General features: G+C 42.6%; 5 protein-coding genes across 6 annotated transcripts; 2 read left to right on the top strand and 3 right to left on the bottom strand.

Annotated features, from left to right (window-relative positions):
• Nucleotides 1-22,839: 22,839 nt before the first annotated feature.
• Nucleotides 22,840-24,457, bottom strand: RPS29 (ribosomal protein S29). The gene is made up of 3 exons (XM_070407710.1): nucleotides 24,325-24,457; nucleotides 24,011-24,110; nucleotides 22,840-22,940 (listed from the first exon to the last, which is right to left on the bottom strand). Exons 1-3 carry the CDS (start codon nucleotides 24,384-24,386, stop codon nucleotides 22,932-22,934), a joined length of 171 nt encoding a protein of 56 aa, XP_070263811.1. The 5' UTR covers nucleotides 24,387-24,457; the 3' UTR covers nucleotides 22,840-22,931.
• Nucleotides 24,458-39,874: 15,417 nt separating this feature from the next.
• LRR1 (leucine rich repeat protein 1) lies at nucleotides 39,875-55,038 on the top strand. Of its 2 annotated transcripts, XM_070407691.1 has the most exons (4): nucleotides 39,875-40,176; nucleotides 44,925-45,023; nucleotides 47,776-48,497; nucleotides 54,550-55,038. In XM_070407691.1, the coding sequence occupies exons 1-4, from the start codon at nucleotides 39,964-39,966 to the stop codon at nucleotides 54,788-54,790; spliced, it is 1,275 nt and encodes a 424-aa protein (XP_070263792.1). In that variant the 5' UTR covers nucleotides 39,875-39,963; the 3' UTR covers nucleotides 54,791-55,038. The 2 variants fall into 2 exon arrangements, with proteins under 2 accessions (XP_070263792.1, XP_070263800.1); XM_070407699.1 differs by lacking the exon at nucleotides 47,776-48,497 and having other exon boundaries at nucleotides 39,883-40,176; nucleotides 54,550-54,746.
• A 3,465-nt stretch (nucleotides 55,039-58,503) lies between these two features.
• Nucleotides 58,504-59,660, bottom strand: RPL36AL (ribosomal protein L36a like). Its single transcript, XM_070407680.1, has 2 exons — nucleotides 59,582-59,660; nucleotides 58,504-58,931 (listed from the first exon to the last, which is right to left on the bottom strand). Exon 2 carries the CDS (start codon nucleotides 58,898-58,900, stop codon nucleotides 58,580-58,582), a length of 321 nt encoding a protein of 106 aa, XP_070263781.1. The 5' UTR covers nucleotides 58,901-58,931; nucleotides 59,582-59,660; the 3' UTR covers nucleotides 58,504-58,579.
• Nucleotides 59,661-59,778: 118 nt separating this feature from the next.
• On the top strand, nucleotides 59,779-65,633 carry MGAT2 (alpha-1,6-mannosyl-glycoprotein 2-beta-N-acetylglucosaminyltransferase). The gene is made up of 2 exons (XM_070431516.1): nucleotides 59,779-59,932; nucleotides 60,218-65,633. Exon 2 carries the CDS (start codon nucleotides 60,271-60,273, stop codon nucleotides 61,609-61,611), a length of 1,341 nt encoding a protein of 446 aa, XP_070287617.1. The 5' UTR covers nucleotides 59,779-59,932; nucleotides 60,218-60,270; the 3' UTR covers nucleotides 61,612-65,633.
• On the bottom strand, nucleotides 62,565-70,443 carry DNAAF2 (dynein axonemal assembly factor 2). Its single transcript, XM_070431502.1, has 3 exons — nucleotides 68,599-70,443; nucleotides 65,067-65,210; nucleotides 62,565-64,344 (listed from the first exon to the last, which is right to left on the bottom strand). The coding sequence occupies exons 1-3, from the start codon at nucleotides 70,360-70,362 to the stop codon at nucleotides 63,898-63,900; spliced, it is 2,355 nt and encodes a 784-aa protein (XP_070287603.1). The 5' UTR covers nucleotides 70,363-70,443; the 3' UTR covers nucleotides 62,565-63,897.
• Between the last annotated feature and the right edge of the window lie 335 nt (nucleotides 70,444-70,778).

Below are 70,778 nucleotides of genomic sequence, written 5' to 3'. Positions count from 1 at the left end.
CATGTTTTAATGGGAAGAACCACAAGTTACAGTCTCCCCACACCCAACAGCCCACATCTGTTTATGTTCTCAGCTGAATGTTGCCTATGGGAGATGGGAGGAAAGGAGTCTGATTAAGTATAAGAAAGTTCACACTGACAGCTGAGGGGAGAATGGGAAGTATGAGAAAATTGAGAAACTAGAGGGGAAATAAACCCTAAGGAAGCTGTATTGAAGAGCCTAAATTCCAACCTGTTTCCTCCACTGTTGTTGAGGAAAACAACAAAATGTGAAAATCCAGACTAGCACAGCCAGACTAGCTTCAGGTGGCTCTGTCTCTGGGGAAATAGTAAAATCTCCCCGCAGGAAGCTCAAGGGGCCTCAGTTTTTGAATTTGAATTTAACAGCAGTGGAGCCAGATTTTCTCTCTGGTCTGTAGTTGTGTTGGCCTCTATGATTTCTGAATAAATCAAATAAGAAACTTTTTCTCAAGTAGGTGGCCTTTTGTGGCTGGCTTCTTGGGAGCCCAAATGCAGTGCTTTGGCAGGTATGTGACGGCTAAGAGGGAATCCTGGAGCTTTGAGCAGGCACTGAGGTGGGTCACAAGCTTTAGAATCCCTTTTAAAGGAGAAAACAGAAGGGTCTAAACAGGAGAGGAGAGACAATAGATGTGGAGAGAAGGCAATGAGTACCAGACACTTTTAGAAAATAGATAGATTTTCTTAACTGGAAGTGTAGAAGAAAAGTAAAAAAAGGAAATTAAAATGCTGCCCAGGTTTCTTGCCCAGGGAACTTGGGCTTTCATAGTGCACTTCAGTGAAATGAGGAGCGGTGGGAAGTCCAGGGAGGTGAGATGGGGATGAGGGTTGCTGGAAGGAGAGACTATGAGTTAAGATCTGTGTTGGAAGTATCATTTCTTATGTACCTTTGGAATATACAACCAAAATATGTTGAATACACAAGCCTAGAGTTTAGGATGGTAGTCCAGTCTGAACACAGATTTTGAAAATAGCAGCAAATGAGTGGTGACCAAAGTCATGAGTATAGATGAGAGTGCCCCCCAAAAAAATATAGAGCCCTGACCGGTTTGGCTCAGTGGATAGAGCATCGGCTTTCCGACTCAAGGGTCCCAGGTTCGATTCCAGTCAAGGACATGTACCTTGGTTGCAGGCACATCCCCAGTGGGGGGGTGTGCAAGAGGCAGCTGATCAATGTTTCTCTCTCATTGATGTTTCTGACTCTCTATCCCTCTCCCTTCCTCTCTGTAAAAAAATCAATAAAATGTATTTTTTTAAAAAAGAAAATATAGAATAGAAAGCACAGGAGGCTGAGAGAGGACCATGGGGGAAACCAATATTTAAGAACTAAACAAAGGAGGTTGAGAAAAAAACAAGACAGCTAGATTAACCAATAGAACAGCACTAAGGAAATTTAGGGGTAGATTTTCAAAAATAAAGTGGTTCCAAAGCTTAAATGTCCCAAAAAGTTCAAATAAAATATCAACTGAAAACATGTCTATTGGATTTAACTGAGAAATAATTGGTAACCTTTTCAAGAGAGGGGCAGAGAGCACATTACTGAGGGTTGAAGAGTGAATGAAGGTAAGGTACTGTGGACAGCTCCTTTGTGAGTGTGACTGAAGGGAAGAAGAGAATTTGGGGTGGGGAGAGGAACCTCCAGAAGAGGAACTGGGTCATAAGCAGATGTTCTTTTGGTGCCATACATTTCTAATGGGAAAGATTTGAAAGTGTTTTTATTCTGCAGAGAAGAAAGCAATGGAGAGGAAGAGAAAATTATAGATAGAAAATAGAAAGGAAGGTTGACAGAGTAAGTTCTCAGAGGAGACTGGAGTGGTAGCACTAAAGCTCACAGGTGAGCCTTAGATAGGAGGGACTCATTATCAAAGTGAGGCAGAGAGTAAGAAGCTAGGAAAAGTCCTTGGCAAGTGGAATTGGAAAACTGAGACACATTGCTGGATAAACTGACCTAGCAATTTACAACAGATGCAAAAGGTCACCTCCCTAGAGATAACATCTAGGCCTCAGCTGTATTTCAGCTCCAGACCCAGAAAAGCAGCAAAACCAGGTAACAGCAGGATCAGTTGTAATGACTAATGACCTCTGCCCTGGCACTGACCTCAGTAGAAACCACGACCCTGAAAGGGGACCCCTGGAAAAGCTGATGAATATTCTATCAACAACCCCCCTAAGACCTCCCCTAAAAATCCTCAAAACAAAGAACCCAGTGCTCTCCCTCCCAGGAGCATGCCATTGCCTTTCCCTTCCCTTCCATTCTCCCTTTCCCTTTCCCTCTCCTTCCTCACAGGTGTGCATCTCCTAAACCAGTGGTCGGCAAACTCATTAGTCAACAGAGCCAAATATCAACAGTACAACGATTGAAATTTCTTTTGAGAGCCAAATTTTCTAAACTTAAACCAGTGGTTCCCAAACTTATTTGGCCTACCGCCCCCTTTCCAGAAAAAATATTACTCAGCGCCCCCTGGAAATTAAATTTTTTTAAATTTTAATAGCAATTAAACAGAAATATATATGTATTAATGTTTCTACCTTTTTCGTAAAATATAGTAAAGAAAGGTGTAAATTAGAAACATTGAAGTTTGAAATTACGAAACTATTTATTGAACTCAGAATAGAAAGATAATACAAAAAAAGTTAAAACAAATGCACCTGTGGCCATCACCGCCCCCCCCTGGATCGCTGCAGCGCCCACCAGGGGGCGGTAGCGCCCACTTTGGGAATCACTGACTTAAACTATATAGGTAGGTACATTGTTATTAACTTAATTAGGGTACTCCTAAGCTGGCCTTTGCTAAAAACGTCCTCAATCTGATTGAGGTACGTTTGCTGAGGTCGACCCCTTCCAACTCTCCCATCCACACTTGTCTTGTATACTTGTTTCGCCTATCTCCTTTCGTTCATCCTCTCTATATGTCCAAACCATCTCAACATACCTTTCTCAATCCTCGACACTACATCTTCTTTCACTGCACAACGTTCCCTAAAATTAACTTAATAAACTTTACTTAAAGTTTTAAGTCTTAGTTAAACTATAGGTACGTTGAATAAAACTTGATATCATACTTAATAACGATATTATTTATTGATAAAATTAAATTCCTTACAATTTACCTTACAATATCCATAAAATTAAATCATGACAATGACTGACAAACACTAATGTGAACAATGGCCTTGCATCTCCTTGGAAAGTTTGGGTAAGTCAGGTTTGTATGTTGTTGCCCGCACGTGGTATTTTGTGGAAGAGCCACACTCAAGGGGCCAAAGAGCCGCATGTGGCTCACAAGCCACGGTTTGCTGACCACTGTCCTAAACTCTAAGGATCCCCAGGAGACTTGCAACCAGGGCAGCAATGGGCAGTGGCAGCCTATCCCGGGCCATCCCCCTGAACCGGTCTCCAAGGCCTTTTTTCTCTGACATCCCAGTGAGCTAAAGCAGCCCTGCCCTGGCTCATTTCTTTCCTAGAACATTTCTAGAGGGCCAAATCAGCCCCGCCGAGGGCTCTCCCATTGCTGCTTTTATGCTAAGCCCTTTCTTGCTTCGCTCTCCCCAGCTTTAATAAATGTACCCTCAAAGTCACCTAGATTTCTGTTGTGAAATCTTTCCTGCACAAAGTCAGTAATCCACACACTGATAAATAAATAAATAGATAGATAGATAGATAGATAGATAATAGATAAATAAAATCCATACACTGCTGGTGGGCCCTAGGTAGACCTACTCAGGGCCAGGTTCCTTTGTGGTAACAAAAGCATGAGATTGAGAGAGAAAGGCTAGTGCTGACACAGACAAATTTTTACATGGGAGCAATTGCTGTCTGTCTATTTCCTGGGAAATATCCTATATAATAAAAGGCTAATATGAAATAGACTGAACAGCGGAACAACTGAACAACTGGTCACTATGACATGCGCTGACCACCAGGGGGCATGCGCTTAACATGGTAGGCGTCCGGAGCACGCAGCAGAGCACAGAACATGGCGGACATCGGCTGTGGCAGGATGGCGGAGCAGGTGAGCAGGGGTGCCAGACCAAGGTGGGGAGCCAGTCACTGTCATTAGAGGGAGCCTGTGGTGGTTACTGAAAATTCTTTGCTCCCATGCACTGTGGTCACTACCCAGCACTCGGACCCACTGCCAGAGCCGGCCCCGCTCACACCTGCTGCTGGCGCTGGAGCCACCACTCACACCTGCTGCTGGCGTCTGGCGCCGGCCCGATCACTCAGCGCCATCAGCAGATGTGAGCAGCAGCTGCTGTCCCTGATCACCCCTGAGGGCTTCTCCACCTGGCCCTACTCCTGAGGGGCGATCAGGGCAGCAGCCACCACTCGCACCCACTGACGGCTCCAACCCCAATTGCTCCGCACCATCAGCAGGTGCAAGCGGGGCTGGTGCCATCAGCATGTAGGAGCAGCAGCGAAGGGGCTGCCAGCAGACAGGGGACCAGGGGCCACAGCGGGAGGGGCCAGGTGGGGGCATGGAGGATGGGCCCAGACCCGCCCCTGTGCCCACCACAGCTTCGCAGCCCACAGTTCTTTTCGAGGTCACGAAATCATGCATTGGGCCCCGAGTTAAATAGTATTAGCCATAGAAAGTAAGGAAACTGGAGTGGAGATAGAAGCCTAGGAAGAGGGGGAGAGAATTGAAGGATTTTATACTCTGTTGACATGGATGCTATGAACGTACATCTACACGAGTGCCCATGTATGTTGTGAGACTGCATCCAGCACCTCTCAGAATCTCAAGTTTGGGAGAAGGATCACCTCAGGTGTGGAGATATGAGTTGGGCGTTTGCAAAACAGGTGTAGCAGATGGGCACAGGGACACAGGAATTAACGATGTCAGCAAGAAAGAGAATGAAGGATGAAACATACCATAAAATTTCATATTGAATGATAAAGAAATGAAGCCAGGAAGGGGCTGGCAGACTTGGGAGAAGAATGAGGCAGCAAGATACTGGAGATTCCCACAAAGAAAAAGTGGGAGGGATTTCAAATCTATATTAAAGGAAATGTGAAAGGACGGGTCCTACATTCATAACATGGGGTGTTTCCAAAGTATTCTAATTGTAACTATCCTGCCTAGGGAATTGAGGGATGGGGTAAAGGACAGGTGTGTTTATGAACTGCAAATACTGCTTTTAAGAAGTAAAAGCAAATTTCTATTTATCTAAACCTGACAACTTCAAAGAAATGCCAGTTACAGGCATTGTCATATAAAAAGCTAGAGCCAGTGAAAAATTAGGTCCTGCTTCTGATGTGACAATCTGAAAATGACACATGAATGAGAAGCACACTCCCACTTTTGACAATAACTGCAATCCAAATATTCTATACCAAGACGGGTCAAGGACTGTGGCTACAGAGGTGTAGAGCTGGATTTTGGGATAGCACATCGAAAGATTACTTACTTCGTAATTCCTCAGTAATAGCCAAAGTCATGGTCTGAAAGGGGTGCTCATCACTGCCCAGCTTTGAGTGCAATCTATGTTGAGACCTCACTCTCCTTCTTTCCGCCCATCTCTCACTTGTGACTCTCATTGGCTCAACTTAATAGGGAGCCAGGTAAAAGACCATCGATGCAGAACATACCAGTCAGCCTCCCAGGACAGGAGAGGGGCAAAGAGTGGTCTGGAGGAGGAAATCAAACTGTCCAGGAGATCTACTTTTTGTTGTTGTTAATCCTCACCCAAGGATATTTTCCCATTGATTTTTAGAGAGAATGGAATGGAGGGGGAGACAGAGAGAGAGAAACATCAATGTGACAGAGACACATCAATTGGTTGCCTCCTGTATGCGCCCTGACCAGGACTGGGGATTGAGCCGGCAAGTGAAGTACATGCTCTTGACTGGAATCAAACCTGGGACCCCTCAGTTCACAGGCCAACATTCCACTGAGCCAAACTAGCTGGGGCCCAGCAGACTTAACAAGAACTGAGAAAGCTGTAGTGATTCCCCAGGATGTGTCTTTAGCTCAGACACTGGTTTAAAGAAATGCTTGAGACTCAGCAGGCAGACTGGGATGAGATCAAAAGCCACAAACCGAACACACAGGAAATTCAGCCCGTAGACAGCTTTTGTTTGGCCAATAGAACATATGTGTGTATATGTTTTCAAATCAAAGATAGCACATTTCCAAGTGTTTTCAAATCAAGAGATATCACATAAAAACATACATTTCTGCCTTCTTTAAAGTTAGAAGATCTTGCAACACCAGATGCATTTCCTTCAGGGTAAGACTGAGCTGGAGCTGAGTAACGGCAGCCCCTTTAGACAGGCCACACCTTCTCCTATTTTTCTCAGGCTCAACCACCTTTTCTTACATGCCTAACACTGAGGTCAAGAGTGAGTTTTCTCCCAGAAGTTCTCAGTGAGCATCAGGCTTGCAGGGGTAGAAAAGTACTTCTTATAGTAGAAAAGTACTTTTCTGTGTTTATGTCTCTGCCAAAATGAGAAAGTAAAAAATAGACTGAGAGGACCAAGTTTTTTCTGAAAAATGGAAAAGAACATTTTCCTTCTGGAAGGGAAGGGTGTTCCTACTTGGTACAAATTGTACACAAAGCGTTTCTATATCAAAAGAACATAAGAGACCGTTTTTGTTTGACCCAGCCCACTTCACTCAATTATGTCACCTGCCTCAAACTCTGTAAATATTGCAGCTTGAGATCCAGCACTAGAGCCATGCAGGTGGAAAGCTAAATTTCATGTCACTTACCCACAGTATTCTTTATACTACTGCTATTCCCTGACACTAATGTTAACTCTGCATGTATGGCAATGTCTCTGCGTCAAGGAGCTCCCCACCGTACTTTGTCCTCTAAGTAATTTGGAGCATGTAGATCTCAAAGGTTTGCAGCAATGCCAGGTGGAGACATCCTCCAGGAAGGTAGAAAATGGACCTAGAGACACGGACATGTGACACAGAGATGATGGTTCAAGGTATGGGAGTAGATGGGTTCAATTAGTTAAAAGAGTATGGAGAGAAAAGGCAGAGGGCAAGAACAGAGCCATAAGAGGTGTGGGCAATTAAAAATCGAGGAAAGTCAGTTGAATAGAGGGAATTTAATACAGGAAATTGGTTACCCAAGTGATGGAAGTGTTAAGAAACTAAGTGGACAATGAAGCAACACAGAGATTAACAATACACTAGTCCCCCTTATCTGTAGAAAGAGGTTTCACTTTCTACAGTTTTAGTTACCTACAGTCAACCATGATTCCAATATTAAGTGGAAAATTCCAAAAATAAATAATTTGTAAGTTTTAAATTGCATGCCATTCTGAGTAGTGTAATGAAATTTCTCACCACCCTGTCCCACTCAGACAAGAATCACCCTTCCCTTTGTCCTTAGTAGCCATCTTGGTTATCAAATTGACTGTCACAGTATCGCAGTGGTTGTATTGAAGTTACCCTTATTTTCCTTAGTAATGGTCCTAAAGTGAAAGAGTAGTAACACTGGAAATTCAGATATGCTCATGAGAAGCCATAAAGTGCTTCCTTTAAGTGAAAAGTTGAAAAGAGTACAATAAGATATTTTGAGACAGGGAGAGCACATCCACATAACTTTTAATACAGTATATTGTTAGGATTGCCCTATTTTATTATTAGCTATTGTTGTTAATCTCTTACTGTGCCTACTTTATAAATTAAACTCTATCATAGGTATGCATATATAGGAAAAGCAGTATATATAGGGTTTGGTACTATCCATGATCTCAGATGTCCACTGGGGGCCTTGGAGCATATCCACCATAAATGAGGGGAGACTATTATAAGCTTTGCCACCAGAGCCCAGAAGCCAGGACTCCAGTGGGAACTAGAACAGGATGGAGACTGACTACCACAAGTGAGAACTACAGGAAAAGGCATGATCTCCCCAACCTGAAAGGACAGAAGAGTCGGAGCCACTGCCAGAGAAAGCAGCTGAGTCTTCTGCCAGCTCCTCCCATTGGCCAAACCTACTCAGAACTGCAGGTTTGATACAGACAGAACAGGGAAAGATTCAAGAAAAATCTGGGAACAACCCCAAATAACTAGGTGGAAATCATATTTTAAAGGATTTAAGAAGAATTGAGGAATAATAAACAAAAGCAGTAAATGTAGATCACACATTTCAGTCATTTGAGCTGTTTCATTGTTTCAGAGCAAATTTTGCCTTTTGCATTCTTATATTTCTGAGATTTTCAGGACACTAATTCCAAAAAGCTGACTGTTAAAAAGCTCCATTTCATTATTTTTCCCCAGATGGTATAGTTTTCCCCCCCAAGTTTCTCCATTCTCCTTTTCTGCTAAAATTTATAGCCTCTTCATTAATTTATAATTTACTTGAGGCCCGGTGCATGACATTCATGCACTGGGGGAGAGGTCCCTCAGCCTAGCCTGTGCCCTCTTGCAGTCTGGGACCCCTCAGAGGATGTCTGCCTGCTGGCTTAGGCCTGCTCCCCGCTTCTGGCTGAGCAGCGCTCACCCTGTGGGAGTGCAATGACCACCAGGGGGCAGCTCCTGCATTAAGTGTCTGCCCCCTGGTGGTCAGTGCGCATCATAGCGACCAGTGGTTCCGCCATTCAGTCGATTTGCAAATTATTATAGGATAATTCCTTTTCTTTTTTAATTTTTCAGCAATGAGGAATTCAGCAGCAAGATGCTGTTGTTGTTATTAGTTTGCAATTACAAAGCAGTAAATCCATTCACTTGAGAGATAGCCAGCCAATGATTTAAAATAACATCCAGGTGAAAGCTAAGGCCACTCACCTATTGACAAGATAATGTTTTCCATTTCTATCATCTGAATAGCTTAGAATATAGAATCTCTATACTCTTCAAGTTACATCCTCCTAAATCAAACAATTACTGTTTTTAATCATGTGGTCAATGAAACAAACTCTGGTTGATTTAAGGCAGCTAGACATTACAGGGAGACAGATCAGGACCAGGACCTGGATTTTGTTTAAAAGCCTACACTGATCTTCAATTTCCTCATCTGACAAATTAGAATAATAACTTGTGCCCTAATTTTTGGAAGATCAAATGAGTTAAGTAGTTGAGTGTTCCTTATAAAATGCAGTATAAAAATATATCTAGCCCTAACTGGTTTGGCTCAGTGGATAGAGTGTCGGCCTGTGGACTGAAGGGTCCCAGGTTCGATTCCAGTCAAGGGCATATACCTTGGTTGTGGGCACATCCCCAGTAGGGAGTGTGCAGGAGGCAACTGAATTGATGTTTCTCTCTCATCAATGTTTCTAACCCTCTATTTTTCTCCCTTCTTCTCTGTAAGAAATCAAATATATATATATACAGAGCCAGTATGCCTGGGGTCCAAACCAATCCCACCACTTCCTGGCCATGTAAACTTGAACAAATTATTCAACTTCTCTGTCTTAATTTCCTCATCTGTAAAATGAAAAGAGTATCTAATGACAGGCTGGAGTAGGGAACCAAAACCCTGCTCCCTTCCTCAACAATGAGACAAGGTGCAATTTACACTCTGGAGCTCCCAGCAAATAACCTGAATCCCATGCTCACCTGAAACCCCATCCTTGTGTAGCACCTTCTCTTTCCTGATTCTACTCCCCTCTCTCCCTTACCAGTTTTTCCTCCAAGCATTCTCTTTATATATATACTAGAAGCCCAGCACGTGAAATTGCGCAGCCCCGCCCACCCATGCATGCCTTGCAAGCGCTCACAGCCCCGCCCACCTGTGCTGGTCTTTGGTGATTACAGCCTTAGGGCCACTGGCCTTTTGTAATATAGATTTTTTTTATTGATTTCAGAGAGGAAGGGAGAGGCAGAGAGAGATAGGAACATCACTGATGAATGAGAACCATTGATTGGCTGCCTCCTGCACGCCCCCTACTGGGGATTGAGCCTGCAACCCAGGCATGTGCCTTTGACCAGAATCAAACCCGGGACCTTTCAGTCCCCAGGCTGACATTCTATCTACTGAGCCAAACCGGCTAGGGCCAAGCATCCTATCTAATAATAGAGAAACATGGTAATTAACCATAACTTCGCTACCCTTCCCATTGGCTAATCAGCGAGATATGCAAATTAACTGCCAACCAAGATGGCGGCCGGCAGCCAGGCAGCTGAAGCGAACATGAGGCTTGCTTGCTCCAGTGATGGAGGAAGCCAAGGTTTCCCGCCTGCTGCGGCCCAGCTCTGAGCTCAGGATGCAACAATGTTGCAATTATAGAAGCTAAACAAGCTCCAGATACCTGCTTTCAGTCGCCAGCGGGCTCAGAGCTTAGAGCGCCAGTGATGGCAACAATGTTTTAATTATAGAAGCTAAACAAACCCAGATACCTGCTTTCAGCCAACCACAGCCTCAGAGCTGGAGCCGGCTCTCAGCTCCAGTGACAGCTGGAAGGTAAATAAATCCCAGAATAAAAAAGAAAAAGAAAAAAAGGAGAGCTTGAGAGCTTCAGTCACCCGCCAGCCTGAAAATGGCCCTCAGCCCCTCACCCAGACTGGCCAGGCACCCCAGTGGGGACCCCCACCCTGAAGGGGGTGTGACCAACTGCAAACAGCCATCAGCCTGTCATCCAGGCTGGCCAGGCACCCAAGCGGGACCCCACCCTGATCTGGGACACCCTTCAGGGCAAACCAGCCGGCCCTCACCCATGCACCAGGCCTCTATCCTATATAGTAAAAGGGTAATATGCAAACTGACCCTAACAGCAGAACGACTGGGAATGACTGGTCACTATGACACACACTGACCACCAGGGTGCAGACGCTCAATGCAAGAGCTGCCCCCTGGTGGTCAGGGCACTCTCACATGGAGGAGCTCTACTCAGCCACAAGCCAGGCTGATGGCTGCTAGTACAGCGGTGGTGGTGGGAGCCTCTCCTGCCTCCTCAGCAGTGCTAAGGGTATCCGACTGCAGTTTAGGCCTGCTCCCCGCTGGCAAGTGGACATCCTCCGAGGGCTGCCAGGCTGCTAGAGGGATGTCTGACTGCCATCTTAGGCCCAATCCCCTGGGGAGCGGGCCTAAGCCAGCAGGTGGTCATCCCCTGAGGGGTCCCAGACTGCGAGTGGGCACAGGCTGGGCTGAGGGACCCTCTCCCTCCCCGCCGAGTGCACAAATTTTTGTGCACCGGGCCTCTAGTCTATATATATAAAAGCCTAAGTGACCAAACGACCAGTCGCTATGACATGCATTGACCACCAGGGGGCAGACGCTCAATGCTGGAGCTGCCCCCTGGTGGTCAGTGCACTCTCACAGCGGGAGTGCTGCTCAGCTGACCTACCCATCCTAGCGGCCCACCAGCCTGGCGGCAGCCACTCACTCCCTCAGTAGTCCTACAGGTCCAATCTCTGGAGAACAGGCCAGGCACCAACAGACCAGTCCTGCCGGCAAGATCCTGACAGCAGTGCTGGCCTCCTGGAAGTTGGCCTTGGGCACCGTGGCTGCTTCCCCTCCCTAGATGCTCCACAAGGAAGAAGCAATATAAAAGTGGCCGCCAAGTGGTTCCTGACAACCAGCGTGAACGTCAGTGGGATGGATCTGGATCCTGGGCCAGCAAGGACGTCCCACCACTCACCCACCCAGAGCACTGATCGCGTCCTAGCGCCCCTCCCTACACACACCCCTCGGGATGGACACCAGATGCAGGGCTCACAGCTGGTGAGCACCGCTCTGGTGGTGCGAGCCTCTCCTGATCAGGACTGACTGGGCGCGAGCCCGCCACAGGTGCAGCAGGCCAGGATGAGCAGGAGCAGCAGGCAGGAGAGGCAGGCGGCATTGGACTGCTGGTTTTGGCCCAATCCCCACAGGCCACACTGAGGAGCCCCACCCATGCATGAATTCGTGCACCGTGCCTCTAGTTTTCTAATAACTATGCATGGTGTCAGATGGGTATTAGAGTTATTGGGATGATCACTTAGTTACACAATGTCTAACCACTGAGTTGTACACCTGAAACTAATATAAATTGTATGTCAACTGTAATAAAAAAATACTTAAAGTCCCAAAAATTAAAAATTGTTCCTGTTATTTGCAGATTTTTAATATTTCCTACAACTTTTGTGATATTATACTATGTTACTACAGTTTTGGTAATATTATTATATTTAAAATCTTTTTTCTTGACATATTAATGTTTATTGCATGTAAATGGCTAATTATTTTGTATCTACAATCTGGTAATAGATTTATTTTGTATATTGTAAAAAAATTAATTTAAAAAACATAAATTTAAAAAAATTCGTCCCTCTTAGAAACAGAGTAGAGTGGTGGTTACCAGGGGGTAGAAGTAGGGGAAAATGGAGAGATAGCAGTCAAAGGGTACAAACTTTCAGTTATAAAATTAACAAGTTCTAGGGAACAAATGTACAGCGTGGCGATTAGAGCTAATAATACTGTAGCGTGTACTTAAATGTTGCTAAAATAGTAGACCTTAAATTTTCTCACCACAAAAAATAAATGGTAACTGGTGACGGGCTGGAGGTGGTAGCTAACACTATAGTGGTTATTCTTTTGCAATATGTAAATATATAAAATCAACACATTTAAAACCTTAAACATACACAATGTTACACATCAATTATATATCAAATTAAATGGAAAAATTTGTTCCTCTTAAATCATCACATTAAATTATCTCTTTTCTACCATTCAGATAGCTAAGAAGCAATTTCATTTTTAAAATTGAAAACCGGGCTTAGCTTCTCTCTACAATGCCATATAAAATAAAGCCTTTTAACTGTGTGATCACTCTGCCATCTAGCTTCCTAAGTCTATATAGCTGTTCATGAGACTCCTGGTATAGTAGGGCTGAACACTACTTTGGTTTAAATGAATTGTTTTAGATCACTTAATAAATGTTCAGTGATCACACACACATACACACACACACACACACTTAAACATATTTCTTCCTTTTGAGGCATCTAGTTCTAAAATGCTTTACATTTAGAATGGGGGAGGAGGGAGATGGAGGTACACATCTCATTCCATAATCAACTTTTAATGATCAATTGTAATGGAAGAGACAAATATAAAATAATCAGATATGCAATATGGCCTGTCAGGAAAAAATTAGGGAAGACTTTGAAATGAATCAAAAAATTGCTGGGTGGAAAAAAAAAAACATAGCTGGGTGTTTTCAATGGAAAATCTATGTTGTTTACAGCACTCCTTTCTGGGTTATCTGATATGGGGTTAGCTATGGGGTTTTGTTGCCTTTGCTCTATTCATAAATCTGTAAATAATTGATAGCAGTACAAAGAATTCTTGTCTACAGATATGCAAATCAATTCTGCCTACTGGAGGCACAAAAGAATTCCTTCCACCCATAGAAAAAGCCAGTTAGTTTGCATCCATTTGTAAACTTATTGCATGGCCTATTTGTGCCTCTGCACTTTGAACTGATTATAATATCTTACTTGTTCTCTCATTAATTAAGTAGTTATACCTGTAAGAGAGTCATGAATTACCATGTTTTTTTAAATTATCCTATAAGAGAACTTAATTTCTTTCCAGGAAGTTTGGGAGAAGACCGGAAACCAGTTAGCAGGACGAAAAGGGCCATATGTCCCTTTGGATTTCTCCAAACTCTGAGACTCAGTCTAAAAGAGAGGCAGCACAACTTTCTAGCCAGGTTTTTAGACTCAGGTCTGAACCACATACTAGTAAGCCTGAGTGTCATTGAAGGGAGACATGCAGGCCCAAGGATCCCTTTGATCTCCTAGTTCCCTGATTAAACCAGCTGGGAAGAATCATGCCTTTTTCCAGCATGATCAGCAACCTCAGATACTACATTATAGACAAACTAGTGGCCCAGTGCACAAATTCATGCACATTGAAAGGAAGTTAATTAGAAGAAATATTTTAATATTGCTATTTGCCCTTTCTCTATAATAGAAGTGTCAACCAAATTCACGATCAACAATGACAGGTTGAAACACACGCATGCAATTGGTGCCAATGAGAGCTTTAAAAAACCTATAATGAAGGACCCAAGTAAGAAGCAATCATTGTCATAATATGCTCCCTTGGTAACAAAGAAGCTAGGAAACTCAGGAATCAGGTAATAAAGACTCCTAGCCATTTAGAAAACTTTAAAAGAAATTGTGTTTAAGGAGATTACCTATCAAAAAATCTCCCCCAAAAAGTTCCAAATATGAATTTATTTTCACAAACCCTTTTCTGTTCTGATGACTGACTACTGTGCTAGATGTGTCCACACTTAATCTTCATGAATGGTAACAGGAGTTAATTAGCACAGAAGGACGAACAGATGCATGTGTCATCATAAAATGAGATTTGTGGATATGTGAAGAGAAAACAAGGTAAACCAGACTCAGTCTATGAACTTAAACTATCTAGATTGCCAAAAAAACAGGTTCCATTCCTTATTTTTGAGCTTTTATTGATTTGTCTGTGCTGCCATGAATGCTTATCACTCTGTCAACTAGTCCTTTAATATACTCTTTTTTAAAACATATTGTTTAAAGTATTAGATGTCTCCCTTTTTCCCCGATTAACGCACCCCACCCCCAGCCACTCCCACCGAGGGCAAGCTACTATGTTCATTTTATTATTTAGGAAATAAAACTTCCTTTAGCATTAACATATTATTTTTCATGGGTAACTGTTAGTTTTAGTAACCTACATATCCGGTTCCCTGGAAAGTCTTACTGATTTTTCTAGCCCCTACAGTTAATGCTTGATGTTTGGCAATAGAGGCTCAGCAAGTCTATACAGCGGAGCTGTTTACACATTCAGCATAATTATTATTGGGTTTATAATGTGCATAAGGCTACTAGTACTTACACTCTTACAGCTTTATTAAGCAAAAATGCAACATCTAGAACCATAAACACACCTACAGTGGTCCTATTCTGAAACCTGGATTACACGCAGTAAGAAGTTACAAAGGCAGCCTCTGGAATCCATACGGACCTGCCCTAAAATGTTCAGAAAGATCAGTGGGATCCTGCTTCATGAGGCCGAGAACCCAAGCGGAAAGGCGGCATTTTTCTCATAACACTGGCCTCTCTCTTCTCCCTTCCTTCCAGACCTCAGCAACTCTAGTCTCTGTCAGTGAAATTCACTCCTCCCCTTCTTTTTTGTTAATGCTATTGTGTTACTATGTTAAGGCTACGTGAATTAATAAAGGTTTTACAATAAAACAGCTTAGTGGCAGCCTGCTGGGCTGACCAAGTGAAATAAGGATCTCAAAAACAGTCAGAAGGAGTCACCCGTGGAAAAACGGAAAGGTCTTCGAAAGGACTCTGGAGAAGTGACCAGATGGTATATGTCCAGAGGTGAAGGGAATTTTGGTCATTGTGATCCAGAGCACAGCTTCCTGAAATGTGTCGTTTGGACTTGGGATGAGATTCCACTTCAGGTCCATACCAGCGACATTCAGAGGCAGAGACGTTTCAGTCCTTGCCCCAAGACCAGTGGTTCTCAGACTATACAGGCAAGCAGAGATCTGTTTGTAAGCAGATAGGTGTCCAGGAGATAAGGAGGCTAATAGCACTTGGAGTGCGGGAAACGAGTTAAGTCGGCTCGCGTGAATTGAGCGTACTCTGCGGGAGCCGTCTTTAACTCGGTTCATATAGATTTGCGGTGGAGTGCGGGAAACGTGTAAACTCGGGCCGATTGTAACTGCGTATTACCAAATATTTGTTTGTAATCCACCCTTTTGGTGGATGGAACAAAACCAAAAGACAGAGCCATCTTATATTTTGGCGGGAAATTCACCCGCACTCCAAGTGATAGGAACAACTGGGTGGGGGCAGGAGGTGGTGATGAAGTGGGAAAGGCATTGTGGTTCTACAGGTCTTCAATTCAAGCCAGAAAATCCAGCATTTGTCTGCAAATCAAATCAGCTCAAGGGAGTGTCACCACTGACATACATAATAGGCTGAATTTAACAAAAGGATTTTTAATTTTAAAAAAGTCAGTCCTAACTTGTATTACCAATAAACTGAACCTTTAATTTTCTAGATCAGCGGTTCTCAACCTGTGGATTGCGACCTCTTTGGCGATCGAATGACCCTTTCACAGGGGTCGCCTAAGACCATCCTGCATATCAGATAGTTACATTACGATTCATAACAGTAGCAACATTACAGTTATGAAGTAGCAACGAAAATAATTTTATGGTTGGGTCACAACATGAGGAACTGTATTTAAAGGGCCAGAAGGTTGAGAACCACTGTTCTAGATTAACCCTTGAGAAACATCTAGTAGCGCAGCCTTCTCTTCCTTTTTTCAACTCTTGTGGATATTGAGGAAATACACTGTTGCACCCTTCATCATAACCCTGGAAGGGCTCTGCTCTACTTACCCAAAAGCCCAGATCTCTAAGGCACCAATTATTAAAGATAGTTTTCTACAAGAACTATTTCCTAAGCAGAGGTTGTGCAAAGCAGACAGCTTTAAAACTGTCAAGGGCATTAGCCATGGAGATAGCTGTCAAAGGCAAGGGTCTCTGGACTTTCTGTAATGGTGAAAGAGGGCCCATAAAAAAGTGAAGTACTGATGCCCAACCAAATTCAAGTCATTACCAAATCTGCTCATTTATTCATTCAGCAAGTTTTACTGCATGCCTGCCCTGTGAAATGCTGTCAGGCACTCTCAGGATCCAAACAGTGGAATTAATTCAGAGACCACCAAAGATGGCTCTAAATCAAGCATGTCAAACTGAAAGGCTAACACGGGCCAAATAAACAAGGTTTAAGTTTATGTGGGCCAAAAAAAAAAAAGCTTCAATTTTCATACAAATGTAAGTTTATTTCAATAGAGACACGCTGAATACAAAGGGCTGAAATAAATGAGTAATCGTTAACATAAAGTAATAGAACATTTTAATGAAAATTAATATTTCTTCTTGATCATTAACTTACCAGACACTGAATAACTGCATAAATCAATAAGTGTAATGCAAATAAACCTACTTTTCTTGTTCTCCAAAAGCGAAATATTTCCTGTTGCACACACCAAACAAGTCAGTCCAAGACTAATGATGTGACAATCGGCTGCTAAAATATTCGTTGCTAGTATTAGTGGAAAGAAATGGTGCGCCTGCGTCTAAGTCATGTAAAGGAAATGAATGCAACACGATTATAATAATCAGTCATTAGCGAATGTTGTAGTTCATTATTAATAATTATGTATATTGTAAATATATTGTAAATAATTATGTTTATTGTAAAAATTAAGTTACGAAATTTTTATTAAAACATTTCTTACATACTGCCAAAACCGGTTTGGCTCAGTGGATAGAGCGTCGGCCTGCGGACTGAAAGGTCCCGGGTTCGATTCCGGTCAAGGGCATGTAACTGGGTTGCGGGCTTATCCCCAGTAGGGGATGTGCAGGAGGCAGCTGATCGATGTTTCTCTCTCATCGATGTTTCTAACTCTCTATCTCTCTCCCTTCCTCTCTGTAAAAAATCAATAAAATATGTTTAAAAAAAAAAAGGAAGTTGAGCCGATACATTTCTCTACTTTATTAAAAAAAAACAAAAAAAAAAAACATTTCTTACATACCATTATATTCGCTAGAATATTCGTTGTGGGCCACATGCAGCCTGCGGGCTGCAAGTTTGACATGCTTGCTCTAAATCATGTCTTATGAGGAACAGTTGAAATAATCAGGAAGTTAGCCTGAAATAAGATTATGGGAGAACATGAGAGCCGTCGTGCCTAAATACCTAGCCTTTTTTCTTATGGAAAATACATTAGACTTGTTTTGTACAGGACCACATAAAATATCAATGGGTGAAAACCAGTGGAATGAAATCATAGCAACGCTAAGAACACACTTGCAAATAGAGCAATCTAAGAACTGTTGGCAGAGGAGCAGAAGCCTAATTAACAATATTGGTACCTGGGACACTCTATTTTATAGTCACTGCATACCGTACCCCTAAATAAATCTCACCTGACTATTGCAAATCAAATCACCAGTAATTGTATCACTTCAAGGGAATCACTAATAACACACCAGCAGGGTGTTTTTCTGTGCATTCTTTTAACAGTGAAATTGTACTACATACACAATTTTCCATTTTTTTAAAATTATTTCTCTAAGCTATTTTGTAGACTACCAGTATTCACCAAAGCTTTCCTTAGTTGTTGGACATTTACAATTTAATGGCAGTAACATTTCTCAAAGCACACTACCTTGGTTCAATCTCAAACTGTGCTATCCTGGGAGAGTTATTCTTTGTGCCTCATTTGTAAAATGGGGTCATACCTGAGTTGCATTAAAGCTATTTAAGTAAAACAGTTAACAGTGCCTAGCACAGAGCATGCACTTAAAAAACTTAACCAATATAGGTAAAAGCCTAAAAATCTGTGGAGAAAAATTTTGACTTAGAAACAAATCAAGATTACTGGGTGTCTTTCATGGAAAATAAAGCTTTGTCTAGAGAGAATCTAAGATGGCTGCATAGGTAAACACCGGAGACTGCTGCCGCAAACAACCACTTCAAAAATACAACTAAAAGACGGAACGGACATCAACCAGAACCACAGGAAGGCTGGCTGAGGAGAGACTCTTCAACTAGAAGGAAAAACAACAGCATTACGAGGCTCAGAGGAGGCGCAGTGTGGAAAATTTAAAGGTACGGTGGTGCGGTGGTGCGCGCGCAAAGCGGGCTGGTGGCTGAGGGCGCGGTTGTCGTTTTCAATCAGGAGGGAGTCTCAGACTCTGGGCTACAGATCCGGGCGAGTCTCTAGGGACCCAGACTCAAATGGGAGAAGCGGGACTGTCTGGCTACGGTCCCTCCGAGGTTTGCAGCGGTTGCTGGGACAGAGAGGCAGAGCCCCTGGGGACAGACTGAGAGCAGCCATAGCTGCTCCCCCCCCCCCCCCCGCCCTGTTGATCCCGCCCCGCCCAAGCCCTGCACAGAGCCATTTGCCGATCGCCTCAGGCAAAGGCTAGATTAGCACCTCCCCAGAGGACTGAAGTTTTCCACACAGCTGATTCCCACAGCCAGTCGGCCTGGTGGTCAAATCCCTCTAGTATTAACTACAACAATTAAGGCTTAACTAGAACAAGACTGCGCACAAAGACCACAAGAGGGTGCACCAAGAAAGCATAAAAGATGCAGAGACAAAAAAACATGACAGAAATGGAGGATATGGAGCTAAAAATCGCAATTTTGAGGGCTTGCAATAAACTTGAGCAGAGCCTCACGAAAACTAATGAGACCCTCGATGCTACAATAAAGAAATTAGAAAGTAAGCATACACGGACTGAAATAAAGAATATTATACCCAATAGCAGACCAGAGGAGGACAAGAATCAAACCAAAGATTTGAAATTCGAAGAAGCAAAAAACACCCAACTGGACAAGCAAAATGAAAAAAGAATCCGAAAGTGTGAAGATAGTGTAAGGAGCCTCTGGGACAGCTTCAAGCGGACTAATATCAGAATTATAGGAGTGCCAGAAGATGAGAGACAGCAAGATATTGAAAACCTATTTGAAGAAATAATGGCAGAAAACTTCCCCTACCTGGTGAAAGAAATGGACTTACAGGTCCAAGAAGCGCAGAGAACCCCAAACAAAAGGAATCCAAAGAGGACCACACCAAGACACATTATAATTAAAATGCCAAGAGCAAAAGACAAAGAGAGAATCTTAAAAGCAGCGAGAAAGAGACTCAATTACCTACAAGAGAATACCCATACGACTGTCAGCTGATTTCTCAACAGAAACTTTGCAGGTCAGAAGGGAATGGCAAGAAATATTCAAAGTGCTGAATACCAAGAAACTACAACCAAGATTACTTTATCCAGCAAAGCTATCATTCAGAATTGAAGGTCAGATAAAGAGCTTCACAGATAAGGAAAAGCTAAAGGAGTTCATCACCACTAAACCAGTATTATACGAAATACTGAAAGGTATCCTTTAAGAAGAGGAAGAAGAAGAAAAAGGTAAAGATACAAATTATGAACAACAAACATGCATCTATCAACAAGTGAATCTAAGAATCAAGTGAATAAATAATCTGATGTACAGAATGAACTGGTGATTATAATGAATCAGGGACATAGAAAGGGAATGGACTGACTATTCTTGCGGGGGAAAGGGGAATGGGAGATTTGGGAAGAGACTGGACAAAAATCGTGCACCTATGGATGAGGACAGTGGGTGGGGAGTAAGGGCGGAGGGTGGGGCGGAAACTGGAAGGAGGGGAGTTATGGGGGGGGGGAAGAGGAACAAATGTAATCTGAACAATAAAAATTTAATTAAAAAAAAAAAAGTTCCAATTACACAAAGACCTTGGATTCTGTCTTGGGTGCTCATCCTCTCTTGCTCCTCTCACTTGCTTGCCTTCTTGTGAGTTGCCCTGTGAGCAGGCCCACATGACAAAGAGCTGAGGATGACCCCCCCCCCCCCCAAAAAAAAAAAAAAAAAGCTTTGTCTAGCACAATCCTGGGGTGGGTGGGGACTCTGACCTTAGTGTTTGAGCTGTTTTACAACTTCAAAAGTTGTACATAAATGATTTTCTTTTTTTTTCTTTTTGGTAGAAAAATAAGCAGTAATTTATTGACTGCAGCAAAACCACAGAACAGTGAAACAAGAAAGGGCTTAGAAGCAACAGGAGAGTCAAAACCAGGCTGGCCGCTTTGGCTCACTGGAAAGTCCGAGAAAAAGGCCCTTGGAGATAGGTTCAGGGGGTTAGCATGAGATGAGCCGCTGCCCACTGCTCTCCTGGTGAGGGTCCCTTGGGAGTTTAGAAGATATATGCCAGTGGGGGAGGGGGAGAGGGAAAAGAATGGCAAGTGCATGCTCCCTGGAGGGTGAGCCCATAAATGATTCTTGTCCAGACACCCAAATTCTGTCTGGTAGATAGTAACTTAATTATCTCCCCTGCCAAAAAAGCCAATTTTAAATGTACTTGTAAATTCATTTCCACATCCCTGATTCACATATTGTGGTGCTTTGAACTCGCCTTTAAACGAATTGAAACATCTTACTGGTCAATCAATAAGCTAAATAAAATCTTTGACAGGACAAGTCCTTTAGGGTCCCATTCAGCCCTAATTTAATAATTCAAGGGACCCAAGAATAAGACTCTATGTTCCAATGGTTGCTACAGTATTTTGCCATCAACACTGAACATTTACTAGGTAATTTAATTCAACTCAACAAACGAGGACCTACTATTAATATACACGGCATCATGCGATATGTTGTGAATATGGAGACCAGTTCCTGCCTTCCCACTACCACCACATATACACAAAGCCAGGGCATGCTAGGTTTTCCCTTCCACATATTCCCTCAGGTAACACACAATTCTTACAGCATTTGCAGAGAGCCATTCTAGATCAGTGAGTTCATCCAAAACTCTTCATACCCAAATCAAACACAACTGGGATCATTTACCTAAATCACTAGATATGTAAACCTCTGAATTTTTCAATTTTGTTTTGCCTAGCTGACCAGCTTCTCACCCACCCTACCAGCAAGATCAGCTCCATTCCAATACCAGAAACTTTACTCCATCTTCAGCCTCTTCTGCGAATATTCTTCCCACGTCCTTACCCACTGAACCCTGGATCTTCCTATTCCTGGGACTCAGTAAAGGAACGGAGGTGGATTTCCTATAAAGCTCTTATAACTTTAGCCTCTGTGTTCCTAACTTCCATAAGCTCCTTCAAAGGCCCTGCCAGGCTCTCAATTTTCCAATGATTTAACTACAATTGGTTAAGATGTTTATTCCCTACTCCAGCTTCCTCTCACTTTCAAATGACATTGTAGCAATAAATTCTATCAGAGGCACTCACACTTGATCACTTCCTGCTTGGCTCCTAGTATGCCATTTTTGGTCCTTTGGTCTGTTGCTGAATCCCACCTATTCTTGGAGTAACTCAGGAACAATCCTCTTTTCCATGTATTTACCCCCTAGACCTTAGGGCTTCCATCTCACCTAGTCACAGGATGAGATCCCAGAATACTAGATACTAACTCATTTTGAGGACAACCAAAGTTGCAGCTCCAATCCCAAGCTCCCATGGATTCAAGAATTTATATCAAAGCATACTTGAGAACTCTACATAGATATCTAGTTCAAGTTTTAAACTAATTTTGCCCCAAACTGAACTATTAACCTTCCTTACCTCAAACCTAATTTTCAGCCCCAACTCAATCGCAATTCTTGCCTTCCAGGTGCTCTGGCACCAAAACCCTTGGAGACACCATTTTTCGTTTCACCCACATCCATCTTCTCAAGTCACTGTTCTTGACTACCTTACTCACTCCCTTTTATCCAAGACAAGATCACTTGCCTAAACTATTCCAATAGCCTTCTTTCCGTTTCCACTCGTATCCCACTAAAATCTATTTTGCCCACAAAATTTAGTGAACCTTAAAAAAAAGTTCATAGCACTCTAATCTGTTCACCAAATGGAACTTTATCTCTAATTACCTAACCATGTCCTACAAACTCAACAATTCCGAATTTCCAGCTTCTCACTCTGTTCCAGCCACAACTTTGCTGTTCCCAGAAAGCTCTGAATTCTCCCCCCTCCCCATTGGACTTATACTTACTTCTGCCTAAAAGTTCCTGGCCTATCAGGCATGGCTTCTCAGCAAATGGCTTAAGACTGTAATTCAATTTTATACAACCTCCACCCTCACCCCTCCCACATGCTCAGAAATTACTGTTTTTCTCAGCAATTACACACTTGGCATCTGTAACCACTGCCCCCTTTTGCATACAACTGTTTTGAGAAATTTACAAGCTTTCCTGTATTATCCCAAAAACTAGGACTGCCACCTCTGGGCAAATGCCGGAGCAGATTTTAGTGATAGATTTTTGCAATCACATGACTGCTCCATTCACACAAAAACACTCATATTTGAAGGTTTTTATTTTATTTTATGTACAAAGAGATAGCATTCTGTCATAAGGTAGATGTCTTGAACGACCCATTCATGGAAGTTCTTAGTCCAACTGAAAAAAAAAAAAGCAGACAGAAAATGAATTAATTCAAACGCTTTAAGTATCCACTTTACTCACAAAAACTGGCTCATTATATTAGAACTAGAGGCCTGATGCACGAAATATGTGCAAGAGTAGGCCTTTCTTCTCTTGGCTGCTGGCACCAGCTACCCTCTGGCACCCAAGACCCAGGACCCGGTCTTCCCTCGCAGGCCCAGCTTCATCCAGAAGGTCATCCCATATTACGCTTTTATTATTATTATAGATGATGCCTACAAGCTGTTCGTTCCACAAACCTCAACAATTACACTTCGACTGTGAATTTCATAATTGGTATTCTCACTGCTTCCCTAAAAGATAACTTACCACTAGAGAAACACTACTATAAGCTAGGGAACAGGCCGGAGTTCAGTATCTCGTTTGAGTTATTTGAAATTCCACATTAACACCAAGCACATAGTGGTCAAGGGTAAAAGTCTAAGCTAAGACACTATATCTCTGCCACAAAGACCTCACATTAACAATTTATACTTACCAAAAAAAAAAAAAAAAAAAACCAAAACAACAAAAACACAATTTATATCTACCATACTACTATGTGACTAGTTTTCATCTAAAAAAACCCCAACTCCCAGTAACTGATTATCAGGAGTTAAGCTTCACATATACATTAACTAATATTTGTAGCACCCAGTTTATTCTTCACAGGCAGAAACTGAGCTGTAAGTTCTCATCTGGCTCCAAATCTCAAGCTCGTTGCAGAATAGAATCCTATCCAACATTCAGGGCAGTAGTCAGCACACACATACATGTGTGTAGGCTCAATTAAAGACATCTACCACCCAACTGCTGCGGTTCTGAGAAGTGCATGTTACCCAGCATGACACATGGCACCTAGACCTGGCAGAGCTGGGCGAAATGGAGCTGGGCCTCAGCCTCCACATGCTGTTCACTTGGCCGCCGGAACTGCCAGGTGTCACCACCGCCCTTCTAACTACAGCCGAGGAGCGCGCCGCCGGCGGCTGCTCACTACGGCGACCCGCACACTCGCCGCGCACAGGACGGCGCCGGCGGACGCGTACCTTAATGAAGCCTATGTCCTTCGCGTACTGACGGAAACACTGGCGGCACATGTTGAGGCCGTACTTCCGGATCAGACCGTGGCGGTTTGAGCAGACGCGGCTGTAGGAAGAGAGATGGCATTACGGCAGGTCGCAGAAAAAAAAAGGGGCCCGCGCTCGGCCTCCCATCCGGCCCGCCGCCTTCCCCGAGGCCTGAAATGGCGGCAGCCCGGCTCCGATCGGTCCCCCCGCAACGCGCCGCCTGAGAGTTCTACACGCGGCTTCAAGCAACGCCCCGGAACAAACCTTCTCTAACACCACATTCTCTTTCTTACCAAGAACGAGAACCTTGGCCGAATTTCCTCGGATGGCTCCAGTAGAGTTGCTGGTGACCCATCTTGCTCACTCTGTAGCAACGAGGCAAAAGGAAAGAGCCAGCGGACGCATGCGTTCTTGATATTTTGGCGACTGTCTCCCAGAATGCAGTGCTGACAAACCACGCATGCGCGATGTCTACGCCCTCACAGCGGTGACGTCACCCGCGCTGAGCCTCTAAGGCCGTTTCGCGCCGCCTGCCAGCGCCGGGCGCGGTGGCGCGCGCCTGTAGTCCCAGCTACTCGGGAGGCTGAGGCTGGAGGATCGCTTGAGCCCAGGAGTTCTGGGCTGTAGTGCGCTATGCCGATCGGGTGTCCGCACTAAGTTCGGCATCAATATGGTGACCTCCCGGGAGCGGGGGGCCACCAGGTTGCCTAAGGAGGGGTGAACCGGCCCAGGTCGGAGACGGAGCAGGTCAAAGCTCCCGTGCTGATCAGTAGTGGGATCGCGCCTGTGAATAGCCACTGCACTCCAGCCTGGGCAACATAGCGAGACCCCGTCTCTTTTGAACCCTCAAGGAAATATAATAGTGATAATCACTGCCTCTTTTTAATTTTTTCTTTTTTTTGAAATACGAAACTTTGTACAACTTTGTACATTATTGAATAAACATAAAAGTCATGGAAATGTAAAACAGTCTGAGGTTAGATGACCAAAATGAGTCTTTTCTTTCTTTTTTTTAAATCCTCACCTGAGGATATTTTTCCATTGATTTTTATCTTTTTTTATTATTTTATTTTTTTAAATTAAATCTTTATTCAGATTATTACATTTGTTCCTCTTGCCTCAACTCAGCACTGACTCCTACTGGGATAAATTATAAAATAACTTTAAGTCAGCTGTAATGACTAGAAGTCAACACTAGGAGTATCTATTTTGTTAAACAGAGTATGTTTTTAGTTTTTGTAATTGGCATACTCCTCCTAGAAATACACGTACATCATTCCAGAAAAATGATGCCAGACTTACTGTTTGATATTTACATGGACTTGATTGAGTTTAAACCGAGAAACAAGTAAACGTGAAATGTACATGGCTTTGGCTAGATGATTTACTGACAAAAAAACTAGTGAAAAACAAATGCCATCTGATAATCTGAAAAATGTCTATAGCCACACGATCATTTATGATGTCTCCAGATAAACTTAAAACTGTATATACAGGCTCTGGAGTCATAAAGCATTAACTTAGCCTATAAACTGTACCACAGGGTATAATAGCCCAGGAAACTTTTACACATAAACTCATATTAGAACTGAAATACAACATTTAAAGGTTGTATTTCTTCAGGATTCTGGTGGGATGCCCCTCCCAATCATTAAATTCGGCACTCATTACATAATGAAGGAAGGGAGCAAATCAGAGATTTAAAAGCCAAATATGACTTGATTCCTGCCTTTAAAGCTTGCAGGTGTAATGGAAACAGGATTGTCTCAAAGCCCTTCCTTCCATTTTCAACTTTTGTGAGTCAATGACTTGTATATAGCTAAGTAAGCAGAACATTCTATATTCAACAGCGGATGTGCTCATGGAGTACAAGAGGAGCCAAGAAGAGAGAAATTAATTCTAGCTTGATGCATTTAAGGGTCCTCTGACAAACTTTGAAGAGTGAGGTCTCTACAGACAGCATTTGATGAAGGGAATGCCTCGTGAAAGGAGCCAAAGAATGGAGTTTGAGCCAAAGAATGGAGTTGGAAAAGACTTGGAGAAAGTGAACAACTTTTGTGTTACTAAAGTGGATGATAAATTAAAAAAAGCCTAGTGGTAGATAAGATTGAAAAGGTATTTTATTTTAAAGTCTGATGGTGGAGGGTCAAGTGTCAAGCTTCTATAGTTTTCCTGGAATTTCTATCAGTCGTTGATGTTTAGTTAACAGAATCAATGAGCCTCTCAAAAGCTAATCGTTTGCCCACCTATACTATACACTCCTCTCAGGCTTTACCTAATTGGCTTCAATAAAAGACAACAATGGTTCTGAGATCAATTCCATAAATATTTTCAACACTCATATATAATCATTTGGGCCTAGAGATGTGAACTCATTTAAAAGAAAAAAGGGAGGAATAAGAACCAATTAATTACACTTGAATAATCTGTTAAACTACCTTAATATTCAAGTAGTTTTTAATGTTTTCTCTGGTCTTGAAAGTTGTTCTTGATGGAGATATTACTAAACTGCAGTTGAGACGTTGTACTTCCTTTCACTTTTAAGATAATATAGCACCATCACAACCAATGGAATTACAAATTTATTTTTTCAGTAAGGAAGCTGAGAATACAGCTTTAAAAGTCCATTTCAACCAAATGTCTATAAAGAGTTTATAGCTCCTACTACTCTTTTGAATTTGGCTTTTAAATACTTTTTTATACACATTTTTTTCCTAATACAATACTTAATAGGCTTAGTTCTATTTTTTTAATACAATGAAATGCAAAGTAAAAGAAAAAAAGTGCCATAATCTTCTTGCCCAGATAATCCCTATTAATATTTTCTTTAAAAAAAAAAACTTCATAAGATTGAAACAACAGTACAGAGTATAGACATTATTTTTTAATGTAAGCAAATTGGACTGATCTGCATGTTACGACACTATTATTCAAGATAACTCATGTTTCCACCCTCAAATTACTTTTGAAATCATTTGGTATTGTATAAGCAAAATTTCATAGTTTAAAGGTCTGCATCTCTCTTGAATTATCTTCAATTTCAGAAGTTTTAGGGATAGAATCATACCTTTTCTTTAAACTTGTAAAAATAAATTTTACTATAAAAAAGGTCTAAGATATATTTTTTGCATGTTTGGCTATTACAATAATATGAACACACTTCAGCTTCATCAACCAGTTCTTTACAGCTGGCAAGAGTTAATAAAAGCCCAACGTTTAATAGTCTGTATAGCCATACATTTAACCAAATATTGATATTTTAATGAACTTTATGCTCTAAACTAAAACATGCATACATACATACAAAAATATATTTTTAAAGGTAAATCTCACCTGGCCAGCATGGCTCAGTGGTTGAGTGATGATGACCTATGAATCAGGAGGTCATGGTTCAATTCCAAGTCTGGGCACATGCCCAGGTTGCGGGCTCAATCCCTGGTGTGGGGCATGTCATGTGGCAGCCAATCAACAATTCTCTCTTATCATTGATGCTTCTATCTCTCTCCTCCCTTCCTTTCTGGAATAAATAAAAATATTTTTTAATTAAAAATTGCCGAAACCGGTTTGGCTCAGTGGATAGAGCGTCGGCTTGCGGACTGAAAGGTCCCAGGTTCGATTCTGGTCAAGGGCATGTACCTGGGTTGCGGGCACATCCCCAGTAGGAGATGTGCAGGAGGCAGCCGGTCGATGTTTCTCTCTCATCGATGTTTCTAGCTCTCTAACTCTCTCCCTTCCTATCTGTGAAAAATCAATAAAATATATTTTTTTTAAAAATAAAAAATAAAAATAAATAAATAAATAAAAATATGTCTCCAACACAGACTTCTATTTTCTTCAGTCTTTCTGTCTAGAACAACATGTTATCAGTTTTGAGAGGGAATCCCTTAAAAAATCGATCTATGTACATTAACACACAAATATGTACATATAAGGACATATCTATAATAATAAAAGGTTAATATGCTAATTAGACCAGAAGTCATTCTGGACATCCTTCCTGAGGAAGCCGGGGCCAGAGGAAAGCCAGCCCGGGTCCCAGGTACCTGCCAGCGGCCTGAAGAGGGAAACCTGGGTCCTGGGTGCCAGAGGGAAGCCGGTGCCAGCTGCCGGGGGAAGGAAGGCCTACTGTTGCACGAATTTTTGTGCATCGGGCCTCTAGTATATTCATAAATGTGTCCATATACATATGCTTGTATTTATAACTATATACATTTTTACATCTCTTTTTATTTACACAAACAGAAGCATACCCTATCCAATGTTTTTACAAATCTACACTAATAAAAGACAAAGATGCTAATTGATCATACCTTTGCTATGCCCTAAGCCATGCCCACCAGCCAATCAGAGCAACTATATGCAAATTAACCCAACCAAGATGGCAGCTGGCAGCCATGGAGCTGGAGCAAGCAGGAGGCTTGGTTGCCCGGGCGATGGAGGAAGCCAAGCTTCTCCCTGCCCTGAGCCAGCTCTGGACTCCGCTCATGGCAACAAAGTTTCAATTATAGAAGATAAATAAATCCCAGATACCTGCTTCCAGACAGCCTCCACTGGGAGCTTGGGTGGCTGGAGGCTGTGGCCAGCCTGCAAACAACCATTAGCCCCTCACCCAGGCTGGCCAGGCACTCCTATATAATAAAAAGGTAATATGCAAATTGACCCTAATAGCAGAACGACTGGGAATGACTGGTCACTATGACACACACTGACCACCAGGGGGCAGATGCTCAATGCAGGAGCTGCCCCCTGGTGGTCAGTGCGCTCCCACAGGGGGAGCTCTGCTCAGCCACAAGCCAGGCTGACGGCTGCCAGTACAGAGGTGGTGGTGGGAGCCTCTCCCACCCGCCTCCTTAGCAGCACTAAGAATGTCCAACTGCAGCTTAGGCCTCCTCCCCGCTGGCAAGTGGACATCCCCCGAGGGCTCCCAGGCTGCCAGAGGGATGTCTGACTGCCAGCTTAGGCCCAATTCCCCAGGGAGCAGGCCTAAGCCAGCAGGTGGTCATCCCCCAAGGGGTCCCAGACTTCAAGAGGGCACAGGCCAGGCTGAGGGACCCCCCCTGAGTGCACAAATTTTTGTGCACTGGGCCTCTAGTAAATAGATAATAAAGCATCTTAGAAGAGTACAAAAGCTATAGAGAAATAGATAGCAAAAAAGAAATAAAGATGAATTAAAACATCCTTGGGTAAACATTTTTTGCATATACTTACATTATACCTATATTTATATAGTATATAAATATAATAATGTATATCTATAAAATAAAATTCTGGAAATGGGACTGCTAGGCCTAAGGATATTTTTTACATTTTTTAGATATTACCAATTTGCCCTCTACAGAAATTGTAACAACTCAAATTCATACCATAGAAAAGTATATTTTCCTATAATCCCCAAACAGCAAACATTTTTAAAAATTCTTTATTGTTTAAAGTATCACATATATCTCCTTTTACCCCCATTTACCTCTCCCTGGCCACTCCCACCTCACAGCACATGCCCGCACCCCCTTACTGTCTGTGTCCTTTGGTTATGCTTATATGCATGCATACAAGTCCTTTGGTGGATCTCTTACCCCCATCCCCACCCTCCCCTGCTTTTCCTCTGAAGTTAGACGGTCTGTTTGGTACTTCTATGTCTCTGGATCTATTTTTGTTCATCAGTTTATGTTGTTCAATATAGTCCACAAATGAATGAGATTATGTGATATTTATCTTTCTCCAACTGGCTTATTTTGCTTAACATAATGCTCTTCAGGTCCATCCATGCTGTTGCAAATGATTAGAGTTCCTTCTTTTTTACAGCAGTGTAGTATTCCATTGTGTAGATGTACCACTGTTTTTTAAAATATATTTTATTGCTTTTTTACAGAGAGGAAGGGAGAGGGATAGAGAGTTAAAAACATCGATGAGAGAGAAACATCAATCAGCTGCCTCCTGCACACTCCCTACTGGGTATGTGCCCTCAACCAAGGTACATGCCCTTGACTGGAATTGAACCTGGGACCCTTGAGTCCGCAGGCCGATGCTCTGTCCACTAAGCCAAACAAGTTAGGGCTGTACCACTGTTTTTTAATCCACTCTCTGCTCATGGGCACTTAGGCTGTTTCCAAATTTTAGCTTTTGTAAATTGTGCTGCTATAAATATAGCGGTGCATATATCCTTTCTGATTGGTGTTTCTATTTTCTTGGGATATATTCCTAGAAGTGGGATTGATTACTGGGTCAAATGGCAGTTCCATTTTTAATTTTTTGAGGAAACTCCATACTGTTTTCCACAGCTGTTGCACCAGTCTGCATTCCCACCAACAGTGCACGAGGGTTTTTTTCCTCCACATCCTCGCTAGCACTGGTCTTTTGTTGGTTTATTGATGATAGCCATTCTGACAGATGTGAGATGGTACCTCATTGTCATTTTGATTTGCATCTCTTAGATGATTAATGACTTTGAGCATGTTTTCATATGTCTCTTGGCCTTCTGTATGTCCACTTTTGAAAAGTGTCTATTTAGGTCTTTTACCCATTTTTTTGATTGGATTGTTTATCTTCCTTTTTGTTAAGTTATATGAGTTCCCTGTAAATTTTGGAGATTAAACCCTTATCGGAGATAACATTGGCAAATATGTTCTCCCATGCAGTGGGCTCTCTTGCTGTTTTGTTAATGGTTGCTTTTGCTGTGCAGAAGCTTTTTATTTTGATGTAGTGCCATCATATGTTTATTTTCTCCTTTGTTTCCATTGTCCTAGGATCGTGGTCGGCAAACTGCGGCTCGCGAGCCACATGCGGCTCTTTGGCCCCTTGAGTGTGGCTCTTCCACAAAATACCATGTGCGGACGCGCGTACAGTGCAATTGAAACTTCGTGGCCCATATGCAGAAGTCGGTTTTCAGCCTGGGCAAGTCTATTTTGAAGAAGTACTGTTGATATTTGGCTCTGTTGACTAATGGGTTTGCCGACCACTGTAATAGGAGATGTATCAGTAAATATATTGCTACCACATATGTCTGATATTTTGCTGCCTATGGATTCTTCTAAGATTTTTATGGTTTCCTGTTACATTTAAGTCTTTTATCCATTTTGAGTTTATTTTTGTGTATGGTGTAAGTTTGTGGTCTAGTTTCATTATTTTGCATGTATCTGTCCAATTTTCCCAGCACCATTTATTGAAGAGACTGTCTTGACTCCATTGTATGCTCTTGCCTCCTTTATCAAATATTAATTGAGCATAATGGCTTGGGTCGATTTCTGTTTCTCTGTTCTGTTCCATTGGTCTATCTGTCTGTTCTTGTGCTAGTACCAGGAAGTTTTGAGAGCAGTGCCTTTGTAATATAGCCTGATGTCTGGTATTGTGATCCCTCCAACTTTGTTCTTCATTTTCAGGATTGCTGTGGCTATTCCTTTCCCCATTTTTTGATTGGATTGTTTATCTTCCTTTTGTTAAGTTGTATGAGTTCTCTATAAATTTTGGAGGTTAAACCGTTATCAGATGTAACTTTGGTAAATATGTTCTCCCTTGCAGTGGGCTCTCTTGTTGTTAACAGCAAACTTTTTTACAATTGTCCTTTTGAATTTTGAATTCTGATGAAATACATCATGTTTTCCTATTGTCGATGTAAGAAACTTCCAAACTTATAGAGAATTTTTATGAGTTTATTTGAGGCAAACTGACAATTGCAGGGAAGCAAACTCTTAATTCATTGAGAAAATGCTTTGGAGAATGGCAGTTTTGCAGCTTATTTTATATAATTAGAATCAAATGGGGAGACATAAGGAGGGTTACATGAAATCCACTTGTGGTAAATTAAGGGGGCAGGAGAAAGCAAAGTGGGGAAATCTCTGGAATTGGAGAAAAACTAAAAAGACACATACTTCTTTTACATTGGTGGGCACAGGATGGTTAACATTAACACTTATAGCACATGGAGTTGGTATTCAGGCAACAAGGTAACAATGAAGGGTTCTATGGACTCCTTAAGATAAAGATTGACTTTGTCAAGGAAGCTACAGGCCTAGGACCTGACTATCTGCCATGACTCACTTTTAGTTAGGAATGTTTACGTTCAGACCATACTATGTGGTTACTTCCTGTGTGTGTGTGTGTCTTCTTTTTCCTCTTTTTTTTTTTTTCAAACCCTTGTGTCAAGGGCTGACTTTCAATAGATAGCAGCAAGGGAGCTTCTCTGCTACGTACAAAACGCCAACCTAGAAGCAGGTTGTCTACGAATAGTTTAGTACCAGGTTCCCCACAAACGTGCACTGCGTGAAGGGTGAAGGGCGAGGGGGCAGCCCCATTTCCAGCCGCACCCCATTTCCCAGGTCTATGTGGTTACTTTCAGTCACTAAGTTGTAGCACCCACCATGCTGGCCTCTGCTGAGCTTGTCAGGTTTACTAGTACTATGTGGACCCGTTTTTGTTGTTGTTTGTTTTTTGTTGTTGTGTTTATTTCAGAGAGGAAGGGAGAGGGAGAGAGAGAGAGAGAGAGAGAGAGAGAGAGAGAGAGAAACATCAATGATGAGAGAGAATCATTGATCAGGTGCCTTCTGCAGGCCTCACACTGGGGATTGAGCCCATAACCTGGACATGTGCCCTGACCGGGAATTGAACCATGACCTCCTGGTTCATAGGTCGACACTCAACCACTGAGTCATACCAGCTGGGCTGTGGACCCTTTTTGGTCTATTGAATTTATAATCCAGTCATGTATCTTTATCTGGGAATTTCTCCTTAAGTCTACAGCCCACTTTGTTAATGTATTGCTGACTTTAGTTTATATACTTTTAAGCTTACAAGCAAGAAAATGAGCCCTTTGACTTTCATATTGGCTACACTCTTATTTTATTCATCAGCCCCCACCTCCCGCACCCACCTTGGCCTGGCGCTGCCAACATCCTCTGCCACACACCCTGGTTCCATGGAGCCCCCTCGATCCATCGTCCTACATAGCGTGGCCTGGGCCTCCCTCTTTGGGGCAATCGGAGACCCCCCCCATCAATTGCCCCCTGGCTGGTGGCCTGGGCCTCCTTCAGTGGGGTGATTGTGGGGCGATGGCGGCCCTCACCCTGCCTCCCCCACCAATCGCATAGCACCTGCCTTGGCTGGCCTGGCCCCAGTGCATTAGTCATAGTGTGGTCATCCGGAATGTTGTCCAGACAGTCATTCTGCTGTTCGGTCGTTCAGTCAATTTGCATATTATGTTTTTATTATGATGGATTTTCTTTTAATTGATTTGAGAGAAACACCAGTATGTTGTTCCACTTACTTATTCATGCATTGGTTGCTTCTTATATGTGCCCTGACCTGAGATTGAATCCACAGGCCGCTCTACTACCAGTCAACGTAAAACGTATAAATACGTTTCCCCGCATACAATGTGTTAATTGACTGTCCTGCCCTTAAAGATGGCAGCAACCACAGCCAATAAGGAGGGAATATGCTAATTGACTGCCACGCCCTCAAAGATAGCAGTGCCCACAGCCACATGATGGCAGTGCCCAGTCTCCTCAGCCTCACTGGGGCAGCAGGCGCTCCGCGCGCCTGCCTCTGGAGTCCCCCAGTCCCCTCAGCCCCCCAGCACCCAGGGCCAGCCCAAGGCACAGGCAAGCCTCAAATGTCAGCTGCCCAGCTGCCCAGGCCCACCCGAGGCACAGGTAACCAGGGCCGGCTGAGGCTTGTGCTGCCAGCAGTGGCAGCAACAGAAGTGTGAAGGGGCGTCGCCTTCCCCTGATCGCCGGGTTGCCTCCCGCCCCTGAGGGCTCCTGAACTGTGGGAGGGGGCAGGGTAGGCTGAGGGACCCCCCTCCAGTGCATGAATTTTCATGCACCAGTATCTAGTGCATACATAAGTTATTTGGTTAATCTCTCCCAACCCACCCCAGCCTTCCCTCTAAGATTCATCAGTCTGTTCCATGCTTCTATGTCTCTGCATCTATTTTGTTCATCAGGTTATTTTGTTCATTAAATTCCACATATAAGTGAGATCATGTGATACTTGTCTTTCTTTAACTGGCTTTTTTTGTTTTTATAATCTTCACCCAATAGTTTTTTCATTCATTCTTTTAGGGAGGGGAGGGAGGAGGAGGAGAGAGAGAGGGGGAAAAAACAAACATCAATGTGTGAGAGAAACTTCAAATGGGTTGCCTTTCCCACACGCCCAGAGCAGGGTCAGGGATTGAGCCTGCAACCAAGGTATGTATCCTTCACTGGGAATTGAACCATTGACCCTTTGGTCCATGGGCCAACACTCTAACCAGTGAGCCAAACCTGCCAGGGCTCACTGGCTTATTTCGCTTAGCATAATACTCTCCAGGTCCCTCCATTCTTTTTCAAAGGGTAAGAAATCCTTTTTTTTTTACTGCTGCATAGTATTTCATGGTATAAATCACCACAGCTTTTTTCCACTCATCTACTGATGGGCAGTTGGGCTTTTCCAGCCTGGATTCCGGGACTCAACCTTCTCAGGGAAAAGACCCTCCCGTAGCCGAGAGCTCCCTCCTTTCGTTCATCCTGCTGCTCATGGGAGCTGGGTCAGCCACTCTTGAGACCTCACCCTTCCTGCCAGTCTCCAGGTGTTTTTGTCTTTCCTTGATATGTCTCTTCATCTGGACCTCAGTTGATAATTTTGGGTGAATGTTCCCCAATTTAGTTGTATTTCCAGTCTGGCCCCAGCCATGCTGCCACAGCCACCTCAGGTTAAACCCAGGGCTTTAAATCTTGAACCTATCTAAAATTTATTTCACTGTCCCCCGAAGTAAGGGAGAAATCCAGCTTTTCTCCCTTCCAAATTACTAGCTACTTACTCCAACACAAGCAATATTAACTGAATATGCACTAATCCGTAAGCTTGCTCTATTCCATCACATAGCAGGTGTTGGGTCTGAGCTTCTCTGCCAGCGAAGGGACTTCTTGGATGCCGGGGACTGGAAGAAGACATGAGCAGCCGCAGGTAAATGGGACATGCTTTACTGCAAACAAAGCAGCCAGCTCCTGGTTGGTTAGTAGCGCCTTTTATACTAACTTAAACAGAAGAGGCTTCGTGCCAATTACTGACATCTGTGTTACATTAACATAAGTGGGTTATATAAGGGTGCGCCTGCGCAGTATGTATAGTCATTGCCTTTGCACATGCACATGACAAATGGGCCTTTAACATAGTGATACTGCTGTGTTATTGCCTTCGTGCAGGCATGTGGCAAATGGGCCTTTAACATCAGGCGTACTCTGGTCAGGGCCCCCACAGCAGGCTCTCACAAATATTTGTTAAATGAGTAAGTGAATAGCATTTTTACTCATTCCTTCTACAAGTAACCATTGAGTACCTACTGTAAGGACAGAAAAAAAGGCCTCTCTTTCTTTGCTGTGGCCTTCCACGATTTGTGAGAAGCACCTGGTAATTAAACCCTGAGGTTGTCGGCTCCTCTGTTCAAACAACTGGACATGATAAGGTACTCTCAAGGTTGTACTCTTGCATCCCCCTCCTCCCTGCTATTTTCTTAGCTCAGGGATAATTCTCACCCAGGAGTCTCTAGTTCAGTGGTTCTCAATCTTGGCTGCACATTAGAATCGCCTGGGAATCTTTTTAAAATCCTGATTTCTGGGCCTCATCCTCCGGAAATTCTGTTTCTTTGTTATGGGGGTGGGTCCACAACATTGGTAACAAAGAAACAGAATTTCCGGAGGATGAGACCCAGAAATCAGGATTTTAAAAAGATTCCCAGGTGATTCTAATGTGCAGCCAAGGTTGAGAACCACTTCTCTAGTTAGTAGAAAGTTCCCTTTCCCCCTCCCCTTCAAACAAGCCTCTTTTGAACTCTTCATAACTTTTGCTCTAAACATGTTTTACAGGCTTTGGAAAAATACTGACAAGACACCTCCTTAGGACATCTGCTGGACTGAATCCTGGAATGCAAACAAACTAATTTCTCATGACAACCTCCCTGGTATCTGCTCAACATCAACACAGCCCCCCTCCCTTCCTTGTCACGTAGCAACAGCAACTGTTTAAAAGTACAATCCTCTCTATCTTTCCCGCCCTGTATTGACTAACAATACACCGGCCCTTTCCTCTCTTGGAAAGTAAAATAAAGTTCCTCCCTGCATCTGTCTCTTCTCTCAGTTGTGAATTCTTTCACAGCCTGTGTCACCAGCCAAACCCTAATGAGAGGGTTAACTTGAAATGCAGGCAGATAAGGTAGGGGTCCAGTGGAAAACAAAGGCAGGTGGAACATAGGCAGGGGCAGACATGGCAGTTTGAGCAGCCTAAGCACAGAAATCAACCAAGCAGAAATAATAAAATGTTTCTGGACTTAAAGCAGGAGGCATGGGAAAACAAGAGAGGGCCTGCAGCAACAAGGTGTACAAAGAATGCATAGAAACAGAGAAAGTTCAGCATAGGAACAGAGAAAGAACACATAGAAACAGGGAAAGTTCAGGTCCTTTGCTGAGCAAGAACAATTGATGTGATGACATGGATAGATATAGAAACAGGCTTGCAGCAAATATATATCCCTGGACTATAAGGCTTCAGGGGGGCAGCCCATTATTGGGTTCCCCTCCCCTTTCAGGGAGTCTGAATCTGCTTGCACTAAATTTTCCACACGTTTGCTTACATCTTCTGGTCCGTGGAGACATTCTTCAGCACCTCCAGACACAACCCTGGGAGGAAAAGAAACCTGGCTCACCGTTCAGGTTATCACTAATACCTACTAAATGTGAACACTACCGTAGGCCTTGAATATAACAGCAATGACTCAATACCTGTCCCCAGGAAGCCTGTAGCCTAATGATGAAGACAGGCATTAAATAAGTAATCATATAGCAATATTTTGGACAAGCTAATGTAAGATTTTTCTTACAAAAAGTGCTAGATGAAATATCATGTTTTAAAGTACAGAGTTGAGTTGGGTTTTGCTCAGGGATAGAGTGTCAGCCAAGGGTCCTCGGTTCGATTCCACTCAAGGCATATGCTGGGTTGTGGGCTCCATCCCCAGTAGGGGGCATGCAGGAGACAGCCGACCAATGATTCTCTCTTATCATTGACTAGAGGCCCGGTGCACAAAATTCGTGCGGGGGGAGGGGGGGTTGTCCCTCATCCCAGCCTGCACCCTTTCCAATCTGGGACCCCTCGGGGGATGTCTGACTGCTGGTTTAGGCCCAATGTGGAATCGGGCCTAAACCAGCAGTCGGACATCCCTCTCACAATCCGGGAATGCTGGCTCCCAACCATTCGCCTGCCTGCCAGCCTGATCACTTCCTAACCACTCCACTGCCAGCCTGTCAATGCCTAACTGCTCCCCTGCTGGCCCGATTGCCCCCAACCATCCTCCCCTGCCAGCAAGGTTGCCCCAACTGCCTGCCCCTAGAGGCCTGGTCCCCCCAACTACCCTCCCCTGCAGGCCTGGTAGCCCCCAAATACCCTCCCCTGAAGGCCTGGTCCCCCCCAACTGCCCTCCTGTGCAGGCCTGATCCCCCCACAACTGCCCTTGTGTGCAGGCCTGGTTGCCCCCAACTGCCCTCCCCTGCCAGCCTGGTTGCCCCCAACTGCCCCCCCCTGCAGGCCTGGTCACCCTCAACTGCCCTCCCCTGCAGGCCTGATCACCCACAATTACCCTCTCCTGCTGGCCATCTTGTGGTGGCCATCTTTGGCCACAAGGGAGTGGCCATTTGTGTGATGGTGTGAGGGTCAATTTGCATATCACCTCTTTATTATATAGGCTGTTTCTATCTCTTTCTCCCTCTCCCTTCCTCTCTGAAGTCAATAAAAAAAATTTTAAAAAAAAGTACAGAGTTGAGCTCCAAGGAATCCTAAAGAGCAGATGCTAAGCAGGAATTGAAGAACTGCAGAGGCTGCTCTGGGACGATTTGTCCAGCTACATAATAGAACCTAGATTCCAAAGGAATAAGAGACCAGCCTTTGGGCATTTGTGTTTAAATTGCAAAGAATGTAACTCCATGAATGTTTTTGGGAAGGTTTAAGTATAGTATGTAAGATGAGTTCTAGTACTATTTGTTCTAGCGCTATCTATGAGGTCACAGGCAAGTCCCTTTACTCTGTTCAGTCTCTAGTCCCCTGGTATAAATTGAGAGAATTGAATTAGAACATCTATCTGTAAACTATGTTTTGACTCCAAAAGTTTAGCATTCTGTCTTAGGACCTCTTTTTTTTTTAAAAAAATATTTTTTTATTGATTCCAGAGAGGAAGGGAGAGGTAGAGAGAGATGGAAACATTAATGATGAGAGAGAATCATTGATGGGCTGCCTCTTGCGTGCTCCCTACTAGGGATCGATCCCCCAACCCATCTGTGTCCTTGACCAGAATCAAACCCGTTACCCTTTAGCCCACAGGCCGACATTCTATCCACTGAGCCAAACCAGCTAGGGCTAGGAGACCTCTTTAGAAAAGTATTTTGGCAGCAGTGTAGATTGTGGGTTGTTGCTTTAGCTACCTGATAACTGCCTCTGGGTTTGCTCCACCTCTAAAGTAATCTCTTTACTGACCACAGTAACTTCTCCTAAAGAGGTGTGAAGTTTATTCCTTGCTTGAAATTTTGCTTCAATGGTTTTCTAAGGCCTAGGTTTAGCAAACAAATTGTTCTCATCATCTGACTACTTTATACTACTCTAATATCCTCATCTAACATTTACACATTACTAGAGGCCTGGTGCACGAATTTGTGCATGGGTGTGGTGCCTCTGCCTGGCTTCGATCAGGCTAATCGGGGCGATCAGATCTGTCTGGCCAGGGGAGGGACGGCAGGAGGTTGGCTAGCAGGGGGGAGAGAGACTGTGGGAGGTTGGCTGTGGGAGCGCACTGACCACCAGGGGGCAGCTCCTGCATTGAGTGTGTCATCATAGCGACTGGTTGAGCAGTCCACCGGTCATTTGGTGGACTGGTCGTAATAGTTACTTAGGTTTTTATATATATATAGATATATATAAAAGGCTAATATGCTAAGTGTCCGACCGTCCGACTGGTCACTATGACACACACTAACCACCAGGGGGCAGACACTCTCAAAATCACCTAGCCCAGTGGTCGGCAAACTGCAGATCAAGAGCCACCTGCGGCTATTTGGCTCCTGGAGTGTGGCCACGAAGTTTCAATCGCACTGTACATGCGCGCCCGCACGTGGTATTTTGGGGAAGAGCCACACTCAAGGGGCCACAGTTTGGCCACCACTGACCTAGCCTGTCTTGAATTCTTTCTTGCAGGAAGTCAAGAACCCACACATCCCAGACTGTGCTGAGACAGACCCTCCCCCCCCCCCCCCCCCCCCCCCCCCCCCGCTTTACAAGTCTCACATGCATTTAAGCCAGTTACTCCATCCGAACCCCTCGCAGTTGTAAAGTGGGAATCTGTTCAACAGAAGTTGCAAAGTCAAGTACTGTCCTAACAAGTTCCTTCGGCTGTCAGGTGTCTCCGGAATGAGGAGAGCCGCCAAAAACAAAACACCAGCCCAACAGGGCCAGGAAATGCCCCACCCTAGTTGGCACTGGGCAACTGGTCAGGTTCCCAAGTGCCAACGCTGGGTAAGCGAAGAAATTTTCCTCTTCACAGAGATACCTGCCTTCCCTCGGAAAACTCGGTGGCGCAAAGTGTGTAAATAACGGGTTAAGTGGCAACAGTAAAGGAGAACTCCGCCCCCAACGCCACCCAAGTCCGGGGAAGGACCACGCCCTCGCCCGTCGCTGGTTTCCGGAGGCGCCAGCTGGGTCCTCAGGCTGTGGGTGCCTGCGCTCCGCCGGCTGCAGCCACGGGAAAACTCGACCCTGAGGGCCGGCTCCCGGGCTGCCGAGAGGCGGGACGCTAGCGCGGGAGCAGACAGGCAGGTCCGCGGACAGCCCGCGCCTTCGAGGACCTCGGCGGCGGCGCGGCGCGCCCGCGGGAACCGCGGCGTTTAAAAGTCGGGCTGAGGGGCAGCCGCCCGCCGCTCGGGAAGATGAGGCTGCACTGCGAGGTCGAGGTGGTGAGTCGGCGCTTGCCGTCCTTGGGGCTGAGGAACCCGGGCAAGGGCGTCCGCGCGCTGTTGAGCCTCTGTCAGCAGCCGGCGCCCCGAAGCCCACCGCGGCCTCCGGCGGGGCGAATGGGGGCTCCGCGGCCCGCCTGCCTGCTCGTCTCCACCCTGAAGGACAAGCGCGGGACCCGCTATGAGGTGCGTGGGGCCAGCCGGCCCTTCCCCGGGCGCCCCACGCGTTCCCGGGGCCCCGCTCAGCCCCAGGAGGAGGGCTCGGGAGGGCGCCCGTGGCTGTTCTCTTGCTCGTTTCTGCGACTTCGAGTTCACAGGAGTCACTCATTTCGGGGGGAGAGTAAAATAACTGTATTTCCGTTCAATCAATTCTGTTTCTTCCGCAGAACTTTCGCTAGCTTAAAAAAAGGGGCTTTAAGGGATGATGAATCGTATCGAAGGTCTCTAGACCAGATCAGTACAGTAGTGAATTGCCGGAGGCCGGTCCATCCTTGCTGCTTGATGCAGTCGCTGCAGTAACGCGTTGGGTTGCATCTTCTTTTTTTTTTTTTTTAAGTTGGTTACTGCATCTCTCTCTCTCTCTCTCTCTCCCTCCCTCCCTCTCCCTCTCTCCCTCTCTCCCTCTCCTTAAATGTGTAATTTCCTAAGACCTTATTTCATAGGTCCAGGGCTTTTTCTTACCTGTGTAGCGGTAGTAAACTCTCTAGAAGCAGTTGGAGGTTGAAATATAATTTTTAGAAAGTCTTAAATCTTTCTTGTCAAAAGTATCACATATGTCCTCCTTTCCCCCGATCGACCCTTCTAGCCCGCCCCCAGCCCATCGCAGGCTTTCCGCACACTGTCGTCTGTGTCCATGGGTTAGGCATATATGCATACAAGGTGGTTGATCTTGAAATAGAATTTTTAAAACACAGGTTTTATAAAATCTTTCTCCTTCATTACCAGGCACTATTATTTTGTCAAAGTGACCGGACTACCCTGTGTCTATAAGTAAAGTCGAGGGTGCAATTCATTGCCCACCCTTACATCGGACTCCCTTATAGTGTTGTACTCCACAGCGGATATTTAATTGCGGAATATTACAGTCTCATTCAGAGACACCTAGTGCTTCATGTAAATAGTTGAAAGTGAATAATTGCCTCCTGTTGCTAGAATCAATTCATCATTTTTCAAATCGACAGGACTTTGGAAATCTCCCAACATTGTAAAGCTTACAAAATTGTTAGGTGACAAAAACAAACTCATAACTAGAATTGGATCTCCCCAGGCCTCTCTTTCATGCCTCACTCAGGTACTGCCTGTTTAAAGTCTGATGATGTCTCTCTTAAAAGTCCTGTTGTGCCCTTGCCAGTGTGGCTCAGGTGGTTGAGCATCATCCTGTGCACCAAAAGGTCACCGGTTTGATTCCTGACCAGGGCACATGCCCAGGTTGTGGTTATGGTCCCCAGTTGGGGTACTTAGATGTTTCTCCCACTCCCTTCCTCTTCTTAAAAGCAATAAAAACATATTTTTAAAAAGTAACCTCCTACTGCACCAACAGTCAATTGCAGGAGGAAATCCTAATCAAAATTTTATTATAAACTGCGAATTGAAGACTTATTTTGCACAGGGTGCAGTGCTAGAAACTGGGAGATAAAGTACTGGGAGTACTTGACTTTGATTTACTCACTGTCCTTCTGAGATTAGAAAGGAGAAAAACACTGCTTACAAGATGGGCTACGATAAGTGCTGTAATAAAAGTGGAAGCAACGAGATGAATTCTGATTACTGGGGCTTGGGAAAGTTTTGCAGAAGAGAGGTACCACAGGGCTTGGAAAATCATAGGTGCTCAGTAAATGCTTTTTGGATGAATTAAGGGGCTGCTGATATTGGTCCTGGGCCTTGAAGGGTAGGTATTTGTGCTAAGTATGGAAAATACCATGGGCTTCTTTCTTACACTCACTTTTTTGTCCCATGACTTCAGCTACCATCCGACTGTGATGTCCAAATTTGTACCTTTAGCCAGTCTTCTCCTTTAACTTCCTTTTTAAAAAATGATTATTGTTCTATTATTAGTTATTGTTGTTAATCTCTTATTGTTTTTAATTTAGAATTTAAACTTTATCGTAGGTATGTATGCATAGGAAAAAACATTATATGAGTTTGCCAGTCTCTGTTGTTCCATACATTGACTTGGCGTCTTGGAATGTATCTCCCCCTTAGATAAGGGCGGACAATCGTATCTTAAAGGGGTGTGTGTGTGTGTGTGTGTGTGTGTGTGATAGGATATTTGCCCACTGTGGCACACTTTTTTCATATTCTTTTTTCACTTAAAAAAAATGCTGAACAACATTTAGCTTTTTTCCTCCACAGAAATAGTTATGACTCACATCTGACTTTCTAAATCTGCATGACATATTGGTGGAGGGCAGCAAATGGTGGTCATCAGAAGGAATAGATCTTAGAAGAGCAGTGAGAAACATACTTTTCATCTTATCCAGATAAATGTATAAATCCCTTAACTTCTGACTTGAATCTGTTGTCTACTTGAAATCCTCACTTGGATGTGTTGCAGCATCTCAAACTCAAAATACCTAGACCAGTGGTTCTCAACCTTCCTAATGCCGTGACCCTTTAATACACTTCCTCATGTTGTGGTGACCCCCAACCATAAAATTATTTTCGTTGCTACTTCATAACTGTAATTTTGCTACTGTTATGAATCGTAATGTAAATATCTGATATGCAGGATGTATTTTCATTGTTACAAATTGAACATAATTAAAGCATAGTGATTAATCACAAAAACAATATGTAATTATATATGTGTTTTCCGATGGTCTTAGGCGACCCCTGTGAAAGGGTCGTTCGACCCCCAAAGGGTTGAGAACCGCTGACCTAGACAGTAATTGTCATTGTCACCCCTAAACCTGCTTTTCTGACAGTGCTCTACAACTCATTAAGTAGTATTCTGCCCCATGCAGAAATCTTAAAGCCTTTGCCTCTCTGCATCCAATATATTATTGAAGCCTTTCAATTCTACCTCCTAGTTATCTTTCAAATTTTCATCTATCCCAGTTGTAGTCTAAACCATCATTATACCTTGCCTAGCTACTCTCTTAAAGGATTGCTCTACCTCTATTGTTGTCCTTCCCTCCTACTCTTCATCCCCCACCCCCCAATCCCCCAAAGTTCATTCTTACCCTGTGGTTAAAGGGAACCTGTAAAGATACAGATCTAATGATGTTCTCAGCTTAAAGTCATTCAATGGATATCATTGTTCTTAGGATAAACCCAAAATTCTTTTTTTTTTAAAAATTTTTATTTATCCATTTTAAAGAGAGAGGGAGGGGGAGAGAGAGAGAGAACGATATGTTGTTCCACTTACCTGCATTCATTGGTTGATTGTTGTATGTGCCCTGACTGGGGATTGAACCCGAAACTTTGGTGTATCTGGATGATGCTCTAACCAACTGAGCTACCCAGCTAGGGCCAAAATATAAAATTCTTGTCCTGGCCAGTGTTTCTCAGTGGTTAGATCAGGATGGGCACCATTTTTCTGTCAAGAGCCATTTTATAACATCATTCATGGGTCATACAAAATTATCAACTTATAAATTAGCATGCTATATTTGGTAAACATTTAATTAACTCACCCTTTAATGCCTTGGCAGGGTCAGACCAAATGATTTCGAGACTTTTATACAGCCCAGCAGGCCAGATCTTTCTCACCCCTGGGTTAGAGCATAGGCCCATGTACCAAAGGGTCATGGGTTTGATTCAGTCAAAAGCACTTACTTGTGTTGCAGGTTTGATCCCCAGTCCCAGTTGAGCACGCACAACCAATCAATGTGTAACATCAATGTTTCTCTTTCCCTCCCTCCCTCCCTCTCTCTCTCCCTCTTTAAAAATCCATGGGAAAAATATCTTCGAGTAAGGATTAACAAAACAAAAACGCCCACAGCATTCTTAACATGGTATAAAACATCTTTCACCATTTAATCTGTTTACCTCTTCAGGCTCACTTACCTTTTTTCACGGGATCCTTCAGCCATACTGAACTTTTAGCTCCTCACAGCTGCCAAGCTCTCTTGCTTTCAAGGCTTTGCACATTGTTCCCTCTTATTGGTAAGCTATCTTGTATCTCTTGTAGACATGTCCTAATCCTTTAGTTCTCACCTTCAAGGTCACCTTCATATCCTAAGACCAGGTAAGATTTCTTTGCTATATAAGGTTTTATAGCAGTCTGTACTTCCTTGTCTTAATAATTGCTTATATATTTGTCTTAATTTTGCTTATAATTATTTTAATAAATGTCAGATTGGCAACTGTGTAAGTGTGATTACCATGCTGGCCTTATTCACCTCTATTGTCCCAAGCCCCCTATCATAGTTAACCTGGTATATAATGGCTTCTGGATAAATTGTTGTTGAAGTCTAAAGCAGAAGCAACATCAGTCATTAAAATATTTTGAGCATCTGTTATGTGTTAGTCATTGTCTAGCTCTGAGGATACAAGAATGAACAAAGGAGACAAGATTCCTGTTTTCATGGAGTTTGTAATCTTGTGGGAGGCTTGCCCACCCCAGACTAATGAACTGAAATTTAAAAGGCAAGTAATTACTCTTGGCAACTCATTACAGCTACATAGTTGGAATGGGAGAAGAGGAATATTCTCTCAAAACACAGGGGATTCTGTTCTCAGAAGAGGACAGAGTTAACTGGACTGATAGAACAATAGTATCTATCAGAAGGTAGGTAAGAAATGTAGCTACCCAACTACTAAAAACAAACCCAACCAAACAAAAAACTTTAAAGCTTAAAACTGTAAAATACCCATACATAAGGACTAAAAGACAAACCTGACAAAATGACTGGCACATCCTATTTGTAATAACTACTAGTATTGAGTAACAATACTTGATTTTGTTCTTTTTTCCCATTGGTTTTAAGCAGCTAAAGGAGAACATTGAGCAATTCTTCACCAAATTTGTGGATGAGGGAAAAGCCACTGTTCGGTTAAAGGAACCTGCTGTGGATATCTGCCTAAGTAAGGTACGATATTAAAAACATTAATGTTTAGGTTGATTGGCTATATTTTCTTTAAATTAGAGGCTATTTGAGCCCTGGCTGGTTTGGCTCAGTGATTAGAACAACAATGGAGGATTGAAGGGTCAAGGGCACATATCTTAGTTGCAGACTTAATAACCAGTCTTTGGAGGTTCGTGTGGGAGGCAACCAATTGATGTGTCTCTCTCACATCAATGTTTCTCTTTCTGTCTCTCCCCGTCCCTTCCACTCCCCCCCCCTCCAAAAAAAAAAAAAATCAATGGAAAAAATATGGTGAGGATTGACCAAAAATAAAAGAGGCTATTTGAGCATCCTGATATCTCACATAGCTGAACAGGGCGGGACTCTTGCAGATGTATTTGAAGAAGTGATGGCAGCTTCCCAGGAGTGCTTACCAGTGTATTCCTCTAAAAGGGCAGAGGCAGCCTTGGTAAGGCTGCCCAGGATGGGGAGGAAAACTAAGTTTGCTTCTGTATCCAAAATGCAGCCTTCCAGTGTTCTTACACTGGAGCTCTTAAGGAAGGTGGCACAGGTCTACATTTTGCCAGCTGAATTATAGATTATAAGTCTAAGTTTAGTGGGGGAAAAAAAGGATAAAATGCAATTAGAACCTTGTTGGGGGTATTTTATTATTATAATTATTTTTAAAACTATATAGACCATTAGAACAAAAAAAAGACTGTTTCTTGGTCCTATCTCCCCTTTTTTTGTTTTCCCCTTTCCTAGAGGGCAGGAGCAATGTCTTATTCATCCTTGCATTATCCTTAACCCCAAGCAAAATGCTTTGCAAACATTAAAAGTTTAATAACTTTTTAAGGTATTTGTGTTGAGTGGAATCATTTTGTCCTACCTCCTTTTGTTCTTGTGATTTTTCATTTTCACTTGATGTTCAGCCTATCCTACTAATTCTTTTTTGTTTGTTTTTTTGTTAATCCTCACCCAAGGATATTTTTCCATTGATTCTTAGAATGGAAGTGAGGGGGAGAGACAGAACAAGAGAAATATCGATGTGAGAGAGACACATGCATTGGCTGCCTCCCACTTGAGCCCCGACCAGGGGCTGCCATCAAGCCTGCAATCGAGGTACATGCCCTTGACCAGAAACCAACCTGGGACCTTTAAGTCCACAGGCCGACACTCTCTCCGCTGAGCCAAATTGGCTAGGGCACTAACTCTTTTCTTCTACCTAAGAAACAAGTGAAGTCTTACCTACTTAAAAATTGGATAAACACATTTCTGGAAAGACAAGATTAAATCTGTTGCCTCCACTTTTCTTAGGATCTGTTTTTACCTTTATTTTCATTGGTGTATTCAGAACACTGCCTCAAAGATCAGTGATCTCCTTTTATTTGCCAAACACATTGCCATTTTTTTCCTCACTTTTTTTAGCTCCAGAATTTGACACTAATGACCATTTCCTTCTTAATAAAACTCCTTTCTTGGCATCTGTGACAGGACACTGTCCTGATTTACCTTTAGCCATTCCTTTGTCTTTAATCTCTGACAACCTTTTTTCTGTCCCCCAAATAAAGGCTTTATTCCAGTTTTCTGCCATACCTGCCTTCCATTCCCATAGCTCAACCTGGATTGTATGTAACTTCCAAGTCTGTAAGTTGGTACCGTCTATTAGACCTACTTGACCAAGGTCTCCAGATTTTTCTCACTCTACTTCACTGTATACTACTGCCAAAATAATACTAAGCTCTATGTAATTCTCATGCTCAAATGCTTCAGTGATTGCCCACAGCCTGATCATTCTGTCCTTACCTTGACATTAAGCTCATCTAGAATCTATCCCCATACTGTATTTCTAATCTTTTACTCCTCTACCAAGCTCCCTCATTCTAACCAAATAGGATTGCATACTTCGTTTCGCACACTTAAAGTTCCCTATTTCTTCACATGTAAACTTTAGAAAACTCGTAAAGTATCCTGCCAAGTGTTTATTTTTATTTATTTATTTTAAATATATATTTTTATTGATTTCAGAGAGGAAGGGAGAGAGAGAGAGAGAGAGAGAGAGAGAGAAAGAAACATCAATGATGAGAGAATCATTGATCAGCTGCCTCCTGCACACCCCACACTGGGGATGGAGCCCTCAACCCAGGCATGTGCCCTTGACTGGAATCGAACCTGGGACCCTTCAGTCTGCAGGCTGACGCTATCCACTGAGCCAAACCAGCTAGGGCTTGATGATAGTTCATATACCACTTGATTGGTGATTTCTCTGTTCAGTTGGAAGCAATCTCACTTGATTTTGATATTTCCTTACACTCTTGACAGTGCCATTTAGCCCTGCTTTTGATAGACAAGGCCATGGCTTTTCACAACTCTTAATCTTTATGAATGGAACCCCTGTACATTTTACAGTGCACAGGGCTGTCTTAGCCTATCGCAGGGGCACTGGAGGTCTGGGTGAGTTCATCTTAAACCCAAATCTCAGGTGGAATTTTGTTATGCTTTTCTATTTTATTTTATACTCTATGGTTCCCCCTTTGAACAGTTTTATTTAGAGTGTGTCTCTCAACATTTTTTTAAAAAAACACCTTAAAGGTTTTGTATCTATATTGAAATTTAGTCAAAATAGAATACTAAAAAATTATTTTTATGGCCATTTTCAGTAATAATTGCATCATTTGCATATATAACTCTACAGAATTTGTTATAGGATGAATTAGCATGCATGCATTATCTAAAATGGAATTTATACTTGTACAACTTATTTTTATTTATTCAGGCCAATTCCAGCAATTTAAAGAGTTTCCTTTCAGCTGTGAGACTGGCTCATAGAGGCTGCGATGTTGAGACACCATTTTCACCCCTCACACCGGTGAAGACTTCAGAATTTGAAAAATTTAAAACTAAAATGGCCATCACATCCAAAAAGGACTATCCTCTAAGCAAGAACTTTCCATATTATCTGGAACATCTTCAGACTTCTTATTGTGGGCTTGTCCGAGTTGATATGCGTATGCTTTGCTTAAAAAACCTTAAGAAATTAGACTTGAGTCACAATCATATAAAAAAGCTACCAGCTACGGTTGGAGACCTCATCCACCTTCAAGAACTCAACCTGAGTAACAATCACTTGGAGTCATTTAGTGTGGCATTGTGTCAATCTACACTCCAGAAATCACTTCGGAGTTTGGATCTGAGCAAGAACAAAATTAAGGCACTCCCTGTGCAGTTTTGCCAGCTCCGAGAACTTACAGTTTTAAAACTTGATGATAATGAATTGATTCGATTTCCTATGAAGATAGGACAATTGACAAACCTGCAATTTTTGTCAGCAGCTCGAAATAAGCTCCCATTTTTGCCTAGTGAATTTAAAAATTTGTCCCTTGGGTACTTGGATCTTTTTGGAAATACTTTTGAACAGCCAAAAGTTCTTCCAGTTATAATGCTGCAAACACCATTAACATTATTGGAATCTTCTGCACGAACCATATTACATAATAGGTAAGACTTTGGTAGTCATAAAATGTGGTACTTTTGATGGCATCCTAGTGTTGTCATCATCCTTAGACTACTAGTAAGTATTTAACCATAGCTCTGTGCACAATCTGACCCCTTGCTATGGTGGCCTTCTTGCTACTCCTTACCTCTGCTTGGAATGCTTTTCCTCCAGAAAGTCTCATAGCTTACTTTCTCACTTCATCCAGTTCTCTGCCAAGTGGCACCCCAGAAAGGTCTTTTATGGCCCTATCTAAAGGTTTATCCTCCACTCCTTACGTTGCCTTTTTTGGGAGGTCATAGGATGTATTACCTGGCATTACTTTTTTTAACATTTGTTTTCTGTCAGTTTTCTCCACTAGACTGTAAGCTCCATGAGGGCGTGGACTTTGTCTTATTTTCCACTCTTTCTCTAGTGTCTAAAATGAGATACCTCCGCTGTTGCCATATATTAGGCACTTAATAAATGCTTGAAAAAATGGCATTGTTTTTCAAACTATGATCTGACCAGCAGCATCAATATCACGTAGGAATTTGTTAGAGATGCAAGTCCTTGAACTTCACTCCAGACCTACTGAATTGGAAACTGTTAATAAGTCCTCCTGGTAGTTCTGATGCACTCTAAAGTTTGATAACTCTAAACTGGTATAGTGGTAAAGTGTGGTCTTTGGAGTCAGACTTTAGCAAGTTATTTAATCTCTTTGATTCAGTGTTCCCATCTGAAACGGGAACAGAGTTGTGAAGATAAATGAGCTAATGTAATGCCAAAGCATTTGGCATATAATAGGACTCAATAGCTGTTGATTCTTTTCCCTTTGTACACTAACTGAAGTTAGTTTTGTGAGACAAGGAACTTCAGGTATTCATTCAGTTTTGTTGATGCTTCTTTCATTATTGAGTGCCTATAAAATAGTAGCAAGACCATATTTCAAAGAAGAGATTTCTGAATTGTTTTAGTTGGGGAGAGACTCTTTAAAACTAAAAAAAAAACTGCCCTGGCTGGTGTGGCTCGGTTGGGCATCATCCCGTCCCATGCACTGAAGAGTTGCCAGTTCATTTCTGGGTTGGGCACATGCCTGGGTTGTGGGCTAGATTCCCGGAGCCCATCCATGTTTTGCTCTCACATTGATGTTTCTCTCTCTCTTCCTCTCTCCCCCCTCCCCCCTCCCTATTCCTTCCCCTCTCTCTGAAAGTAAATTTAAAAAAATTTTAAAAAGAAAATAAAAACAACTGACCAAAATTATGGTCCTAGAAAAATGCACATGAGTATACACAAAATTTTGCATACAACTTTAAAATGTTCATGAACCCCATTGAAATCCAATCCTCCTTCCTCTCAGTCCATAGCTTAAGAATTCTTATTTTAGAGCAGTGGTTCTCAAACTTTACTTAACATTTGGAATCATCTGAAGAGCTTAAAAATTCTGATGATTAGTTCCCACCCTAGACTTACTAATCAGAATGTCTATAGGTAGAATCCAGGTTTTTTTGCTTTGTTTTTAAACCCAGGTGATTCTGTGTACAACTAGCTATGATTAAAAACCACTACTTAACATCAGTGCTTCTCAAACTTTAATGTGCATTCAAATCACCTGGGAGTCTTGTTAGCAGATTGTTTCAGAGGTCTAGGGTAGAGATTCTGCCTTTCAAACAAGCTTCCTAGTGAGACTCAGGCTCCTAATCCATGAATCACATTTTGAATACTAAAGCTCTAAAAGTAAGAACTCACTATTTCTAAGATTCTTAAATTTTGAGAGTGCATCAGAATTAAACTTATTGAAATACATGGTTATTAAAGCAGGCTGCTGGATTATTTTTTGAAAAATATTTTAAAATTGGTTTTTAGAGAGAAGAAGGGAGAGGGAGAGAAAGAAACATCAGTGTGAGCAAAACATCTATCAGCTGCCTCTTGTATGTCCCCTATTAGGGACTGAGGGTACCAGACATGTGCCCTTACTGGGAATCAAACTAGCAACCTTGCCCTAGCTGGTTTGGCTCAGTGGATAGTGTGGGCCTGTGGACTGAAGAGTCACGGGTTCAATTCCAGTCAGGAGCACATCTGGGTTGTGGGCTCGATTCCCCCCGTAGGGGGTGTGCATGAGGCAGCCTATCAATGGTTCTCTCTCATCATTGATGTTTCTATCTCTCCCTTTCCCTCTCTGAAATCAATAAAAATATATGAAAAAACAACAAACTGGCAACTTTTCTGTGCACAGGACAACGCCCAACCAATTGAGCCACACCAGCCAAGGCAGATTGCTGGATTCTTACGAAATTTGGATTGGGGCTAAAAAATTGCATCTCTAACTAGTTTTAAGGAGATGCCGATGCTGTTGGTCAGGGACCACACTTTGAGAACCACTGGCATTGACTCTTAATTAGGAATTAAACATTAGCTGCTAAATGACAGTACATGTAAGTGCCTAGAACAGTGCCTGGCTCGTAATAAGTCTCAATAAATAGTTAACATTTAATTGCTTGTCTAGCAATTAAAAATCAATGTTATATTTAGCTTTGGAGGAGGTTTTAAATAGTACAGATGAGAACTATTGATGCTTAGATTCTACCTCAGACCAATTCAGAGTTGCCAGAGATGGGCCCCTGTTGTATGTTACTTTTTTGTTGTTGTTTGTTATTCCTCGCCTGAGGATATTTTTCCGTTGATTTTTAGGGAGTGTGGAAGAGAGAGGGAAAGACAGAGGGAAACATCGATGTGAGAGAAATACATGGATTGGTTGCCTCCTGCAGGAGCCCTCACCAGGTCGAGGGCTGGGGAGGACCCTGTAACCAAGGTACGTGCCCTTGACCAGAATCGAACCTGGGACCCGTTGGTCCACAGGCTGATGCTCTGTCCACTGAACCATACCAGCTTGGGCTATGTTACATATTTTTTTTAAGTCTCCAGTGGTGATACTGATGATTCAGGGCTAAGATCACTGATTTGAGGGAAACTCTGAATGGCGTTTTTCGGTAATGAGTTGCTTCCGAGCTCATTCTATGCTTTCTCTGAAATATTTATATGAATATGTGTATATATATATATACACACACATACATATAACTTATTCAAATTTGAAAATAATGTCCAAATGAGAAATATTACAAATTATTGACTTTTCAGTCCACAGGCCCACACTCTATGCACTGAGCCAATCCGGATAGGGCAGTGGTCGTCAAACTCATTAGTCAGCAGAGCCAAATATCGACAGTATAAGGATTGAAATTTCTTTTGAGAGCCAAATTTTTTTAATTTAAACTATGTAGGTAGGTACCTTGTTATTAACTTAATTAGGGTACTCCTAAGCTGGCCTTTGCTAAAAACGTCCTCAATCTGATTGAGTTACATTCGCTGAGGTCGACCCCTTCCAACTCTTCCATCCACCCATCTTGTATACTTGTTTCATCTATCTCCTTTCATTCATCCTCTCTGTATGTCCACCCCCCACTTCTAAATAGACTCGCCCAGGCCGAAAACCGACTTCTGCGCATGGGCCACGAAGTTTCAATCGCACTGTACCTGCGCGCCCGCACGTGTTATTTTGTGCAAGAGCCACACTCAAGGGGCCAAAGAGCCGCATGTGGCTCGAGAGCCTCAGTTTGCCGACCACTGGGCTAGGCAAGGTTGCTAGTTTGATTCCCAGTAAGGCCACATGTCCCGGTTGCCCTGAGTCCGGGCATTGATGTTTTTTAAAAAGACCATAATCAATTGACTAAATGATTTAAAAAATACAGACTGATATCCAACATGGAAAAGTGCAGAGTTAGAGGGAAAAAATTATATGATCAAGATGTGATGTATTACTAGGTCAGAAAAATAATTTGTTAGTGATGATTTGACATGTAGTATTTATATTGTTTTTTAAACTTGACTCTGTTAATACTGGTTCTTGTAAAGTGACCCTAACCTTTACTAATGTATAATTTTGCATGTTTTCAGCCCTGTTGTTGTTGTGTTGTTTTTTTTAAATATATTTTTATTGATTTCTGAGAGGAAGGGAGAGGGAGAGAGAGATAGAAACATCAATGGGGATTGCACACTGGGGATCGAGCCCATAACCTTGGCATGAACCCTGATCAGGAATCGAACTGTGCCCTCCTGGTTCATAGATCCATGTTCAAACACTGAGCTATGCTGGCTGAGCTTCAGCCCCATTTTAAAAAGAATATAAACCTGCCCTGACCGGTTTGGCTCAGTGGATAGAGCATTGGCCTTCGGACTGAGGGATCTCGGGTTCGATTCCGGCCAAGGGCATGTGCCTTGGTTGCGGGCACATCCCCAGTGGGAGGTGTGCAGAAGGCAGCTGATCGATGTTTCTCTCTCATCGATGTTTCTGACTCTCTATCCCTCTCTCTTCCTCTCTGTGAAAAATCAATAAAATATAAAAAAATAAAAATAAAAAGAATATAAACCTAAAGCCATGAGAATAATACTTATTATCTATCTGGTAAATTGTTCTACCTACTGATTATAAATATAAAGTTAAAATCTATTAGAAAAATATATGGAAATTTAAATTGTTAGATTGATGATACAGTTTTTAACTATTATCTAACTATTATCTGTTTCCTTAGAATATAACCAATAGCCTAGATGAGATTGATGTAAATATGTGGTAGACACTTCCTGCACAGATTTTTTTATATAATTCTTTATTCTTGAAAGTATTACATATGTCCCCTTTTCCCCCTATTGACCTCCTCCAGCCAGCCTCCGCTCCAGGCCCTCACCACCCCATTGTCTGTGTCCATGGGCCATGCATATATGCATACAAGGTCCTTGGTTGATTACCTCCCACCCACCTGCCCCTTCCCTGCCTTTCCTCTGAGATTCTGCACTCTGTTCCATGCTTCCATGTCTCTGGATCCACTCCATTCATCAGTTTATTTTGTTACTTAGATTTCATATATGAGTGAGATCATGTGATACACGTCTTTCTCTGACTGACTTATTTCACTTAGTATGATACTGTCCAGGTCCCTCCATGCTGTCTCAAAGGGTAAGAGATCCTTCTTTTTTACTGCTGCATGGTATTCCATGGTATAAATATGCCACGTAACTTTTTATCCTCTCATTTACTGATGGGCACTTGGGCTGTTTCTAGATCTTAGCTATTATAAATTGCTGGCACAGTTTTTAAAAAATTGTTACTTACACAAGCAACAAATAAGTACATGTGAAAAAAAATGAAAAATTGCAAATAAGGCCAATTTCAAATTCCTTAAGAAAAGTAAATGACTATTTTTGATTTGATATTTTTCTTTTCAGACTTTTCTAAAAGGATTTTAAACTTTGGTTGAAATAAGACTGGGTTTTATTTATTTGTTGAAAAATATCTGAACACCTAATGTGTGCCAGCATATAGAAACAGCAGTATACAGGCAACTAAGTACCTGGGGCATTGTTGTATTTAGGGGGAAGAAGTTGGGCAGTAGGCAGGCAATACCAAGAGACTGTCTTTTAGTTTTGTGTAGATGGGAGCAACGACTTAGACTTGATTTTCATTGCATTGGGCACCAATGCAAAGCAGGAGGGTGAATAATTTAAGCAAGGTGAGGACAGCCTTACTTGCTCAGCCAGTAAAGTGAAACTAATGCCCCAAACAATGTTTTAAATTTGTTTCACACAGTTTAAAATTTCCTTTTGAATAATTGATGCTTAGGAGAGTATGTCGATTTATTTAAATGTTTCTTCACAAGTAGAAATCCTTAATTTTTCAGTTACCATCATGAGAATTGGATGACAGAGCTATATATTTAACCAGTTAACTGCCTCGATATATTGAATTTAAACAAAAAAGGTCCGCTGCTTGCGTCTATAGATGCGTATGGTGTACAAATGATTAACTTATCATGTTACTCTAATAATATATCATATGCTGTTTTTTGGAATATTTTCTTCATTACCCAGTTTGTAAGATAAAACAATATACTGTGTCATTTAATTAATAGTTTTATTTTTTATGGTTATAATTCCGTGTTCAATAATTCATATCCTAATATGTGAAGTTCTGAATCTAGTAACATTTTAAAATATTTTTAAAACTTTTTTTTCCAATAGGATTCCATATGGCTCTCATATTATTCCTTTTCATCTTTGCCAAGATTTGGATACTGCAAAAACCTGTGTTTGTGGAAGATTCTGTCTAAACAGTTTTATTGAAGGAATGACTACCATGAATCTACACTCTGTTGCTCACACTGTGGTCTTAGTAGATAATATGGGTGGCACTGAAGCACCCATTATTTCTTATTTCTGTTCTCTGTCATGTTACGCAAATTCCTGTGAAATGCTAAAGTAATAGATGATACCACGAAAAGAAATTACAGATCAGTTTGGGATTCATTTATGGTTTAACAATGTCACATTGGAGAAAGGGAAGCTTTTTTTGCATACATACATGTTTGAGGGGAAGAATGTGTGTTAGCTAACATTTTCAATAATTTGACTGGAAAACCTTGATTTCATTAAAATCTGATTTTATCGTGGGGTTAACTTTTGTGTTTATTGCACTTGTGTTGATTTTAGCCTAGTGTGTCCAGAATAGGTTGTGGGGTTATCTTTTAATGTTAAGTAGATAGTAATCCCAATCACTCTGGTCATAGAATTTTCTTACCAACTTTCTTCTTTCATAAAATAAAATGAAAGAAATTGAGTTTTTGTGTGCAGAAAATATTCCTTGGAGAATTAATACGGTCTAAATTAGCGGTTCTCAACCTGTGGGTTGCGACCCCTTTGGCAGTCGAACGACCCTTTCACAGGGGTCACCTAAGACCACCCTGCATATCAGATATTTACATTACGATTCATAACAGTAGCAACATTACAGTTATGAAGTAGCAACGAAAATAATTTTATGGTTGGGTCACAACGGAACTGTATTTAAAGGGCCAGAAGGTTGAGAACCACTGTTCTAAATTATAGTGAAAACTTGTTTGGTATGTAAGTTTTTAAGTTATACCACCTATTCTATATATAGAATTTCACATTCACCAAGTATAAGGTAGAAGTTGCTTTGGGAAAGACTTCAGCTTTTTATAAGTTTTATAATGTTAATCACATAATCTTTGTTGTATTTCTAAGTTTTATTTTTAGAATTCGAGCAAGGTTTTTGGTTGGGTGAGAGGAGCAGAAAAGTGCTACTTTTTACTGACATTATCTTGTGTTATTTGAGGGTTCTTTTTCTGTTTATTATTTTGGTCACTTAATATGTTTAAGTTTTTTAAATGTAAAGAGTGGTGGCCATACACCAACTAAAGGATGAGGAGGGTTTGAAGTTAAGACAGAATAGAAAAGTAAACAACTTGAAACAGTCTGGAATCCCTAGAACTGTTCCTTCTGTTCATTCCCCTGCCTTTCTTAAATCAACCTCTCCCCTAGATCATTATAATCCTATATAATAAAAGGCTAATATGCAAATAGACCAAATGGTGGAACAACCAACCGGTCACTATGATGTGTGTTGACCACCAGGGGGCATGCTCGGAACATGGCGGGTGTTGGCCACGGTGGAATGGTGGAGCAGGTGAGCAGGGGCACCAGACCAAGGCAGGGCGTGGTTGCTGTCATTGGGGTGAGCCTCTGGTGGTTACTGAAAATTCTTTGCTCCTGTGTGCTGTAGTCCCATCCAGCACTCGTATCTGCCCCTCAGGGCTTCTCTACCTCCTCCTGCTCCTGAGGGGCAATCGGGACAGCAGCTGCCGCTTGCACCAACTGACGGTGCCGGCCCCAATTACTCCACACCTTCAGCGGTTGCGAGTGGGACTGGTGCTGTTAGTGTGTGGGAGCGGCAGCAGTGACGGCGCCGCGGCAGGAGGAGAGGGGTGCAGAGGATGGGCCAATACCCGCCCCTGTGCCTACTGCAGCCTTGCGGCCCAGAGTTCCTTTCAAGGTGCACGAATTCGTGCACTGGGCCCCTAGTAGTCCCATAATTAGTTTCTCAGAACAAAGGAGGATAAAGAGTAAGTTACTGGAGAAAAACTTTTCCAGCAGTATATTATTGCTGCTTTGGGCTTGGAGTTATAGGTGGAGTCTATATAACTATTTCTTTTTTTAAAAATTATATTTATTTCAGAGAGAAAGGGAAACAGACACATCATTGATGAGAGAGGATCATGGATCGGCAGCCACCTGCACGCTCCACACTGGGGATGGAGCCTGCAACCCAGGCATGTGCCCTGACCGGGAATTGAACTGTGACCTCCTGGTTCATAGGTCGACTCTCAACCACTGAGCCATGCCAGCCGGGCTATATGACTATTTTTTATGACTTACATAACCTCCATTGTCTTCCTAAAGTATTTATTTGGGGCATTTTTTCACCCTGAAAATGCAAATATTCTTGAGCGAATACTGTTTTGAATTTTTATTAAAACTTTATGTATATGAATTCTAAAATTTCTACTCAGAGCTGATTCTTTGAGACAATCTTGGTCCAGAGGAGTAATTCTTTGGATGACCTTAAATTTGTATTGCTAGTACTTAAATTCTTCCTGAAAAAAATCTTCATATATAATTTCTAGTTTTTTTATTTTAAAAAATTATATATAACGCAAACATGCCTAAATATATCTGGTGAGGATTAAAAAAACAACATGGTTCCTTAAGGTGATGTTTTATGGCATATTTAAAATTTGTGCATATCTGAATTTTATGTTCTTGTAGAAAAACAATTATTTTTTCATTAACAAATGCAGACATAATAGTCAATGTTGGGAATAAGTATTAACCATCATACTCCTACACCCTAGTCCTTTGCCTGTCTTACTCATCTACAAACCATCCCATATAAATACCATAGCTGCCAATACAAAAAGCAGAATTTCTTGCCCTCTTCTCATAACCTATATCCTTTCCCAGTTTTTCCTTTCATTTGATACTCGTTTCTTCCTTGCCTTTCATAGAAAATGACTAGGTTCACTTCTGGAGTTTCCACATTCCATTCTATTTTCAATCTTATCTGCTTACCTTCTCAACCTTCCCAAAAGTCAAGAAGTTAAAACATTTGAGTACATCTCAGAGTACCCTTATCTGCAGTTTTAGTTACTCATGGTCAGTGAAGATCTGACAATATTGAATGGAAAAATTCAAGAAATAATGGTTTTAAAATTGTGGGCCATTCCTACTGTAGCTATTAGTTATGAGAGACCACATTCACGTAACTTTAATTATAGTATGTTATAAAACCAAAAAGTTCATGGTATCATAGACTTATGGGTTGTTTTGATAAGTTTGATTTCAGAGAGGAAGAGGGAGCAAGTGTTGGAAACTGATGTAAATTAATTGGCTGCCTCCTGCATGGCCCCTACTGGGGATGGAAGCCGAAATGGGCATGTGCCCTAACTGGGAAAGGAATCCTGACCTGGTTCATAGGTCAGTGCTCAACCACTGAGCCACACTAGCTTGGCAGACTTAAGGGTTTTTTTTTACTAGCTTCAGAATTTTAGGTAGAAGTCAGTTTTCAACTCCTACCTTACATTCAAGACCTAAAGAATGCTGTCCAAAAACTGATGGGAAGTATTCTGTATCCATGTTGTGTAATAGTGTAGCCACTAACCATATGTTAATTCTAAATATAGCTAGTATAACTGAGGAACTGCCTTTTAAATTTAAGTAGCTATATGTGGCCAGTGGTTCCTACTACAGTACATTTGCAAAAAGTACGTTTTTATCCCCTTAGATCCTCTGCCCCACTCAGTCTGCTATACATAACAGGCTTAGCTTGTCCTCTTCATTTAGTTTTCAAAATCTTAGTTTTCCCAGCAGCTCATCAATCATGATTGTAAATTCACCCAACATATATTTGAAATTGATCAGATAAAGTACCAATATTTTCCCTGCTATTAAGTTTGAGGTGGGACTCTTACCTTTACATATAAATAAAAATTTTCAATTCTTGTGGAATTAAGTTGAATAATTTGAAGAGGATTCACTTACAAATTTACTCTTATTTCCTTAATTTATAACCACATTAAACATGAAATTCTCTATTTCAAAAAACACAAAAGATATGAGTAAGAATATCACTGCATTTATTTTCATACAGGTAATTTTTCTACAGCTTTAACATTTTCTTCTCAAAAATAAAAGCTTAGAACTGGATCACTTGGCCCTTTCTCTTCTTATCTCCTCCCAGTTCAAAATGCTTGCATCTCTTAATGGCCAGCATCCTCTTTGATCTGCAGTTAGGGTTCGAACATTCAAGCCTCAGCACAATCTTCTTTGTAGTTTTCGCTTTCTTTCGGAAAATCGGCTTTGTCTGCCCACCGTAACCACTCTGCTTCCTATCGTAGCGCCTCTTTCCCTGGGCATACAGGGAATCCTTCCCCTTCTTATACTGGGTCACTTTGTGAGACTGATGCTTTCCACACTTCTTACAGAAAGTTCTTCGGGTTTTAGGCACATTCACCATCTTGGCAGTAGAGGTGTCTGTACGATGGAAACTGTTGAGATATTTAAAATAGATTCAAACATTTTGATAAGTACTTTATAAGCATAGGAAAATAACATGTCAGTAATGTATAAATCCACCAACTACTCATTTTCCGTAAGTGTACATACAAGTTTTTGTGCGCACCTCTTTGGAATGCTTAAATCATTAGCGCACTTCTAGAATGAGACTCACTAAAAAATAGCAAAAGCGTATAAAGGGGACTTAATTGACGGTGGCCGCTGAAAAGAAGAGCGTAGTGATGATTGGTTAATTTTCTACCACCGAGAGGGCTAAGGCTAGAGTTGCGTTTCGAGGACTCCTCGCAAGGCCTTCCACGTTCTAGCAGCTCCTGGGTTCCGTGCGCGCGGAGCCCACCCCCGTCCCTTCCCCGAGAACCGCAGGAGTCTGGTTTCGCATTTCCCCTCCGTAGGACCGTGCACCGTCACCCACCCGCCGCCCTGAAGGCTGACGTGTCCTTAGCAAAGGCCTCCCGGCCCAGCAGCGCCATGCGTGATCCCCTTTCCTGAGACAGAAGCCGCTCTTGAACTCTCTCGAGCCAAGGCAGCGGGGCTTTCCCACCGTTTCCTACCAGGGCCGACCCATCCCCGGACTCCGAGCACTAGAGGCCCCGTGGGGACCTACAGCCCGACCTTAGCTTACCGGGAAACTCGTAGTCCACGCTCCCCGCTTCGCTCGCTCCGCTCGCGCCTAACAGGAAATGGAGGAAAGAAGCGGAAGCAGGAACCGAGCGTTGAGCGACAGAGCCATGGACCAATAGGCAACAAGCAGCGACGGCCGGGTACCTCCGCCGGCGTCTTGGAAGCGCCAACCAACGGCCCCAGGGGCGGGGCGGAGGGTGTGGGCCCGAGGGCCCCGGGGCTCCACGGGCCAGTCTTAGATTGTCAGAGCGGTCGCCGCCGGAGAGGGACAAGCCTTGGTTGCGCGGTGTCGGCCGTCTGTGGCCCGCGTAAGGATGAGAGCGCAGAGGACGCAGGGCCGCTGGAGGCGCAGGTAACGGAGCGGGGTGCGGTGGGCCGCGCGGGGCTTTTGCTGGGACCCGTGTTGAATGGAGAGGACAGAGGCGACCCCGAGCCCCGGTCCCTAGCGGAGGGGCCGCTGTCGAGCTGCAGCTGTCTGACGAGGATGACTGGAGCCCGGCGGCGCGGGGAAGCTGAGAGCCTGCGGGCCCCAGGACCCCCGGGGCCGGGGATGAGTTAGCGAGGGCCGCCGCGGGGGCCAGTTCCGACTGCTACAGGCCAACGCGACGGCCACCGCCCGCCCGCCCCTTCCGTGCAGAAGCCGCTAGCTCCTTCCCGCACCGCCTGCCCGCGCTCCCGGCCCCGGAGACCATGAGGTTCCGCATCTACAAGCGGAAGGTGCTCATCCTGACGCTCGTGGTGGCCGCCTGCGGCTTCGTCCTCTGGAGCAGCAATGGGCGACAAAGGAAGAGCGAGGCCCTCGCCCCGCCGCTGCTGGACGCCGAGCCCGCGCGGGGTGCGGGTGGCCGGGGCGGGGACCATCCCGCCGTGTCCACGGGCATCCGCCGGGTCTCCAACGAGTCGGCGGCCCCGCTGGTCGCGGCGGCCCCGCTGCCCGAGGCGGACAACCTGACGCTGCGGTACCGGTCCCTGGTCTACCAGCTTAACTTTGACCAGACGCTGAGGAATGTAGACAAGGCCGGCTCCTGGCCCCCCCGAGAGCTAGTGCTGGTGGTCCAGGTGCATAACCGGCCTGATTACCTCAAACTGTTGCTGGACTCACTTCGAAAAGCCCAGGGCATCGACAACGTCCTCATCGTCTTTAGCCATGACTTCTGGTCGACAGAGATCAATCAGCTGATCGCTGGGGTGGACTTCTGCCCTGTTCTGCAGGTGTTCTTTCCCTTCAGCATTCAGTTGTACCCCAACGAGTTCCCGGGCAGTGACCCCAGAGATTGCCCCAGAGATCTGCAGAAGGATTCAGCTTTGAAGATGGGGTGCATTAATGCTGAGTACCCCGATTCCTTTGGCCATTATAGAGAGGCCAAGTTCTCCCAAACCAAACACCATTGGTGGTGGAAGCTGCATTTTGTATGGGAAAGGGTCAAAGTTCTTCGAGACTATGCTGGCTTCATACTTTTCCTAGAGGAGGATCACTACTTAGCCCCGGACTTTTACCATGTTTTCAAAAAAATGAGGAAATTAAAGCAGCAAGAGTGTCCCGAGTGTGATGTTCTCTCCCTGGGAACCTATACTGCCCCTCGAAGTTTCTCTGGCATTGCTGACAAGGTAGATGTGAAAACTTGGAAATCCACAGAGCACAATATGGGTCTAGCCTTGACCCGGGATGCTTATCAGAAGCTGATCGACTGCACAGACACTTTCTGTACTTACGATGATTATAACTGGGACTGGACTCTTCAGTATTTGACTGTATCTTGTCTTCCAAAATTCTGGAAAGTGCTGGTTCCTCAGGTACCTAGGATTTTTCATGCTGGAGACTGTGGTATGCACCACAAGAAAACCTGTAGACCATCCACCCAGAGTGCCCAAATTGAGTCACTCTTAAATAGTAACAAACAGTACATGTTTCCAGAAACTCTAACTATCAGTGAAAAGTTTATGGCACCCGTTTCCCCACCTAGGAAAAATGGAGGGTGGGGAGATATTAGAGACCATGAACTCTGTAAAAGTTATAGAAGACTGCAATGAAAAATCAGTTACAAAAAGTGACAGTCTTCTATTTTTGATATTTGTACCAACAGGACAGACAATTGAATAAGAGTTTAGGGATTGGTTTCTGCTTTAATATGAAAAAAAAATTCTTGTAAAAGGTGTACAATTATAGTACTCTTTTTCTTTTATGTCTGATTAAGATTTAAAATACAAGTTTTCATTTTGGGAGTTGGGTTTTAAAGCTCAATCTGTATCTGGAAAAGGTAATCATTACTGTGAGAGAAGAGAGGAAATTTTATTTAAATTGCATCTATTAATCTTTTTACCTGGAACTTTGTACACTTTTCCACTTTAAAACTTAAGTACAGCAAAATTTACTTAAAATTGTCATAGCAGTAGGAAGTATTACAATGAAGTAAGTATTAATGGAACAAGCCCAGTTTCACTCTCCACACAGTTACTAGGAAGAAATTGCTTCGCTGGTTTTATAATTCAAAAGTTATGTTTTTTAAACACCCTGTCAAAACAATCAATTTCAGTATTACAGATTCCCATATTATTGTGTTAAGATTTGCCTGTGCTTTGGAACCTTCATAGAGCACATTTTCTTTTGGAATGTATTTGATTGATAAAAAATTTTAACACTGTTTCACCTCAATGTAGAAAAACAGTGGTTTTGTTTCTTTTTCTTTTAGTCTGCCAAAATAAAATACTCATTTTTGCATAAAAAGGTTCCTAATCATTTTGCAGAACAAATTTTGTTTACTCTTTACACCAAAATTCAGTAAAGACATTCTAGAAGTTTTAAAGTTAGCATTATATCTTCATGTTTACTGTTTGTACGTTGAATTGAAATAATAAAGAAAACCCAGCTCTTGACAATGTATTTCCTTTGGAAGAAAGTAGCCAGGCATAGATAATGAACAATAAAAAGCTGCTGTGTAAGTGAAATACAGCCAGAAATGATACAAAGTTTAGTCATGCCAAAGTGAAACATGTTCTAGTGCCAGCTTTATTTTAACTGAAGTCATACTTTTTAAAAGGACAGATACAGTAAATAGGAAACAGGCTTAAAATTTACTCCACGTTTAATGTAGAAGTTTCCCGTAACAACATACAATTCCATTCAATCAAAAATTATAGACTAATTTCTGTGGAGTTATTACAATTATTTCAATCTACGAAAATTGTGTTATTAAGTGGACATTTTCAAAATTACTGCTTCAAACTAAGATTCATGTTATAGTTGAAAGATGCATCTGGTCATCTAAGTTGGGGCAAATAGTTCTCTTGCTTTGTGAGCTAGCCACATTTATACTGTTCTCAGCCCAGTCTGGTTCCAGACTTTACCAAGATTATAAATGTAAAGAATAACAGCTTTTGGTGTTCTGATCTGACCTCCCCAGTTCAAAGGACTAAAGATATTAGGTAATTTCCAGGACTAAGGTAAAGCCAGAAGTTTGAATTGGTAGCTGTTTTTCGAACAAATGGGGTCAGAGATTAGGTCAACAGATATTTTCTTTCATCCTGTCCTAAAAATTTTTGTGAGAAAAACATCTATTAGGATTTTCTTCTGACCTCAAATATAAATACTATTCCACAAAATTATTAACTTAGCCACAGATACATTACCTGCTGCCACCTTAAAGTCATTACTAAATAACCTATATTAAATATATATATATTTTTGGTGACAGATAAGAACAGTAAAATATGGAATTGAAGCAAAAATACTAAATTTCATTGTGTATTATAATTATTTGAATTATTAATATTGGTTAGTAAAGTTCTTTCATCTCTAAGAATCTCTATTTCAAGCATAAATACATCTTATTTAGTGATATTTCTAAATACAGTTTTGAGATTCTGCCCCCCTTACAAATGCAACTCATATTTCTAGTTACATTCTTGAGAGTTGCTTTTTGCGACAGACACAACTTAGTGAATATCTTGAAACTTTTTATTAAAGTGTAATGGTAAATAAGCCGAAAACAAACAGAGAAGTAAATATATACAGGTTATATTAAAACTAAATGTTTAACTCTCAGAAATAATATACATCTCTCAGAGGAATCATAAAACTTATCTCCCTAATGAAGGAAGCTGTATAAACATGCAAAAAAATATCTCCAGTTTCCCCATTAGAATCAAAATTGCAAATTTTAATTCCTTGAATATCTTCAGTTTTTAAAGAGTAAACAGAAAACCTATTTTAAATCCAAAATATACTTTCTTGAATATCTTTGGTTTTAAGGTAGTAGTTTACAGAAATAGAATTTAAGTCCAAAAATTTTCTACTCTTAACCTTTAAATTCTGAAGAATTAATCCAAGTCATATAGCAAAGAATTCTGAAAACTGAATGCACAATGAGTCACATGATCTTTAATAATCTGCACACTACCATCCTGCATATTGGTTTCTTTTATGTTGTCAAAACCAGGAATATTCTGAACTGTTAATTCTTCCTCTTCAGTCATTACTGGTTCTTTTAAATTATCTTTTTCCTCACTTGAGTAAACACCTTTTTCTTCCATTTTTGACTCAGGTTGCTGAGACTTTCCAAATATTTGGGACACATCAAGAGAGTCTTGTTGCAAGTATTCAACTGAACCACAACTGTCTAATTCTAGTACTTTAACAGCTATAGATGAATCAGAAGCAGTTGTTGAGGTGGTAGGATGTTCTATTTTTTTTTTAGTTGGATGACTTCCTTCGTTGACTTTTTCTTCCTTTTCATGAAGCTGTTCAGAGTTACTACATTCTTGCAACTATGTCAAGAGAAACAACAAGTTAATAATTCTTTGAAATAAATAGAAAATTAAATTGTAGTACCATTGGGAATTTTTTTTTTTTTTTTTTACGTTGTGAGGGAATAACCCTTGTAGACCTGCAGAAAGGCTTCTTCCTCCTCCAAGTCAACGTCCACATGCTGCCAGTCATTTACTGACAATGCAAATCTGGCCTTAATTCTCTGGTAATCATTTCAATGACTCATCTCCCTCAGGATAAAATAATCCTGGCTTACAAACCCTTTAGCAGTCATTCTTACTAGTAAGGGCATTCTTGAATTTTCTTGAATTTCTGTGATTCTTCAAAGCCACTCTCCCCTACAATTCATAAATGCCAATTGTGCTAGTTAACAATCATTTCTGTATTTAATACTGGTGACTAAAAATAACCAAACTTAAGATTCAACTAGAAAGAATGAACAAACTGTATGACATGGTTACCATGGTCCCTGGACTAACTTCCCAAATGTCAGTTTTTTTCTATTCCTCATTCGACATTTATTTTGGGATTAAATTAGAAAATATATATGAAAATGAACTGCAGTGTTTAGCACATAGTGAAATTCATGCAAAAAACTCTATTCCTCTTCCCAGCCATTATGTACACTTAGCTTAAAGTTTCAACATCAAAAATTAAGTTATTCATTAGGCTTTAATCTTGTTCTAAGTCACTATTCTATAAGGCCAATCAAAATCCTTACCTTTGTATGAATTTGAATCTTACTATCAGTAACCTGAAGAACTTCAATTAACGGTGAAGTTAGGGGTATTGTCTGTTGGAACGGAGGGCTCAGGGCCTCTTCAAGAAATTCATTGACATTTTCTTCATTGACAAATAACCTTTCCTAAAATAAAAAGAAAACATATTCTGCTTTATAGGTCATACTTCACAGTGTTATATAAAAACAACTCATAAAAGTTCTCACATAGTTCAGGATTACACTTTTAAAATGTTTAATGTTATTTCTATGCTTTCTTGGCAAAAGAAAACAGTCTTGTACACAGCAAGAGTGCCCAGCCAGCATGGCTCAGTGGTTGAGCGTCCATCTATGAACCAGGAGGTCATGGTTCAATTCCTGTTCAGGGTACATGCAGCGATCCCCAGTGGGTGGTGCAGGGGGCAGCTGATCAGTGATTCTCTGTCATCACTGATGTATTTATCTCTCTCTCCCTCTCCCTTCCTCTCTGAAATCAGTAAAAATACATTTTAAAAAAATAGCAAGAGAACATACACATATAGGAAAAAAACCCTAAAAAAAAAAAAAAGTTCAGTTACTCTTCTTCGTCTCTATTGAATCTAGGTTATGTTTTCTCTCTTAGATAATCTAAATTAAAAATTGTATTTTCTTTCACTTTTTTCTCTTAATATTTTATGAGAAATACATCACCTTTTGTTTTTGTTTTTTTTGTTAATCCTCGCTCGAGGATATTTTTTCATTGATTTTTAGGGAGAGTGGAAGAGAGAGGGAAAGAGAGAGAAACATCAACATGAGAGAAACTCATTGATTGGTTGCCTCCTGCACGGGCCCCAACCAGGGCCTGGGCCAGGGAGGAGCCTGCAACCAAGGTATATGCCCTTGATCAGAATTGAACCCGGGATCCTTTAGTCTTAAGGCCAGCACTCTGTCCACTGAGCCAAACTGGCTAGGGCTTACAACACTTCTTAATGAGTCAGCTAAGAAATACACATGACAGGATCTATTAAAATTTTGTGTGAACTGTTTGCCTTTTAGTTCTTGTTCAGGTAAGAGCTAACTATAATATTTTATGTAAAAGAAGTATATTTTACTTTTAAGCAATGAGAAAAATCCAGTGTGACACCAGCATATAGCTATTTATAAGAATGAGATAGTTTACCAAACTATTAGGAAATGCAAAAATCACATTCACAAAAATCCCAAACACAAAGCAATTTCTTCATATTTATGTCAAGCGAATACAGAAATATTGTTAGGGCACTAAGAGAATAACTATATTCATAAAATAAGTTCATTGTTGCCCAAAGTAAAAGTATTTTCCTCTGCACTTTCATATAAATAAATTTAATAAGTTCATTATTTAGTCAAAATGAGGACAGAAAATATGAAAGAGACAAGTTTCAAGTTTCCTTCTATTAAACACAGTTTGAACTTGGGAACACCTACCAAACAAGTGAACCTTGGGAACAGAAAAAATTTATTTTTGGAGTAATTTGCCTTGTTATTATTTGAAGATCCAAAATAATACTGTATTATAAAAATGCCCCATCAAAAGCATTTTTAAGTTTCCTGTCTCTGGAAAAGACTTACACATTAATTGTAAAAATATGTACCAAATAGTTGAGTTTTTTAGTTTACCCAAGGAAAAATAATATGTATTTAGAATAGAAATGGTTATGATTAAAATGCAATTTGCATAAAATTGTCTTCACATTCTGATGACTGATTTTACTATAAAAGATACTGTATTCAGTGGAACTAAAGCTTTAGGAAAATTCCCAGTAAATATTTAAGGCTTATATAAATATATTTTGTACTTGTTTATGTGTAAAGTAACAATTCTGAACTTGACAGCCACAAATCAACCTTACATTATAATTATTTTCATATAATATGTGTAATATATCTATTATCTACCCACCTACTACTCTTGTGATTTTTCCTTATTTATTAATTTTCAAGAAAGAGGAAGGGAGAGTGAGAGAGAAGTATCTATGTGAGAGTGAAACATGGATCAGCTGCCTCCTGCTTGCCCCCAACCTTTCCCAACCAACTGAACCACACCAGCCAGAGCTACTCCTGTGATGTTTTAGAAATTTAATAAGAGCATGGTCCAGTGACAGTGAACTGTAAAATAAAAAACATTATGATTCTGTCAGTCTTAGGAAATGTGATTACTAATGAAGAAATAATAAATCTATTTCAGGCTTCAAAGATATGACACAGTCGCCATAATCTCATTTTTGTCTGGTTTCTGTGCTAAAATAATGTTATCATACTAGAAAATCAGATTAAAATATATTTTTTAGTATTTTCTCAACTGTCAACAAAGCTTTCTTCCCATATTGTGAGTTATTTTCACATTTATTAAGACAATTACAGGAAAACGACTGCCCTTTCCTAAATTTTCCCTTCGAATGACATAAACAGATAATCAATTTCCTATTTTATATTATCACAAAGTATTTTACCAAGCCCTGGCTACTTACTTTACCACTTTTAGAAGCTTTCAAATTAACCACTTCTCACAGAAGATAGCCCTCATAAAATGTAAATGTAATTTAGCAAGTTTCTAGAAAAACAATGGGGAAGAAGTGAAAATTTCTGGCAGGTTAAAGCCCAAGGCTAAAAACTTAATTTTTAATATATAATCTGTGCAATTTGTATTGTTTCTGGGAATTAAACCCTTGAATATGTTAAAAGAGCTTTAAAATTTACATGTAACACTGATACAGACCTCAATCAAAACCACGAATTGTTCATTTGTGAGTTTACAAAATTCTTTCGAACTTCAAATTTAATTTTTTTCAGTATTTGTCCGTAGTTTATATTACACTGTTAAATGCCAGCCATTGTGTAAAATACTAGATGATTAAAACAGATGCAAAAAGAGATGTAATTTCAATGTAACATAATGCCCACCGGAGGACAACCCTACCAAGATCAGCCACTAAAATCAAGCAGCACTATATGATCAAAAGGGCAGGGAATTTATTTAGATTGACACCTCATTCTGAATTCATTTTTCTACATAAGAAATGTGGCTAAATGACTTTTGCTCTCTGGAAGTAAGCTGTTTATTTTCTAAAGTTGGACAGTATTACTTACCAACTTAAAATATGGCCCTAACAGAGTGCCTCTCAAACTCTAATTAGTCATCAACCCCTTTGAGAGTATGACTAAAGTTATAGCCCTTCTGCCCAGAAGAAAGCACCCTCAACTTTCTGCATACAATCTGAGAGGCTTATGGATTTCTGGGAGTGCATTCATGTCCTCCTCAGTCAATGGATTCCGGGGGAAAAATGCATTAAGGACAACTTTGAAGGTTTGAAACCCATCCATCAAAAGGGATGCGTGAGTGTTTCTTCAATATGTGTTTAACGTGCACTGACATCTTTCATCACGTGTATCAACTTCAAGTAATTTCGAGAGAAGTTCTAATGAAAAACACTTTGTTCAGAATGCACTGAGGGGATGTAATTTTAAAAGTAGGATGGAATATTTCAAATACTAAGACTCGAGAAAGAACTGTTACCTCCAAAGAATCGTTGTTTAAACCATAATACCACTCTCTCCAATGTCCATAGCACTCTGAAGATTTGGCCAGTTCTATTACTGCATTGTTTGAAGAAATGCTAACCACTGGTTCTTTGATACTCAATTTATTTTCTGGAGCAAACTGCAAAAAGAAGGAATAATAAACTAAGTCTTGGGTGGAGAAGCACAATTTGTACCGGAGGGAGCTCACATCCCCTTGAAGACTTTGCGGTTGGATCCGAGGCACTAGGATGAGCAGAGTCAGGGATTCTTCATCCTGATGACACTGCAACGGAGGACACAGAGGTCCCCGGCTGTCTGTCCCGGGACCATCCATGGCTGGATCGGAAGGCTCCGTGCCCGAGTCTTCCCGGGCCATGCGGGTCCCGACGCTGAGACCTCCGCACACACTCCCTCCTCCTGCAGGAGGCCCCCAGTCTAGGTCCCCGGGCGAGCTCCCAGTTCCGGGAAGCGGTTTCTCCTCGATCCCGGCAGTAGCCACCGCTTGCCCGCCGAAGTCCGGTTCCGGTTCGGAGACAAGTTCCTCCCCTGCGGCACCCGGCGTGGTGATCCCGGAGTCCCCTTCCCCGGCGCGACCCGCAGCGGGGCCCGTCTCTCCTTTGCGAGCGGAAGTGCAGGCCGCGCTGTCAGTTCCGGCCTCGGCGGGCTCTTCCGGCGCCGCTAGGGGCTCCCGGCGGGCGGCGGACGGCGCCACGGGCAGCGTGACCACCAGCTGCCGCCGGGCCTTGTTGAACTGCGCCTTGCCGCGGCTGTCGTCCACCGGGTACGGGAGCGAGAGCCGCAGCTGGTAGTCGGGTTTCCTCGAGTCCAGACACAGCAGCTTTCCCGTCACCTCCAGCGCCGCCTGCTCGGCCGAGCGCAGCAGCGGCAGCTCGATAGTGACCACCAGCTCTTGGGGCACTGGGCTGGGGGCCGAGTCCCGGGAGCAGCGGTAATCCTGCAGGTCCACGCGGTGGCGCTGCACCACGCTGTAGCGAGGCTCCGTGGGGGTGGGCTGCGGGACCGCCTCTGGCGGGGAGGGCGGGGGCCCGGGGCCCGCAGAGTTCCGGGCGGCCGCCGGGCGCCGGTAGGGGTAGGGGAAGTCGGGGAAGGAGCTCTCCGGCTCCCCCTCGGGCCGGGCCGGGACACCCCCGGGCAGGGGCGTGCGCAGCACAGCGGCCTCCGGAGTTCCCTTGTACTTGATCTTCAGGGTTTTGGCATTTCTGTGGTCCAGCTTCACGCCGAACTGCTTCTCCACGGCCTCCAGGGCCGTGGCGTCCAGCATCTGGCGGAAGCGCTCGTGGCGCCGGGCCAGCGCGAGCGCGTCTGGGTGGAAGACCACATCGTAGACCGTGTAGCGGGTGCCGCGGCCCCCCGGGTACTCGCGGCCGGGCGCCAGGCTGTACGGCAGGAACCACTGGCTACCGGCTGCCGCGCTGCCCGAGCCGGGCCGGCTGGTGGGCGAACCTACCAGCGCGTTGCTGCACACGTTCACGAAGCAGCGCCGCGCCCCGTCCAGGCTAGTGCGCAGCACGTGGCCGGGCTCCGGGTGCACGAATTGCACCTCCACTCCGCGCTCACGCTCCAGCGCGGTGATCTCCGCTTCGTAGCGCCGCCGGTTCTCGGGGTCCGTGAGCTCCTCGGCGTACTCGGAAAACATTCGCCGGAATTCGGGGTCCTGAAAGGCGGAGGTGAGCCGCTGGACCTCCTCTCCGCTCAGATCCAAGTCCTCCAGCGGCGAAGAGGCCGCCGCCTTGGCCATGCTGCTCCTCAGTCGCCTGAGAAAACGGGACGCACCTTGGAGTCGCAGGCACAAGGCCAGTAAGCGGCCGAGGTCAGCAACTGTCAGAGAATTGTGCTTGGGCCGCGTGCTTATTGCCATGGTGACGCCACCCACGCGCAGGAGGAGGAGGCAAAGAAATTGGAGTGGGATGGTGGAAGTGCCAGAAATAGCGTCTCAGTTGCTTCAAACTAACCAACTACTCTACAGTCTTTGTATTTTAGATTCCTGTGCCACGGCACAGTTACTTTTGCATTAGAAAAACTATCATAATAATTGTCATCATTTCCAGCATATATATTATCTACATAGTTCATAACGCTTAAGGGCAGAACTGATCCCCATTTCGCAGAAAAGAAATGGGACCTGAGAAGTTACCTAACCAGGGTCATGCAGCT

Source organism: Myotis yumanensis, unplaced genomic scaffold (genome assembly GCF_028538775.1).
Source record: "Myotis yumanensis isolate MYYU_CA2020_CCGP unplaced genomic scaffold, mMyoYum1.0.hap1 SCAF_1, whole genome shotgun sequence".
NCBI lineage: Eukaryota > Metazoa > Chordata > Mammalia > Chiroptera > Vespertilionidae > Myotis > Myotis yumanensis.
This window is presented reverse-complemented; position numbering and strand designations above follow the sequence as displayed.

Bases quoted from the DNA above. Each gene is read 5' to 3' on its own strand.
- DNAAF2 (XM_070431502.1), bottom strand. From the start codon at position 70,362: ATGGCCAAGGCGGCGGCCTCTTCGCCGCTGGAGGACTTGGATCTGAGC. The intron at 65,211-68,598 runs GTAACAGTTCTT...TTTTTATTTTAG, and splicing joins TAAACAACGATTCTTTGGAG to GAAAGGTTATTTGTCAATGA. The intron at 64,345-65,066 runs GTAAGGATTTTG...CTCTTGACATAG, and splicing joins AGATTCAAATTCATACAAAG to TTGCAAGAATGTAGTAACTC.
- LRR1 (XM_070407691.1), top strand. From the start codon at position 39,964: ATGAGGCTGCACTGCGAGGTCGAGGTGGTGAGTCGGCGCTTGCCGTCC. The intron at 45,024-47,775 runs GTACGATATTAA...TTATTTATTCAG, and splicing joins TGGATATCTGCCTAAGTAAG to GCCAATTCCAGCAATTTAAA. The intron at 48,498-54,549 runs GTAAGACTTTGG...TTTTTCCAATAG, and splicing joins CGAACCATATTACATAATAG to GATTCCATATGGCTCTCATA.
- MGAT2 (XM_070431516.1), top strand. From the start codon at position 60,271: ATGAGGTTCCGCATCTACAAGCGGAAGGTGCTCATCCTGACGCTCGTG.
- RPS29 (XM_070407710.1), bottom strand. From the start codon at position 24,386: ATGGGTCACCAGCAACTCTACTGGAGCCATCCGAGGAAATTCGGCCAA. The intron at 24,111-24,324 runs GTAAGAAAGAGA...CTCTTCCTACAG, and splicing joins GGCCAAGGTTCTCGTTCTTG to CCGCGTCTGCTCAAACCGCC.
- RPL36AL (XM_070407680.1), bottom strand. From the start codon at position 58,900: ATGGTGAATGTGCCTAAAACCCGAAGAACTTTCTGTAAGAAGTGTGGA.